Source organism: Chaetodon trifascialis, chromosome 1, assembly GCF_039877785.1.
Source record: "Chaetodon trifascialis isolate fChaTrf1 chromosome 1, fChaTrf1.hap1, whole genome shotgun sequence".
Taxonomy (NCBI): Eukaryota; Metazoa; Chordata; class Actinopteri; order Chaetodontiformes; family Chaetodontidae; genus Chaetodon; species Chaetodon trifascialis.
Window position 1 is genome coordinate 1,868,628 of NC_092056.1, and position 68,876 is coordinate 1,937,503.

General features: G+C 44.5%; 7 protein-coding genes across 26 annotated transcripts in view; 4 read left to right on the forward strand and 3 right to left on the reverse strand.

Annotated features, from left to right (window-relative positions):
• The first annotated feature begins 2,268 nt into the window (after positions 1–2,268).
• On the forward strand, positions 2,269–6,450 carry crybgx (crystallin beta gamma X). Its single transcript, XM_070970339.1, has 6 exons — positions 2,269–2,312; positions 2,677–2,725; positions 4,204–4,325; positions 5,013–5,148; positions 5,424–5,563; positions 6,318–6,450. Exons 1-6 carry the CDS (start codon positions 2,269–2,271, stop codon positions 6,448–6,450), a joined length of 624 nt encoding a protein of 207 aa, XP_070826440.1.
• Positions 6,451–6,796: 346 nt separating this feature from the next.
• Positions 6,797–9,689, reverse strand: LOC139330727 (G2/mitotic-specific cyclin-B2-like). 2 transcript variants are annotated; one of them, XM_070961820.1, is made up of 8 exons: positions 9,524–9,689; positions 9,200–9,310; positions 8,578–8,871; positions 8,345–8,503; positions 8,033–8,269; positions 7,723–7,863; positions 7,530–7,640; positions 6,797–7,448 (listed from the first exon to the last, which is right to left on the reverse strand). In XM_070961820.1, exons 1-8 carry the CDS (start codon positions 9,548–9,550, stop codon positions 7,338–7,340), a joined length of 1,191 nt encoding a protein of 396 aa, XP_070817921.1. In that variant the 5' UTR covers positions 9,551–9,689; the 3' UTR covers positions 6,797–7,337. The 2 variants fall into 2 exon arrangements, with proteins under 2 accessions (XP_070817921.1, XP_070817913.1); XM_070961812.1 differs by having other exon boundaries at positions 9,200–9,313.
• Positions 9,690–10,478: 789 nt separating this feature from the next.
• Positions 10,479–23,352, reverse strand: cars1 (cysteinyl-tRNA synthetase 1). 2 transcript variants are annotated; one of them, XM_070978132.1, is made up of 23 exons: positions 23,244–23,352; positions 20,536–20,763; positions 19,384–19,475; positions 18,962–19,050; positions 18,744–18,840; positions 17,941–18,039; positions 17,676–17,825; positions 17,289–17,429; positions 16,770–16,858; positions 16,551–16,672; positions 16,273–16,385; positions 16,053–16,181; positions 15,823–15,952; positions 15,365–15,468; positions 15,174–15,271; positions 14,907–15,096; positions 14,276–14,344; positions 14,036–14,117; positions 13,867–13,947; positions 13,115–13,182; positions 12,901–12,960; positions 12,723–12,806; positions 10,479–12,573 (listed from the first exon to the last, which is right to left on the reverse strand). In XM_070978132.1, the coding sequence occupies exons 1-23, from the start codon at positions 23,263–23,265 to the stop codon at positions 12,445–12,447; spliced, it is 2,466 nt and encodes an 821-aa protein (XP_070834233.1). In that variant the 5' UTR covers positions 23,266–23,352; the 3' UTR covers positions 10,479–12,444. The 2 variants fall into 2 exon arrangements, with proteins under 2 accessions (XP_070834233.1, XP_070834312.1); XM_070978211.1 differs by lacking the exon at positions 20,536–20,763.
• Positions 23,353–23,374: 22 nt separating this feature from the next.
• Positions 23,375–30,056, forward strand: pex16 (peroxisomal biogenesis factor 16). Its single transcript, XM_070978539.1, has 11 exons — positions 23,375–23,683; positions 23,827–23,862; positions 24,398–24,474; positions 24,816–24,949; positions 25,532–25,632; positions 25,769–25,846; positions 26,094–26,246; positions 26,950–27,022; positions 27,849–27,968; positions 28,205–28,269; positions 29,253–30,056. Exons 1-11 carry the CDS (start codon positions 23,551–23,553, stop codon positions 29,309–29,311), a joined length of 1,029 nt encoding a protein of 342 aa, XP_070834640.1. The 5' UTR covers positions 23,375–23,550; the 3' UTR covers positions 29,312–30,056.
• On the reverse strand, positions 29,976–41,182 carry arfgap2 (ADP-ribosylation factor GTPase activating protein 2). Of its 2 annotated transcripts, none has more exons than XM_070978338.1 (16): positions 41,061–41,182; positions 38,820–38,938; positions 38,174–38,246; positions 37,924–38,055; positions 37,248–37,328; positions 36,977–37,085; positions 36,602–36,658; positions 34,128–34,180; positions 33,600–33,736; positions 33,368–33,499; positions 33,106–33,231; positions 32,862–33,014; positions 32,628–32,754; positions 32,418–32,505; positions 31,536–31,660; positions 29,976–31,443 (listed from the first exon to the last, which is right to left on the reverse strand). In XM_070978338.1, the coding sequence occupies exons 1-16, from the start codon at positions 41,130–41,132 to the stop codon at positions 31,423–31,425; spliced, it is 1,605 nt and encodes a 534-aa protein (XP_070834439.1). In that variant the 5' UTR covers positions 41,133–41,182; the 3' UTR covers positions 29,976–31,422. The 2 variants fall into 2 exon arrangements, with proteins under 2 accessions (XP_070834439.1, XP_070834523.1); XM_070978422.1 differs by having other exon boundaries at positions 36,977–37,082; positions 41,061–41,174.
• A 3,243-nt stretch (positions 41,183–44,425) lies between these two features.
• Positions 44,426–53,039, forward strand: LOC139333282 (uncharacterized). Its single transcript, XM_070965553.1, has 12 exons — positions 44,426–44,628; positions 45,475–45,612; positions 46,070–46,187; positions 46,330–46,513; positions 47,246–47,387; positions 47,521–47,676; positions 48,317–48,372; positions 50,628–50,803; positions 50,970–51,370; positions 51,506–51,602; positions 52,317–52,551; positions 52,636–53,039. The coding sequence occupies exons 1-12, from the start codon at positions 44,540–44,542 to the stop codon at positions 52,863–52,865; spliced, it is 2,022 nt and encodes a 673-aa protein (XP_070821654.1). The 5' UTR covers positions 44,426–44,539; the 3' UTR covers positions 52,866–53,039.
• Positions 53,040–64,322: 11,283 nt separating this feature from the next.
• Positions 64,323–68,876, forward strand: part of ppfia1 (PTPRF interacting protein alpha 1) — a 35,090-nt gene continuing 30,536 nt past the window's right edge. For 16 of the 17 annotated variants that reach the window (XM_070979289.1, XM_070979377.1, XM_070979689.1 and 13 more), the window contains exons 1-2: positions 64,323–65,395; positions 67,406–67,675. In XM_070979289.1, coding sequence (XP_070835390.1) covers positions 67,406–67,675 — 270 coding nt within the window. In that variant the 5' untranslated portion in view covers positions 64,323–65,395. The remainder of the gene's footprint in view (positions 65,396–67,405; positions 67,676–68,876) is intronic. The other variant, XM_070980157.1, reaches the window with a different exon arrangement.

Sequence of the window (68,876 nt, forward strand, 5' to 3'; positions counted from 1 at the left end):
ACATGTCAGGCTGCTGTGTCTCTTCAGTGCTGCAAAGGATAGCTGAGAGTCCTCCTACCAAAGCCTGAGCTCATTCCCTCCCTGCCTCAGCCCCGGCCGCCTCACCCAGAACCACATATACATGTCTGACCTGCTGCATTTGTCTCCGCTGGAAACTGCTCCAAAATACAAGAAACGTCCCCGAGCTTCTGGAGCCGCGGACGCTCCCAGTGTCACCGGCAGGTTCAGCGCCAACGCTACAAAAACAAAACAGAGTGAAGCATCCAGGACATTTTCTGCTATTCATCAGCCGTCACGCAGCAGCAGCCGGTGCCCCCCTGCACACACGCGCTGAATGCCGGCCCATTGGAGCTCAGTGAAGTGTGAGCGTAAATTTGCTGGTGCAAACAGATCTTTTGGAAAAAAGAAGGCAGTTTGTCGCTGTAAGCAAAGTTAATGTTCGAGGGTCTGATCCATCTGCGGCCTCGCGCTCGGCCTTCTGCGGCTTTGGAACAGAAAACACTCACCGGAGGCGCACATGTGGAGAGGTCACACAGGAGAGGAGCCACGGACGCCGATCACTTCATGTGCTCTGCTCACATGCACCGGGTGGACACAATAATAGAAACATCTGCACAGCGTCACATAACCCTGCAAAGATAAAACACATTTGTCAAGTTTAAAAGCAGATTTTTATCTGATGATGCCAGAGTATATTCTCATGATGCACTGAAATCACATTATCATGGAAACTTTCTGCCTTTTTGGGCAAAATTACTACATTTATCCTAAAAATCAAATTCAATAAAAATAATATTTCCTCCACACTGAGTCAAAATCAGTTATTCAAACAGGAATTTGGGAGTCAGTTCCTGCACCTACATGTGATGTGTGTAACGACAGCAACACAAACCCAATAATACGATATGAAAGGAGTGTGTTCTCACATGCTTTAAAACACCATCAGTGTATTTCCACAGAGACTGATGTGGGACTAAAAACAGCCTCTGTGAACTCACAGTAATGTTTATTAATGTCCACCATCACTGTTAAATGAAGCAATAAACACACACAGACAAATGTTACAGACCCTCAGAGAATATTATCGTCTGGATCTGCATTCTTTTCCTGCACCTGTATCATCATCCAGGTGTGTCTGACTGCTCCCTGATACTTTGGATGCCAGGTTAAACCTAAATACTGCACTGACAGAAAAGTGAACGCCTTCAGCTGGAGCTGCAGCATCCGGTCGCTGTTTTCAGACTGTGTTTCACTTGATTTTAGGCATTCTGTGTAATCTATTTCACCATATTTTATTATCTTATTCTGCAGTTTTTATGCTTTATCTTTATTTTATTCACATCCTTATCATCATCAGCAAGTGGCTCATTTTTCATCTGATTTTAGGTCCAAAAACACTCACTGGGTGAGTGATTTCTCTCTCGTGAAGCACTTTGAGCTGTATGAAAGGTGCAATACAAATAAAGTTTGTTTTTATTATCATTATTATGTGACCAGTTAAGAGTGTATGCTTTAGAACTAAACATCATCAGTGGTGACTGACGTGCTGTCGGTCCTGTTCTTCTGAACTCAGTATATATATGTACTATATATATGTATAATATGACATGATAATAAATGAAGAGATTATAACAGAAGCGACTTCTTGGCAGATGAAGGCAAAGGAAACGCCATCATACATCACATAGAGAGAATTATTGGTGCTTTGCTTTTGCCTCTGTTACTTACTTGATGACACTTTTTTCTGAGGGGCTTTCAGTGCAGCAGCCCCCCCCCCCGTCCCTCAGGGTCACGACCTCTCGGGTGAATAGTGAGCTGGAGCTGGCCCTGCACAAAGCCTGAATACGACCATTATCATAAGGTGCATTGTTTACGCTGCATTGTTGTGAGAAATGCTGAATTGTTCAAAGCTGAAAGTGTTGGCACTGCACTCTCACGCTCACATGTGGGCGCGCGCCGTGTGTGTGTGCGTGCGCAGGCTCTGTTCTCTCTGCTCGTTGTGTTTGTACGTCTGCATGCGCACATCTATTTCAATCCCGTGTGTGTTTGTATGTTTTTTGTGTGTGTGTGTGTGTGCTCTGCATGCAGTTGCAGCTCATGCTGTGTGTGGACAGAGAAGACAACATGAGCGTGGATGTGTGTTTAGCATATCAATGGCGTCCAGGGCCCCGGCGACTGTTGCAGAAGCACTCTGAGCTTTCCAGTACCTGTCGGCTCACCTCACCTTGCTGTATTTAAGGGGCTTTCTTGTTGCCTCGCAGAGCTGACATGAACATCTTTACTAAGGTCCCAGGATTAGCCCAACAAACCAGGTATGTTGAGTGTTGCGCAGCCCCCGGTCAGAGGTGTCGAGGTGGGTGGGCCCCCGGCGGCTCCGCATCCCACCTCCTGCTGGTTCTCATGCTCTGCTCTCTGTGACGCCTCCAGCACCAGTTTCCCAGAATCACCTGAAGAGTGATAGGAGACACACACACTGAATATTTTAGGTGCACGTTGATGGTTTTAATTGGACAGGCTGAAGCAGGACAGCAGAATGAGTCAGAATCAATGAAAACGATCATGCTTGCTCACCGCAGGTTTCAGTTCTTCTTCCACACGGCATCATGTTGTCTGAAGTGTCTCTGCCGCTGTGTGTCCGGGTGTAATGATTCATTAAAAATGCTTCTGTATCTACAGCAAGCTGGGGTCTGTGCTCCAACGTGCCTTCTACGGGTCCAGTGGGAGGGTGAGTCAAACCATGATGTGGACTTACTTTGTTAAAGCCAGTTTGTCTAAACAGATTCAGACTGACACTGAACTGTGTTATATTTTAACATACTTGTTTTTACTGTGCTTCCTGTTGAATGTAGGATATTTCCAGTTCCTACGTTCTGGGTGGTTTTTGGTCATTTTGAGGAGGCTGTTTGTCCGCAAGTGTCCTCGAAACGAAGCTAATCCAGGCAGCTAATCTGAAATTAGCAAACAGAATGAGAAAATGTAGTTTCTATGAGACAGAGCTGCCTCAGCATTTAAAGCTATTAAAGCTCCAGTGAAGTTAAAGATGGGATTTAAAATGCTCACGATAGAAAATCTGTGAAATACAGCGAAGCAGGTTAAAAACATGTCACACACAGTCTGTGCAGCGAATGCTGAGCGGCTGGACTCGAACAACTAAACATCAGTGAAAACGCACTCATGGAAGACAACTAAACATCCAAACTTTGTCTGACACGAGAGCAAACATGAATGTGAATTCAGAGGTCAGAGGTCAGAGTTCGCCCTCCAGCTGGCGAGGACAGAAGCTTTGGACTCGTGGCGTTGGAGGTTTTTGTCTGAGTGTAGAAGGAAAGTCTTAAAAGGGTCAGTTCACCCAGATCTTAATAAATGTGCTTTCTTTGTGGATTCAAGCCCAGAAGATGCTTTTGATATTTTTTTTATTAGATGATACGAGAACAAAAAACACATGAAAAATCTCAGAGACAGTTTGTTGATCCACAGAGCTTCATCTACTCTGCTCTCTGAGACGTATAACAGACTGTGGACAGACTGTGGACATGCTCTGGATGGAGTGGAAAGACACTGGACAGATGCTGGACAGACTGGGGACAGACTTCGGACAGGCTCTGGACTCTAGTCAGACTAGACAGACTGTGGACAGACTGGATGTGATCTGGACTGTGGACAGACTGTGGACGTATTGGGAAAATAGACTTTCTTTCTGAGACAGATGATAAGAGCGACACTGCTCTTAGTCGTCTAGAGCCAGATACTGATTAGCTTAGCTTAGCTTAGCATTAAGCTAAAAACACAACTATCAACGCCTCTGAAGCTCACTAATGAACTCTTTGCATCTTGATGATTTAATTTCTACACAAACAGGGACATAAAAACGACCGACCCCAGTTTCCAGGGAGTCACCGCTCTCACAAAGAATATTTACTCTCCGTAAAATCAACTAACTGTGAAGAAAATGTTTAAGATATTTGAAGCTCTCGACTGATTTCAATCGACTGTACCTGTGCCATCAGTTACTGATGATCCAAACTGGACATTTCAGGCTGCAACAGACTGGACCTGCCAAAAAAATACACCTAACATCAAACTTACAATAGTACTGCAAATACAGGTAATATTCATAAGCTGCTCAGTGATTAGGAACACCTGAGCGTCGAGGTTTGTCTGATTCATCCATGAAGTCACTTCCTGTGGTTCCTCTGCCCTCAGGTGACCCTTTTCGAGCAGAGGAACTTCGCCGGCAGGCGGCTGGACCTGAGCTCTGACTGCGTCAGGCTCAGTGACAAGAACTTCCCAGAGAGATGTAACTCCGTGCAGGTGGAGAGCGGAGCGTAAGTCCACACCACCACCCAAAGCCGACGACAGGTCGCTGCAGCGAAGGCTGGGACAGACAAAAAGGGGACGGAGTCAACAGCAGAGTGTCTGCAGCCTCCACATGCTGTCAGCACGCTGACTTCAGCGTCCAATGCGGAGCGTTAGCTCGTCTGTCTTTGAGCAGAATCACATCTAAAGACGCCTCTGTGAGGTGTGGTGGACAGAGGAGCCTCAGGCAGAGACAACACAAACAATCAGAAATGAAGCCAAAGGCAGCACTCAGTGAGGCCACCTGAGGAGAAACCACGTCTGAGGTCAAAGTTCAGAGTTCTAGGTTGCTTTTATTGAAAGGGACAGTTGGACAGGCTTAGGGCCTCAGCATAAATTTGAGCTGGAAAACCTTTTTTAAACGTCTGGGACGTGTGTGCAGTAACTTCTGTGTCAGCTGCATTTCTGTGACTCTTTTCTGCCTCATCCAATCAGAAGCTTGGAGTCCCGTGTTTCAGACTTATAACTGTCCACTTGTCTTCTGTCCACCAAACTTCATGGAAATGAGTTGATTGTTAATTCTGCTCGACAGATAACCAAACAACTCAGCGGTCAGGACGTGAAGTCCAGCTCCGCAGAGTCTGAACCTGCATCCACCTTAACCGTGCTGTTTTCTGCTGCTGTCCGTCACTCTTTGACTCTCCTCTCCTTTAAAGATGGGTCGGTTACGAGCACGAGAACTTCCGGGGCCGTCAGTACCTGTGGGACATGTCCGAGCGCGGGGAGTACAACTGCTACGACAAGTGGTGCGCTCAGGTGGACCACGTGTCCTCCGTCCGTGCCGTCAAACAGGTGAAGCTGCAAACAGTGAGACAGACAGACAGACAGACAGACAGACAGACAGACAGACAGACAGACAGACAGACAGACAGACAGACAGACAGACGTCCCAGCCGCTGCATCAGGGACAGGAACATGTCATAAAACACTCAGAGGTCAAATCGTGGAACAAAAAGCCTTTAAATCCACAGACCGGCAGACAGCTGTTAAATCTGACATTTAGACCGGCTGGTGTGTAAAACGTGTCACTCAAACGTTTCTAAAGGACAGTTGTCTCTTCTTCCCAGGACAACAACCCCGCCAGGGCTCAGCTGTTTGAGCGCGCCGGCTTCTCCGGTAAGAAGATGGAGATCCAGGACGACATCCCCAACCTGATGAGCCGATACAGCCTCAACAGAGTCGCCTCCATCCGCGTGCTCGGAGGAGCGTAAGTGCAGCGTCCCGCCTGTCCCCAGTCAGCCGATCATGAGGACAATCAGCCCTCGAGCTTCGTTTAGTCGCTGTTGTGGAGTTTTCCATCACATCACACGAGCCTCCTCAGAAGATGAGGGCACCTCCTTCAGCTGATGAAGACTGAGAAATGACCGAAAGCTCCAGAACAGCTGCTAAATGAACCTCGTGGTCAGATCCTCTGCTGAGCATTAAAACACCTGAAGTATCAGACAGGTTTCCACCGCACAGTCCCACAGATCACACATCAGGTTTCTTTTTCATTGACCCAGGATTCACCAGATCAGAACTTATTGATTAATCTGCCAATTATTCTCTCAATCGTTTAGTCTCTGAAATGTTAAATACTCGTAAAACACCATTTTACATTTTAAATGTCTTCCATCCAAACAGCCCAGAAGAAATGTCACAAAAGGCAGCAAATTCTCACATTGAGATCTAAGAAATTGGCCACTTTTGTTTGAAAAGTACTTGAAACAGCTATGAAAATAGCTGGGGACCAATTTTCTTTTGATCGACCGATCAATCGACCAATCGCTGCAGTCCTGTCTGATTTTTGTGACTTCAGGATTCAAAGCAGGAAAACTTTTCTCTTTAGCACAGAAATGTGACTTTCTGTCACATTCTGAAGGTTTTAAAGTCATTTAAGTTTCCAGTAAGCAGAAAGCTGCCCTCAGCCTCCACCCGCTGTGTGTGTGTGTGTGTGTGTGTGTGTGTGTGTGTGTGTGTAGGTGGGCGGTGTACCAGGAGCCAAACTACAGGGGGCCTCATTACATCCTGGAGAAGCGCGATTACAACAACTTCTCTGACTGGGGCAGCCAGAACAGCACCGTGGGCTCCATGCGCAGAGTCCGCTTCAACTGAGCGCCGACGCCGCGTCTGACGCGTCCTGTCAGCAGGACGTCCACCGTCTCACACACAAACCTGTCAGCTTTACACACACACACACTTATTTTAGTAATAAACTGTAAAAAGACAAATGTTTGCATTTTCCTCTGATTGCCTTTTGCTTTATGGAGAGTTTGGATTTAATATTGTGGGTTTTACTGGATCCTTACCAGTTCAAACCAGTCTGCTTCCCTCAGTGAAGAATCAAACACACACTCTGACCTATTGATTAGTGATTGCCAAATACAAAATCCAGATCCCAAACTGATGTTGGCAGAAAGCTTGAATGAAAGGAAGCAAATAATCTGCAGAACTACAAGCTAAGATATCTAAAACATTTTATTTAGCTTTAAGAACAAAGTGGATACACATCAAGTCCAAACTCTGAATGCAGTGTGTACTACAACTGCAATCATGCACGACATCTGCACTGATTAAAAAGCACAGACTACAGCACAGACAGCGCCTGCTGCCACCTGTCTGAGGAGAAAAACAACAAAAACACACAAATAAGGCACTTGCTTCAGCTGTGAGGTAGACGAAAGCTCAGTTCATGAACCTACAAAAGACTAAAAGAAGTAAAATCCACTTTGAGAAAAGTCTTTCGTGGACGTTGGTTGCAAACAACCTCTGACTGGAAGCTGTGCAACGTCTCAGCTCAGGCTCGATTGACGGGTTCAAGGTGCATCGGAGGAAAGTCTGATAAAAGCAGAAAATAATGACAGAAATCCTGAACAAACTATGAAGCTCGGATCAAAAAAATCTATAAAAAACTGTTTTTAAAACTAGTGAAGTTTCTCCACAGCGATCAATCTAAAATAAAGTGCAGTGAGGCTTCGTCTGATGAAATGTAGAAGGTCTCCTCAGGGATTGTTGAGCAGAGCAGCCGCCATGTGTTTGATGGTGGACGACTTCAGCTGAGGAAGGAGGCTGATCTTCATCAGTTTGCTGCTCGAGTACTTGTTCCTCACAGCCTGCAGAGGAACAAAGGATCTCAGTTTCATTGGCGCTCAGCGTCACAGTCAGAGGTTCTCGCGCTTTGTCGGTCGGCTCACCTGGAACTTCGTTTTCCCCTCATTCACCATCACAACGTTTTTGGCGACGTGCTGCATGATGGGCTTCAGGTGGGCCTCGTCGTAAGTCGAGTAGTGCTGCTGCGTAGGAGACTGAGACGAGACGGGTTAGACGACGTTACCAAAGAGGCAAATTACAGCCGTTAAACTCGTCGCTCGAATCCATCAAACTCACCCACGGCAGCCCGTCGAGCAGCAGCTGCGAGAGACACAGCGAAGCGGCGGCGATCTCAGAGGGCCGATAGTGCACCATGTCGTAGTCGAGGAGGGTCAGCTCCATCAGGTATTTGGCCAGCGTGTGTCTCTCTACATCAGACTGAGACAAACCGGTTCAGACCTCCGTTCATGACACATGTCGCTGCTTAAACCCCCAAAACTAAAATGAGCCGTTAGCACGAGCACGTGGTCAGAGGTGTCTGATGAACAGATGTTCTCGCTCTGGATTAGTTAAATTGTTGCTGCAGCACATTCAGGCAGAAACTCACCCCGGCCACCTTAGAAGCCCGTCTGAGGAAGTGTAACGGAAGAGGACGTCCAAGCTGAAAGTTGAGGCTCTTCAAAAGCACCTGCTCCATCTCCAGAATCTGAGCCTTGGTGTAGGCGTTGTCTGTGATGTAGGCGAAGTCTCCGACCTCCGGGGCGTACATCTCCTCGTATTTACAGGCCACCAGCATGGCGGTCACACCGACGAGCTGCAGCTTCCTGCGAGAGACCGGCTGGACCTGCGGCACAGGGAGGAAGGTTTTCTCACCGCTGCAAAACCCGACGAGGAGGAAAACCAACGAGACCGTTCCTACCTGGAGGAAACGATCCAGGACGCCGACCGTGAGGTAGAGAGTCTCCTGCAGCAGCTGGAACCTGGAGTGAACCTGGACCAGCCAGTCGACCAGAAGAGCTCGCATGCGCTCCGTGATTTCATAACCCTGCATGTAGTTGGCTCGTACAGCCTGCTGCACCTGTGGAAACACGGCCATGAGGACCAAAGTCGACCTGCGCAGGGTGAGAGTTTAACGGCGGAGGAATGAATCACCTCCAGCTCGTGCAGATAGTTGTAGATATCTTTGACGTATTGTGAGCAGAGCTGCGGCAGGTCTGCGTCCTGCTCGTCCACGTCCTCCACGGCGAGCAGCGCCTCAGAGAAAGCCTGGCACAGCTGCTCCTCCACCTCCTCCGTCATGGACACGTCAGCCGACTCCTCTGAAACCGGAGGGACGGGGACTGCGGGTGCTTGGACCTGGTCTCCCGGATGCACCGCCTGGACCGCGGCGGGTTTATCTTTCTGGGCGCAGGACGGTTTGGCCGGTGCTTTGGCTCGAGCGGTTCTCTGAGGAAACAAGGCTCTCATTCAGAAACAGGTGTTTTGAGTTTGGGGCTGTGAGGCTTGTTAGATGTAAAGTGTTCAGGAAGAGTCCAGAGGTACGTTCACACTCTGACATCACACATGTGGTCTTTCCAAAAACATGGCCACTGATCTGCACTGATCAGCCTCCACTCTGCTGGGGAGGATTCTGGCTTTATGGACGAGGGAGCTCATATATTGTAGCTTGTGTTCACGTGTGTCTTGGATTATTAGTGATTCACAGCGTTAATTACAAGTGAAACGCGACACAAACTGTATTGTTCCTCCATAACGTGGAGGTTACCTTCGTTACCTTCGTGTTGACTGCCGCTCCAGGAAAGTTGGTGATCTCTCCAAGAGCGGCTCTCCTCTGACCGGCTGCGGTGCTTTTGACCATTTTCACTGGGTTCTCTGCGGCTGGATGCTGCTAAAAGAAAACGACACGAAAGTCAAGAACCTCCGAGAAGCTTCACAAATGCTGCCAGGCGTCAGGTTTAATCATAAAAACACAGGAGAGCAACAAACAAACAGCACGCAGGCGGTGATGTTAGCTAACGATGCTAGCTAGCGAAGCTAAGCGCAGCCGCTCGGCTAACAGCTAAACGCAGTGAAAGAGCAAAGATGTCCGTTTACTCACCACAGCAACAACTTCCACAGACGACATGTTGAACGTCCACAGCGACGAAAACAAGCAGCGACTTCAACAAACACAGTTTTATTTCAGGACCAACCAACAAGATTCACCGACAAGGTCCCAGAACAGCGATTTCTGCAGGTAAACAACGCAACGGCGAGCAGCTTTCAAATAGCGCTCCGTCAAATCTGATTGGATAGAGGCTTGGTGGGACGCTCCTGATTGGCTGACAGCGTGGGGTTAAAGGTACGTTTTATGGACTTCAGGAAGAGAAGAAGAAGAATTGTTATTATTATTATTATTATTATTATTATTATTATTATTATTATTATTATTATTATTATTATGTGTCCTTAAATCTAAGATTTAGATCCATGAAGTCACATTTGACCTCCCAAACGTCACAAAATCACCACAAAATGCACTGCAGTCCAAATTTAAGCAGAACAACATTCATGTACATCTTCTATGTACCTCCACTAAAAACTGAAGTGCACTGAAAGCGTCATCATCAAATGAATGAAAATTGTTTTTGTAGGAAGTCTGATCAAAATTAGACATAGGCCAAATATTCTATGAAGCCATGAAACCCTGATGCAACCATGTGGTCATTCTGACTGATTCTTTGAGCTCTCAGCTGAGTTTGTGCTTTACTTCATAAAAAACTAAATCAAGTCTTTCAAGGACACTCATTCAGTCCGTCTGTTTTAACATCTGTTTCCTCGTCTGTTTCTGTTATCACATTAAGAGCCAACATCTGTAACAGGCACTGATTTAAAATGGACAGCGAGCTGCCGACATTCAGAACAAGCTGCGATATGATTTGAAGAAATGTCATGTACATGCAGATGTAGCTGGCTTTAAGACCCAGAGCTCACTGTGTCCTATCAGCTTATTCTACTGAAAATACAGAATTCATGGAATCATCTGAGGTAACATGAAAAACACATCCATCTTTCCTGTTGAAGCATTTATTGAGATTGCGCAGTAAAATCTTTGAACGGTGGCATCAGTAGAAATCTTCACCTTCCTTTTGGACAACAGATCTACAGAATTTCAAAATAAGACAGCTTGTCACCAAATTAGACGTCTCATTCTGTCGCAGCCTCAATTTCTGTCATTTGGGCAAATGAACATTCATCCATCCTTTAATCTGTGGTGGTGACCCTTTTTAAAATGAACAGTGTATTTCAGCCACTGCAGTGACGACGTCTGACTGCCAACGAGGGGTTCAGGATCAGATCCCTGAGGTCTGAGGAGTTCACAGGGATGATCGAGTTTATTTCTTGCCTCTTTATTTGAGCATCTTGCTAAATGAAAACAGCACTTCAGCTACGCCTTCACTTAACCAAGTAACTGCAATGCATGAACTGTATATTATATATAATAATACATGAGCCTAATGGACGGTTGAGTAATAAAAAGCTCCTCTCCATTAACAGAGGGTTTACGCTGTTAGACTTTCCAAGCATAAGAAAACAGCTGCAGATTTAAATGATAAGTCTGCTGATATTCTGTATATATATATGTCTTAAAGTCCCACAAAAAGACCAAACCAGCTGCGAAGTGATCCTTCAAACAAGAAGTGTCTGACAGATCTTATTCCTGTGACAGAGCTCCTCTGCTCTCCCACCACAGCACCACATGTGTGTTAAACAGTCCCAAACAAACGCTGGCTGGTTAACGCTGATGAAAACTACAGCGAGCAGCTGTAGTTCATCTCTGTGAAAGTGAATCTATGAATCCGGGAGCTGCTGGTTTTGATCTTTTCATGGGATTTGATAACAACGAAAATGTAGAATATCAGCAGCCTTTAAGATTGTGCAAGTCCAGTGAAGATATATGTGACATGAAAGAGGAATGACTCAAAAACAGTTCATGTAAATGTGTGAAAAAAGTCCTGAATCGGCTAAAATATTCTCGGTACATGTACTTCATACAGTAGCTGGTAGATATCATCGGAATGAAATGAATTTTTTGGCAGCTTTTTCAGTTTTTGTCATAACCGTCAAGTTCAGCCACTGAAACGCCACAAAGTTACAACCATTTACAAACTGGGTCTTTTGGTAATGGTGCACACAGGTGATGCGCTCAGTTCCTGTACTGCAGCAAATATCTACATCCTAATACGTTATTTTTCTACTCACATCAGCCGATATGATTTGCCTTTTGTCTTTGTAAAAATGAAGCGGTTAACCTAACTGAGGGTGGATTTTATAAAAAGTTCACGTTTTATTCAGTAGCTAATTTAACGGTTTTATAAAACGACATATTCCTGAAAGAAAACTCACACAAATGCAGAGTCCTCAAAGGGCGAAGCTACATACAGCAGTAAAAACTGTTTTTATCCAGTAATCTTTTTTTTTGTGTCGTCTCGAGCTGCAACGATCAGTCAATCACTTGATCGACATAAAATATCTGCTCCTACTCCGACTATCAATTAATCGTTTTACTCATTTGCTGGTTCCAGCTTCTCTTATGATATCAAACTGAATATGTTTGGTTTTTAGACTGTGGGTCGAATAAAATGAGCAATCTGAAAACATCTCTTTGGGCTGTTCTTATAATCCAATTCAAATTACATCTTTCGCTCTCCTCTTAACCTTTCTAGGCAAACGATACCCGGCAGGTTAATCGATGATAAAAAACAATGGTTATTTGTGGCCTTCAGCCAATTCTGAGATCTAAATTTGGAGAAGAAACCTGAAGAAATGGGAAGAGAAACAGAAGAAATGCAGATGTTTCCATACATGTGGGACATCGACCGCAGGCGCTCACTTTTAACCATCCTTCTGAAATTCACGCAGAGTTTTTCTGTTGTTTTCTGATAATCAGGAGACAAACCACGAGCCAGCAGCTCTGGCCTGAACGTTTATTCTGGAGCGCTGTGAGGAGTGGATGGTCCGGACAGTCTGTCAACACAATCAGTTGCCATTTTGGTTCATCTGAAGATACTCGTTGTGTAACTTCTCCTGAGCCTCGTAGAGCTTGCGGAGCTTCTTGGCTTGTCCTTTGCTGAGCTCCTTCCCTTCAGCGTCATGAGTGGGGAAGCCCTGATGACAGCGACAAAAACAAATGTCCGGTGAACGCTGATTGGTCAAATTGGTGAAAGAAAACTCAAACGAATGCACGTTTTGCTTGGAAAGAGCAACGCAATGAGAGCATTTCTTTTGACATTCAGAGAGAAAAGCATGTGATTTACTGTTTCGTCGAATCTGGAATACTTGTCGGTTTCTGAGCGAAACATTTCACATGGAGGGACCTTCATCTTCGCGAGTTTAGCCATCTGAAACAGGAGAAGAAGCGTAAGCGAAGGTGTTCATCGTCAGCGTGACGAAAGAGGAGAACTAAACGTGTCTGTGTGAAAGCATCTGAGCGACCTCTTGTTCTTGTTTCTTCTTGGCAGCTTCTTCCTTCTTCTTTAACTTCTCTTCTTCCATCTGAGAAAGAAGAGAACAAGAGTTCAAAGACTCTCATCTAAAACACAAACCCCTTCTTTGGGACTTCTGACGCGTCCCCTCTGCTGTCTCTACTGGTTGCCAGTTTCTGTAATTTTAATAAAGACACACGACAGCGCTTCCACTCCTCCCTCACCTTCTTCTTCTCCTCTCGCTCCTTCAGCAATGTGTCCTTGTCCACCAGCTTCACCACTGTAGGGAGGCCTGTAACACAGTCACGTTGCTTCATCAAAGGTCACTCACTCGGTGAGAGTCTTTACTTCTTTATAACTGCCCTATTTCCTCAAATAGTGGCCGGGGCTTTTATTTACCTCAAGTTCAGAAGGGAACAGGTCTTAATTTGATGCAGGCTTGTCTTAAAGACAGACATTTATCTCTAACTCACTCTGTTTGATAAGTTGAATTAGTAATATTTCCGTATAAAACCTTGTTTCGATTCACACATCTTTGTCCCGTTAAAGCTGCTGCACTGTGACGTTAACACGAACTCAACACTTCTAATATCTGTTTCAAATTAAAAGGACTCGAGTTTCAGTGTACAGAAACTCCTCATTTCTTAACAAGGCTTTTATTGTGAAACATTTGCAGGTTGTGGTGATCTCACTGACTTGCGAGCTTCTCATGTGGCACTTGAAATGTAGCTGCTGCCACCTTGTGGTGCTGGCACATTACTACAAAATACTGTGATTATATTGAATTACTCAATCAAAGCAATGGAAATATACATATATTATGCTTTGCTGGCAGCAGTGAGGAGTTCATCAAGCCTTCTTTTACCCCAGCCTCTATTAGAGACCACGCTTTTATTTGACTACCAGTTTTTAACAGACTAAGCTCTCAGCTTGTTTTTGTCTTAGAGGACAGGATGTTGAGGTTTTGAGCTGTTACCTTCATGATCTTCCAGTCGGACTCCCAGCTCTGGTAAAGTGTCATCGCGGACAACATCACACAGCTGCAGCAACTCCGTCACTGGATAACATCAAAAACAGGACTTTAACTAGACCCTGAAGAATCATCAGCATTTTTTAGACCAGCTAATTAAAACACAGGTCCTTACCTTTCTTTTCTCTGGCAATTTTTCGGACACCCTCTCTGAACTCGGACAGCGCCGTGAGGTACGGCATCACGGTGCTCTCCAGCTGGCAAACGCAGCAGCGACAGTATTTTACTACATGTGATTTAAACACTCGTAGATCAAAAATGTAAATCTGAGCATGAACTATCTGGTGTCTGTTCCATTATCCCAGATGTAAACAACAGAGCAGAGGGAAAGTGAACTGACCAACAGAAAACTTACATCATTGTTCTCACTCTGTCCTCCCACCGGGAAACCGATGCACACCGATTCTTCAATGGCACCAAATATCTAAATGACCGGAGATGGTGTCAGTGGGTTTAATGCATTTTATGGTGCTTGCATAATACAGTACAAGAAAGCAGATCTGCACTCTAGTAAACAGGCTGAAATAAGTAATGAATTTATGGCTGAGGTCACCCAGAAAAACTGAAGGCCAACGAGCTTCACAGCTCAATCAGTTAGACGTGTTTCAACTCATCACAGCATTCTTTTATTATGTTCCTCATTCTCAGAGTAAGGAGTATTATATTAAAGATAAACCTCCGTTCTGCTGTAAACCTCTGACCAGTGATCGACCAAGATTACCCAGAAACCTCAGAATTACTGTTTGTTTACAAGAAAAGCCTGAAGGGCATCTTTAAGCAGTCAACTGATCAGTGGAAGTGTGTTTAAATACGGCTAAATGTTGACGTAGAAGAGGTTCTGTGCTCGTCTGTTTGGCTGCAATGACAGCGGCATCGGTTGCATGCAGACACACTGCTGTGTGAAGCAGCAACATGGCATCATTACCAGAAACAGAACCTGCCCGTAACGATCGCCTGCATGACGAAGGCAGTTAGAACGTGCTCACCTTCAGCATGTTGGTGAGATACGCGGCGATGCTCTCCACCAGCATGCGGTTGGGCTTCAGCTTGGCGTTCTTCCTGCTGGCGATGTAGCTGTTGCTCTGGCTGACCAGCACTCGCATCTCCTCCATGGCGGTGCGAGTGTCCACGTTGTCACACAGCGCCTTATGGATGGCGGACTTCCTGTCGTAGAAACTGGAGAACACAAGGCCTTTAGATGTCCTGAGCGGGCGTTTTTCAAAGGCACAGGTTTAGCTTCTTTGCTCTCTTACCTGTTGTTGAGCTCCATCTCTTCAGCCTCCCACCTCTCGAACCGGCCGGTGATGTCGGTGGGAGCGCGCAGTATGTCTTTCACATTCAGGAAGAATTCCTGTCACATGCAAACAGAGTTTAATAAGAGAGACGAACATCGAGATTTCAGCAAACTGAAACCAAAAGGCCCATCTGCCATCTCGTCACTTACGTTCATGAACTTCTCGTACTGGACGGCCGACTCCATTGTGTTGGAGGAGTAGTCCAGGGTGTCTTTCCAGGAATGCATCAAGAAAGCCAGACGGAGCTGTCGGGCTGCAGGAGGCCGAGAAGACGACAGTTAAAACAAACTCGTCTGCACTGATGAAACGATAATGGTTGATGTGTGAGACAAGAGCTGCTGGTGAACTTCGACAACAAATAAATAATACAATCTGACGTTTGATGCATGAACAAAGGATGGAAATCAATACAGCCCGTAATCTGAAAACTCATCCACAAAAAAACAAGTCTGTTCATGATTCATGTAGTTTTAATATTACATGCTAGGCAGTGCTCAGGTGAGGTGTGAACAGATCAACACCACTGGGACGTGTGCATAATGTGCAGTTTGGTTTGGTTTGGCTGGACGACGCTGATGGACGGACAGACGGATGACGGATGAGTCACCTGTGTTCTTCGCCAAGGCGTCTTTAATAGTGATGAAGTTCTTCAGAGACTTGGACATCTTGCAGCCTGCGATGGTCAGGTGTCCGGTGTGCAGGAAGTATCTGACCCAGTGATCATTCTCAAAGAAAGCCTGTGAGCAAAACAACCAACAGCGACTGAAACCTTTCTGCTCTTTAAATACACTGCAGGTAACCACCTCTGACCAGTGTGTCATGACTCTGCTGTGGTACCTCAGACTGAGCCAACTCGTTGTCATGGTGAGGGAACCGAAGATCAAACCCCCCGCCGTGGATGTCCATGGACTCTCCCAGGATGGAGCCAGCCATGGCCGAACATTCAATATGCCAGCCGGGCCTTCCCTGTCACAGCATTCAAAGCAACAGAAACCATCAATAGTTGATCAATCTCCTCAAAATGTTCCTGCTTTCTGGAGTAAAACTGAAGGCTCACCTTCCCCCATGGAGAGTCCCACGAAGGCTCTCCGGGCTTGGAGGCTTTCCACAGGGCGAAGTCATTGGGGGACTTTTTCTCACTTAATCTGTCAGCAGAAACGCTCAGGTCACCTACAGGGACAGACGAGACACAGAGAAGGTCCATAAATGTCCCTGTGTGCAAGATTTCAACACTTCTGACCCTGGCGACCCCTGGTGGGGATGTGACACGGTGCAGCTGCTGTAATCACATGAAACCTCGACACACGGGGAGTGAAGAGGGCGGCTGAAATCTACCTTCTCCCTCCTGTAAAGCTTTCTGGTCGCCGACCGCCTCCGGCACCAGTTTGGCGTACGAGTGCTGCGGACTGGCATCAAACTTCGAGGTGTCAAAGTACACAGAACCGTTTGATTCATACCTGCGAACATCAGAAAACCAAATAATTAAAACTGCACCGCTACGACTGACGGGGCGGGTGCGATACGAGCCGCAGACACAGCCAGGTTCTTCCTCACCCGTAACCGTTCGACACCACCTTCTTCACAAAGTCCACAATCTCGGGCACATATTCACTGACTCGAGTGAGGACGTCTGGAGGAAGAACCTGAAGGACATAAAGACAATTTAAGCACCAAAACAGTGAGACACAACACGGCCAAAAGCATCTCAAACTGAAGCGGGGGGCTCAGATTTAAAAACAGGGTGTCCACATACTTCTGGCCATATTTGGCTTGTAAAAAGAAGATGCTTGTTTTAAAGCCTGGAACACTTTTTGGCACATTTTTAGGGCCTGCATCATTTTGCATATAAATTAATGTAAGCACAATTAAGTAAGTGTAATACTAATTTTAATAGAAGTATAACTGCAATATCTTGTCAGATTGTAAGTGTAAACAAAGACGAAGCACAGAATGAAAGCAGGCTGTGCTCACAGGAAACATGTTTTTAAAGTACGAGGTCAGTCGACCCAAAGACGACACCACGATCGCCTCGGCACGTCGCTCAGCTCCTCCTCCTCCTCACGCTGTACTTACGTTCAGGGCGTCCATGTCTTTGTGGTACTCGCCCTCCCAGTACTTGGGCAGAATGGAGAAGATTGAATTCTCCGTCACCTGACTCCCAAACTGCTTGTCCAGCCAATCAGCCAGCAGGTCTTTGGAATTCTCCAACAGCGCCTTCAGAGAAAGACGGGAAAGCTCAGAAACTTGTCATTTTTAAAATAACCAAGCAATTTTCCACCAGAATTCACTGTAATTCACTGAATTATGACAAGTCTTAAAGTTCTGCGTTATTATGGCCGTGGTCACTGCTGTGACGGAGACGGCCGGAGTCACTGTCACCGAGCTTCACGCTGACTCTTCAGAAACCCGTGAGTGACGTCACAGAGACGACGTCCACGTTAAAGCAGCCCGCGCTCTCACCTGGGCCAGAGGCTGAACGACCTCGTCGGCTGCTTTGCCCTCCATCGCCGCCTGCAGGGGCTGCAGAGCAGCTGTAACCGTCGCGTCGAGCCTCTCCAGCATCTGCTTCTTATCTGGGTCTGTCGTCGAAGCTAAGTTGGCCTGAAAGGGCTGAAAACGACAGGACGTGAGGATAAAGTGAAAACAGAAACCTGCAGGTGATCAGTCTGCCGTCACACAAGCCTCCACTGTTCTGCTGTCAAAGGCTGACGGAGTGAGGTCTCACCCCTCTGGCACTCAGGACGTCCTGCAGGATCTGAGCAGCTTGCGGCTGCTTCTCCTTGTACTGATCCAGGAGGTAGTTCTGCCGAGCTCGTTTAATGATCTGAAAGACACAAATACCAACATGAAGCCCATTCTGCTGACACTTCCACACACTGTTTATCATGAGTCACATTTCCCAAAACAAAGCACGTCACGTGCCATCATCAGGGCGGTGCTATAGGAACAACAGGCTGCGTATGTGCTGCCCTCTCCCAACAGTATCCACTTAGTGGGAGTTACACTTTTAATTCAGTGTGATTTTTGAGTTTTGACCCTTTGAGGTTGCTGTAGCAGGTAGCAGACAGAGTTAGTGCTGTGAAGGAGGAAGGACATGCCTCCAAGTATGAGCACACATTGTTTAATGTTAAGCATGTAAAGTGTAATGGATTGTTAGGGCGGTCGCAGTGCTAATTACTGTTAGCGCATTAATGGTAATTTCCATTATGTGTTAGCATCGAGCTAACAGATTAAGCACTATGTTTGTTAAATATGTATAAAATCCATTCAGGAATCAAAAAATCAATTAAGGAATCAGGAATAAAAATCTGATACTTCAGTGAATCATATATTTCCCTACCCCTATTGATATATTGTATTACATTCATTGATATACGGTACTACATTCAGCATGTACCCACAAACAGGAACACTTGGTGACTTGAAGTGTTTGTCCAGATCTACAAAAATGAGGTCAAATTTATTGATTCATCTACTGAAAAAAAGTAAAACCAGCGAAGACGAAGCCTTTCTTCTAATCACACGTACTTTGTCATCTATGTCTGTGATGTTCATGCAGTAGAGGACGTCATACTTGAAGTAGTCCTGCAGTACTCTTCGTAGAATGTCGAAGGATATGTAGGACCTGCGAAGAGACACGTCAGACGTTAACATCCTATTAATGCAGACCAAGGAGAGACGAGAGAAGAGGAACTGTGAGCAGTCATTACCGAGGCTGACACAGCGAGTACTTTTACTGCGTTTACCTGGCGTGTCCCATGTGTGAGGCGTCATACACTGTGGGTCCACAGCAGTACCACGTCACCTTGTTCCCGTCCTGAGGAACGAACGGCTCCTGAAACGTTAACGAGCCGATCAGACGAGTGCACTTCAATCATCTCTGATGGATAAAAACTCTGCGTTGCTTTCTACTCTAATGTGTGTTCATGCTCACAGGATGCGGTTATGAGAGCTGCACGAGTGCAGAATGTGTCGCAGGAACGATCGCGCTGAAGGGCATTTCCAGACGCCTCCTGCCCGTAACCTTAACATCACCTCGTAAGGAGTGTGATCTTTAACAGGAAACTGAATGATAGTTTCAGGCTGCAGATCTGTCTATTCTCTGTCAGACGGTTTATGAAGAAGGTTTCCACGCAGACCCTGATGAGGACCCGATGTTCAAACCCACCTTTGCTCTCGTCAGGCTGTTGTAGAGTCGCAGCTGGGGAACATCCGTCCCCGCTGGTGGAGACCAGGGCGGCTGAACCCGCTTCCCCTTCGCTGCAGTTAAAAACAGTAAAAACCATCAGAGACGGCTGATCAAACAAACTCTTCTCACACATCAGCTGTAAATGTTTCGTGCCATCAGTCAGACTTTAATGAGGAATTTAAAGCCACTATGTTCAGGATTTTTAAATCTAAAAACTGTTAGTGGGACTGAAAACTTTACAATAACAGTGAACTTTAATGATTTTCACTTAAAAAAATCTCCACAGCAGCTTTAAATTCTTACAGATGAAATCAATAAACATTAGTTTGCCTTGTGCAGCCGTAATTTAGTCAGCGGTCAACACAGAAGGAGAGCTGATGCATCTAAACTGCTCATTTTGTCCGAGTCTAAAACCCAAAGATCAAATTCACGATCACAGAAGACAAAGAAAAGCTCCAAACATTCAGACTCAAGAAGCAGAAATGTTTTTTTCACCCACAACTTTTCTGTTTCCCTCAACTGAATCCTGATGGGAGTCAGAGAGAGGACGCTTAGAGTAAATATCTGCTTCCTGCCTTTAAATCTCAAAGAAGGTCATGAGCTGAAGCTTTAAAGACTTCCTCTCCTGGTTCACTGTGAAGTGATGGAGGTTTTTATTGATCACAAAATCATTCAAATCTATTCTTCTGCATGAACACATGAGGAAAATCAGCTTCTGCAGGTCTGTTAGTTTTCCTCATTAAATTTTCTGAGCTTTAAGCCTCACACACCTCTCACACACCCAGCGGACAGCACGCCATGCATTCAACACATGCAGCGGACACTGACGCTAACTTCCCTCAGTTACTCTTCTGTGTGTCACGATGACAATCCGGCATCACATTTTCTTTAGGTGTCTCTTCAGAGCAACATGTCTGACGGGATCGTGATTTGTCAAAGCTGCTGTCGTGATAAACTGACTTCCTCAGCGCTGCTGCGACTGAAGAGACAATGAAACTCATTCAAAGGTTCATGCATGTGAGTGTCTGCAGGGCTGCTTTCGGTTTGACTGGCGAGGACGCTTCCCGTCTCCGGGACGTCACGCGGCCTCCACGCCGTCTGGCCTGTTCATGCCTTCATCTGTCTACTCACTGCTGCTCTCAGGGCTGAGGTCCTGCTGCAGAGCTGCTATGTGTCTGTACCAGCGCAGAGCGTGAACGTGTCGCGGGTCTGGGGGCCTGTGGAGGAGCTTAAAGGCTTTCTGGTCGGCCTGGGAGGGGCTGAACCCAGCCAGGTAGCTGCGCGAGGTGAGGTAGTCATTCAGGGCCGCTGCCAGCGCGGCCTCCTCATTTATGTGCAGCAAGAAGCCAAACTCAAAGGCTGCAGAAACAAGAGGGCAAACATTCGCAGAGCATTACCGACCGGGCTGCAACAGCCGGAGGAAAACACCAACAACTGCACAAGCCGACCCTGCCTGGACGGCGAACGGCGGGATGACCGGAGCGCTCAGGCTCACCGCCGAGGCCTGAAGGGTCAGCCGAGCGTCAGCACGACTGTGAACAGCGTTCATCAAGTTAAAGCTAAACTGAAGTCCTGCAGGTGAAATGACATGAGCCCATCATCACAGACACCTTTGATACGATGGAGTACACGAAATGCAGTCGTTCACACTTTTCTCCTCTCAGCAACCTGTTAGGAGTTCAGAGAAGAAGCTTTCAAAGGATGTTTGAGGGCAGACGTGACGTTTCAGAGATGTGTGTAACCTGACGTGGTCCGACGGAGTGAACGCCGTGGACAGCATTCGATAAAAAGGCTCGATGTCGGGTTAGAAAATGACTCTAAATGTGATTTTAATGACAAACACAGACAAACAGATGAAAAGAACACAATGATAAGCAACTAAACTAATGTATAAAGCCCAAAATGCCAATCAATCAGCTCCGCCCTCTCCAACGATTCTCCATCCACAGAAAAACAACATGTGGTTTATTGTTCAGCACAGGAACGACCACTCAGAGTGAAAGTGAAGAAGAAACAAAGAGGTCAAACAGAAACTTAAATGTTCTTCTTACTCAGACTGAAACTGAAACACGGTCAAAACAAAACTGCCTCAGGAAACCACAGGATGTGGTTTAATGAGGTCTGAGCACAAAGTGGAGGAAGAGATGGAAAAAAGAGAGATTTTACACAACGTCGCCTGGAAGATCCTGAAAGAAAACGCTCCAAACAAACAAAAACATGAAGTCCACCTGAACGTGGAGGACGGACGCAGCGTCCACGCAGCTTTCAAAGCAAACTCTCATCAACGTGTGTGAACAAGCAGAACCAGACGGAGGTCCGCAGTCAGACTCGAGCCGGCGACGCAGGGGTTTGGTCGGTGAAAAAGTGATCGAAAGCACAAAAACTGACTGAATTTTACACGATTACAGCTGATTTTATCAGGATCAAACAGTCCTGATGTGCACATACACTTAACTTTGTCCGTGGTGACAGCAAAGGCACGTGTTTCATGGAACTGATTAATCAAACTGAAGTGAGGTTTGCAGATTATGCTGCAGTCAGACGTGACTAAAGTTATGTGACTATAGACAACACGGTACGTCTCCAATATCCATATGTGTTTAATGTGTGTGACGACACTGTTAGGCCTATAAATGTACTGAGCGTGCTTTATGGACGGGTTATATATGAAACAAAAAGAGAAAGAGCTTTTAGCAATTAATTTAGCAATAAAAGAGGAAACAGAATAAAATCAAGCAATATCTACTGAGTCTGATATGGATAAAAAAATACAGCGTTTTGTACTATTACACAAGGTAAAAAAAATATACTGCATTATTTTATTTGCTAAATTAGAAGTTAGAAGAAGATGATCACTTTTTGGCACGACAGGTGAAACAGTTCTAGTTTTAAAAGCAGCGGAGATTAAAAACCTGAGACTGTAATAATAATAATAATAATAATAATAATAATTACAAGCGATTCAAAGAGGGTCTCAGGACATTTGGCATTTGAACCTTAAATAAAACTCATGTAGATGTGAGTGAAAGTGAAAGTGAGATCAAACTGGATGATGCAACTGAGCAAAAAAATAAAATATATATATATGTACATTTAAATAAAAATAATTATTAATAATTAATAAAATATATATATATATATATATGTTCATTTAATGTCATCTGGACGACAACAGCTGGCCAGATGTGAAGAGAGCCGTTATAACCTGTTAAAGGTGAGCTGCAGCAGCTCAGGTGGAGGGAAGTCAACGATATGAAATATGAAGGTGTTGCCTTAATTTCACTGTTTTCGCCATCGATGACTGCCCTGAGGTCATATCAGCATGTTATGTCCTGGTGCATTTTATCATATTATAAAACGAAAGACACAAACTTGGACTACTGTTAAATAATTAGCTACAACTAATTTCCAATAGTCCAGAGATTTTTAGCGTACAGCACGGCAGACCGAACACCGTTCAAAACTCATAAGCAATTTTAATACTTGAAATTGTCCTTTTCTAAATGAAATACTGCTGTATGGAGTCTCTGTCGAGTTGAACAGAGTCTCCTTTGAATTCAGTAAAGCTGTTGACTCGCATTTGTTGCCCTGCGTGTCTCTGCTGATTCACTCAGCTCCATTATCTCTGAGTGTAAATAGAGACATTTTTAAAGGTGGTTCGGCTTGTTACACGCTGACCGGTTTCCTACAGCTACGCGGCTCGTCTGCAAGCTTGACAGCAGCTTTAGGTAGCTCACGAAGCTAACGCTAGCTTGTTGGCTGTGACAGTTCGTTAAAACACATTAAATGGTGCTGTCATAGTTTTTGTCTATACGGTGAATAACACAAATGTACTGCACCTGGCTCTCCTGAGGTCGACATAGTCACAGTGCCGGATGGTTTGATGCTGATGCAACAATAACGTGTCCGGAAGAAGAACCCGCGCGCTAAATAGCAGCAGTAGGAACAGGAACCAAAGTGTTGAACCTGTGAGCGGGGGACATAAATGACGGACGGTTCGCCAACGCGGAAGTTTGGTTTCAAGAGTGGCTACAAGAGGTCTGATTTATTGAAAACTACCAAACTTCTTCGTGTAGCTGGTATATTGTGACCACAGCGGGTTAAAAGAGGGGCGTACGTTTCCGTGTGCTTTAAGTTAACGCAGAAATGTCGCACATTAAGGAGAACATCGACAAACTGAGTCGCTTTTACGAGCGGTACATTGAGTATGTGAGGAGAAACCCAGCTGCCACAGCACAGCTGGAGAGCACCGTGCGGACACTCTCCTACCTGATCGCAGGTCAGTGACAGCAGGCAGAATTAAATGTGGCTCAGCTTCAGGTCTGACTGCAGAGCAGATACGAGTTTCATTTTCACCCATACAAACATGTCCCCGGCCTCACTGTCCGCAGCGTAATGACTGTCATCACTGTTGGTTTGCAGGGCGGTTTGCGGATTCTCATGAAATATCAGAGCTTGGTGAGTAAAAGTCCAGAGTCAACACAGCTGCTTTTACTCAGGACTCTTCAGCCCGACATACACATGATCTTATCATAGTCCGTATCTTCTTATAAAATGTCAAACAGATGCTAACAAGTCTCACTGATTTGAATTAAATTCAATATTGGTATCAAACACCAGCTCGGCTGTAGAAGATAGTAGATTCATTAACTGGTCAATTAAGAGAAAATGAATCAATAACTATTTAATAATCTAAAGTTATCAAACAAAAATGTTCTCAAAGTGAAGACTGGTCATTGATTATTGAATATATTTGGCTTTTGGGATGATTATTGTCACCTTGAGCTCTGAGAATTTTGACATTTTAAAGGTGAAATGATTCATTTAAACTAACAGATGAATCGCTAACGATGACCAGTCTGTCTCTAAACGCATCATTTGTAGTTCTGTGAATGTACAGTTCACGTCGTGATTCTCAGGTGATTGACAGCCAGCGACGCGTCATCCCTTCGTTTCTGAAGATCTTCCTCCTCGTGGCTCTTTGTCTTTTCAGTGTACTCGGCCTCCAACCTGCTGGTGCTGTTCAACGACAGTATTCTGCGCAAAGGGCTCAGATGCAGCTTCCCTGTGGTGAGCGACCGCTGCATCACTCAGATTTCACTCACAGGGAAATAAACATTTTGTCTGAGGCGGGTTTGGATTATTCACTGCTGGACACGACGCAAAGTATGTCAGTAAAAATCCCTCAGGTCTGCTGGTTGGCAGCAATCTGGGAGGGGGTGTAGGAGGTTTTTCTGGTTTATGCAAAGGATGGAGGGAAGCGCTCTCACTTTATATTTATATTATATATAAATATATTTGTACCGACTACTGCAAAGTGTGCAGGTGTGTTTAACCCTGAGCTGCACACTGACAGGTGTGTCGTGTCGTGTCGTGTCGTGTCGTGTCGTGTCGTGTCGTGTCGTGTCCAGTCTCTCTCTCAGCAGCGGCTCCTCACCTGGCTGTCTGTGCTGGAGTACGTGGAGGTGTTTCTGGAGATGGGAGCCTGCAAGCTGTGGGGTGACATCGGCCGCTGGCTGGCCATCGGACTCATTCAGATTTTTAAGTACGGATTCCTTCTCTTCTGGCTTTCAATTAGATTTATTTTCATCATTTGAAATGGAAATTAACGAGAAGAAAGATTGGAAAATTAAAGAAAATGCTAGAATTTTTAGTTGAACAAACTCAACTTTTTGTGTCTCTTAATATGACTTTATTAAAAATCATATCATAAAGCATACAAAATATGGCCAAAAGTATGTGGACAGCCCTGTTTGTTGCATGTTGCTGGTTGGCGACTCACTCCTGTTTCGACCTGTCGGTGCCTCTGAGCTCAAAGCAGCACATGACATGAGAGGAGAGGAGGCTGCTCTGGAGTCACATTAATGCAGATGATTGTGAAACGAAGCACGTGTGGGTGGAACGTTTCCGTGTCCACATATTTTTGGCCATGTAGTGGATGAACATGAGTGCCTCCGCTCAGTGTGGGCTTGGTTTGATGTAATTTGTCAGCTCATGTTTAGAGAAACTTCATGTCGTCATTTCTAGAATTCTGTGTGATAAACTCTTTTTGAACACTTTTTAAATCGCATGTAGCGTGATTACACTGTGTGTCTCTGACCCGTCTTCCTCTCACGTTGACCTCCAGGGCAGTTTTTCGCATCATACTTCTTCTGTGGTACAAATCCGGCATCCAGACTTCACCTCCCATAATCCCTCTGGACAGAGGAGCAGAGCTCGTCGGTGAAGGTCTGTTTCTCATCACTTCCTGTCGACATGTTTGTCCTGCAGAGAGAGTTTGATGAATGAATGAATGATGATCGGTGAATAAGTGATGTGTCTACGAGGAGTGACTCCTCCTGCGTTCGCCTCCTCTCCTCCACAGATGACGACGCGGAGCAGCAGGACGACCCCTGCTTCGTGGGTCAGAGGTCAGGACGGGTCATCCGGCCACTGGGCAGCGGTGAGACTACGTCAGCTCTCTCTTTAATCGCTGTAGTGGATTCAAATTGAGGTTTAACTTTTCACAAAAAAGACTTGAAGAAGTGTCAAACATGCAGTGTGGGATTTCTGCCACTAGGGGTCTCTCAATCTAGTCTTGGGACCATCTTTAACGGGGCAGTTGGGGACACAGACCCCCCTCAAAATGACTATGACTGGAGGATTTACTGACTTTTCTTCTTCACCTCCTCTCGTCTCTGGTGCTCCAGCTCGCCTCCTGCAGCCTCGGCTGGGAGCTGCACCGGCTCAGAGGAAGAGGAGGAGAGGCTTAAACGGGCAGAGGCTCAACAGCAAACCAACACAGCTGAGCATCCAGGAGACCATCGCTGAGTCTGTGTTCATCGGACGGCCGCTCGTCCACTGTATCCTTCACTGTTTGTCACTTCGGCCCGCACGGAGACTGAATTACAGGTTCATCCAACAGAGAACGCACTCAAAAATGTTTCAGATTTCTAATCTGAGTCTGAATCTCATCTGTATTTTCATGTCATCCAGCTTCAGTGGGAGGACAAATCTGTGATCATCTTTCAGGACAGAGCAGCCAAACTGAAGCAGTTTATCATAATTGACCTGAATATGAACCCAAAAACTGTGGTTTCTGTCCGATGAGCCTGAACAGACTGAAGGTTTATGGGGAATCTTCATCTTTTCAACATTTAAATTCTAGTTGATTTTACTTTGCAGGTGTTGTCTTTGTTTTATTGAACAGTTCTATAGAAATGAAGTTTGTTGTTTTTAATAAATTGACCTCCTCGGTCTCTGAACTGACGCTGTCCTGCATTACCCACTTTGACCTCTAGATGGCGAGAGCTGTGTGTTCCTCTGCAGGGTGTCCTTCAATAGAAAGCTGTGTGTGAGGGGTGGGAGTGAAATGGACATGGACCAACGCTTCAAGACGCTTTTGTCCACATTTACACAAATCACCCAAAACAAGTTAAAATCAGGCCAAAACACTTTTCTTTTAAAAGCAGAGCGAGGAGCAAAAGAGCCACAGTTAGAACCAGACTCCTGCTGTAGTTTGTAGTCTTAGGAGTTTTTCCTTACAGCAGACCCTCCTGACTGCAGTGCTCTGCCTCGGCCTCTGTGGAAAACAGTCCTGGAAGCCGTGGCTCATCTCCGGAGTCCTCGAACTTTCCAGGTGAACAAGCTCCTCCTTTTTAATTTGTTCACCTGTAATCAGAAACACTTTGAACGGCACGTCTGATCTTTATCTTCACAACACAAACCGTGTTTGTTTGAAGCAAACTTAACATCTAAACATGTTATTTGTGCATCGTTGTCATTATTTTTGCCGTTGCAGAAGTTAACTCACGACACACAAAGCTGTCATTAAGATGTTCATGGAGTTTTCAGCTGTGAGGATTTAGTCCAAAAGTTTTCTCCTTTGGTTTTTACTCATCATGCAGCAGGCCGACGTTATGTTCTCCTCTGTGTTTTGGAGGAAACAAATATTTCTGTTAATGGATAAAATATGAAATAAAGTCAGGAATCAAGAAATCATCCAGTGTAAATGTTGAAGGAGCTGAATCATTTCATGTGCATCAGGTTTGAGGTCACAAGTTGCTCGCTGTGCCGTCAGACGTTCACCTGAAACTTCAGCTTGTTTTAAACATGCAGTGTGACATTTCTGCCACCAGGGGTCTCTCAGTCACAAGAGTAACAGACAGCGTAGTTTGACGAGGCGGCAACCAGGTGAAACGTACTGTTACCTTGAATAAAATGACAGATTTCTCAGGGTTTTTAACTTTTAAGACGATGTAAACGTTGACTCATCAAAGCGTACCAGAGAGGTCAAGTCATTTTTAGGCATTTCAATCCAGAAATGTTCCACATTCTGCCTTTAGGATGTCTGTCACACCTGACAGGTGTGCGCTGATTAATGAAAACGGCAAACTGAGAGTCGCCTAGGGGGCAATTCTCAAGAGAATGAGAGAATTCCTTCAGTCATTTGTCTTTGTTTCCAGCTTCGCTGTGCTCAGCGAGGCAAAGTTTCAGAATGGATGGGAGAGGGCCGAGATGAGGAGGAGAACCTTTCTTTTCCTCTACTACCTTCTGCGTTCACCCTTCTATGACAAGTACTCAGAGTGAGTATCTCAGTGTGCACGGTGACGCCTTCATCCAGTTCCATCAGGTTCACATCCAGAAACACAAAGATGTTCAGTTCACGAGGACAGAAAGCAGAAGAGCAGCAGTTTTAGAAGCTGGAACCACAAATTTCTGCTTAGAAATGACTGAAACGATGAATTGATAATCATTATTTATTATTAAAAAAAGCACAATTGTTGTGTTTTAACGGCCGTGACTGTGTCCTCGTCTGCAGGGAGAAGATCCTCTTCCTGCTCAAACTCCTGGCTGATCACGTCCCAGGAATCGGGCTCGTGGCGCGTAAGTACGGCGGACGGTCCGCTGAGCTCTGCGTACGAGCTTTTCAACGTCACTTTAAATGTATAGTTCTTATTTCTGAGGAGTTTGACCTTCACAAGGTCAGGACTGTGTGGGTGTGGTTTCACCTCAGATTGACTGACAGTGTTACTGATGTACACCCCCCCCCCCCCCCCCCCCCAACAGCTGCCACCATTCAAGTCCTGATTGGAGCTTTTCCTGCTCAGCACAGGTGAAAACACTGTGGTCTGAAATGGGTTTCAGGGCCTTTAAAGGAAAGAAAGTGGCTTTATTTTGACTTTATTCCCGTTAAAAATCATTTTATATTCCATTATTTAATAGATATGAAATCTTTTAATGTTTCCTGGAAAGTAGAAATATCATAAACTTTGTTCCCGTTGTTGAACTGTAGATATAAAACTTCATTTCGTCCGTGTTCAGTCGGCCTTCTGTGACTCACTGAACGTGTCGGCTCGGCTGCAGTAAACAGGAATTACCTGAAAGTCTAAAAGTTAAAGTCTCCTTTTTTAATGATTCCTACCAAACGATGGAGTTGTTGCAGAGGAAGCTGCTGGCGCCTCACAGCTACAGCATCAGATATTCTGCTGTTCCTGACGTCAGCGAGTGCGTCTGTGGACTGTGTGGCTCCACGTTTAGCCTTCAGCGGACGTGCGAGGTGAAGACTCGTCCTCCAGCTGTCTGAGTCACAGGCCGACACAGTCATGTGTTCATCAGGTGGAAACCTGAGCAGCGAGTCAGGGCTCATTTTCCCGTCAGCATCGTTTGCTTTATCTATCTGTACCCACATTGTCGCCACTCGTAGCCCAAATGACTTGTGTTTAATACGATGGTGGCTCAGATGTGACTGACTGGCAGCCACTTATTCAGACAGTTGAGTTTTATGGGCGGCATATCGAGTCAAGCATGTGTGAACAGAAAAAATGCTGCAGCCTCAGCTCTCAGCTCTCCCTCTGATCTCTGTTCAGGCCCTCTGATGGATTACCTCCCCACCTGGCAGAAGATCTACTTCTACAATTGGGGATAAAACCTGCTGGACGCGCTCTGATCTTTGACCTCTGTGAGGCAACGAGGGCGACGGCGAGGAAGGACCGCGAGGGACAGACGATAATTCCCCCAAAAATCTGCTGAAATGATGCCAAACGATCTCCTCTGACTGACAGCGAGGAAGCTGATTTTAGACTGCTGATGGATTGTTGTGAGATTACTTCCAGTAATCAGCAAACAGGTTTTATTACCTCGAGCGTGACACGACGCGGCGCTGCTTTGATTAATGCTGAAGAGAAATTTGCCGCTCTCTGAACACTTATGTATTTGGTGGATGGAAGGTTGTTTTGGGGGCAGTGTTGTTTTATAACTTCCTCCTCGTCCACAGCTCTCGCAGTGACGCCTGATCCAGGGTCAGCGGTTCACTGCAGGGCAGAAACCCTCCCAGAGAGGACGTAACACTAAGCAGTCATGACTGAGAATCACATTTATAAAGCCGAGTGAAACGTGAACCCCTGCGGCGCTCAATTCCCCGTCCTTTGATTCAGCTGGCCAGTTTTTATGTGAGGACGAGGACACGCACAAACCGAGCGACTGTAAAATACCAACACGAGCAGCTTCGACATCGGCTAAACTTGTGCGACAGCACAAACAGGTTTCAGGCTGTGTGTGTGTGTGTGAGAGTCAATGAGCAGGAAGCGGCAGATGTTTTCAATCTTTATTAACATACTGAATAATTTTCTTTTTGTAGCCTACAAATAAATAGTTGAATGTTTCATCGTTTCAGTCCACGTTTGTTGCTTGTTGGAGAGTTTATCATGGGTGGGACACACACGGCATGGCCACGCTGGGAAAGGATGACGCTCTTATCCATCAGAGGAAATTACAAACCGGTCCGCAGACCTCAGCGATTTATTGGATGTCGAATCTGCCAGGAACGAGACGTGATGAGTGTGGATATTAGATAAGATCAGTATCTGATGAGGTGTTTACTGTGACTCATGCCAGCTGTTCATATTATACGGAGTTCATTCTGGGCTGATGCCATTTGATGTCTACCGCCTCTGAGTTTAATCATTTGGCCTCATCATCATCATCATCATCATCATCATCATCATCATCAGTGACAGGCACCACCGCTGGGATGCGGCTCACACCTCCAGTGTTAAGTGTTTTTTGTTAGCCGGCGGGTCTGAAAACGAGCAGATAAAACTGTAAACTGAAGACTGAAGTCAGCCTTCCAAAATAAAAGTTCACACTGCAGAGAAAAGAAAAGGCAGCGCGACATCAGGGCGTCTCTGCGTCGTTAAACGGAGACGCGCTGTTGAAACAGTGGTCGTTTATGAGCTGGGGCTAGGCGCGTTCTGACGTCTGGCTCGTTCTCTCCATACTTTAACGACGCCTCACATGAGCGTGAGGCGCCTGTTCGGGTCTGACCTCCACTTTAAAATCCTCTGCTGAGTCTGTCTGTCGAACACGTGAGCGAGTCGCACACTCCTGGATCAACAGCAGCGAGGACGTTAAATACGTGACGCTCCGACGCTTCAGTCTGTTCAGACAGAAACGCTTAGTCCAAAGCTCACAAACGCTCAGAGCTGGATGTGAATGAGAAACTCAGCTGTGAACAAACTGGACTGAGTGAACACTGAATGCACACATCGTGGATTCTTCTGCAAATTAACGCTGGAAATATATACGGCACCCTTTTTAATATCACAATAAAATGAACAAAAAAAAGACTTAAGCATGAAGGAATAATATGAATCAAAAACAACACTTTGATTTATGTAGAAGGAATAATATAGAGCAGAACTAACTCTGACGTCATTTTGAAAACTAAGACCAAAAAATTCTCCACAGTAAATTGCGACGTTGCTCCTGGTTTGGAGAAGATGGCGCCCTGCGATGTTTCCTTTAAGAAAATAAAACTCAAGAGTCTGAAAATGAGAATGAGAGAAGAAAACACTGTCTCACTCCTGTGAAATCGTCTCTAAAAGAAGGTGGGCGACAAGTTCTTTCCCATGCAATCCTTTCCGCTTCCCTCTCGGCCCATCTACGCCGCCCAAATGCTCGTGTCGTGAGGAGGCTGCTCGGCTCTACGCAGGCGTTAGTAAGTCTTCCCGCGGGTCGGTGCTCGCTCGCCGGGGTCGCTCAGTAGGAGCCGTAACGATCCTGAGAAGACATTAAAAAAGCAGACAAATGAGCCAACAGGAGAGATCACCATGCCGGATCGTTCCCAGAGCTCCTGCAACCAGAAGTCTCACCTGGATTGTATTCATCACTCCGTTGGCGAGGACAGCCATCTTGCCCGCGACGGTCTTCACTCCTTGTTTGAACTGTGCGATGTCGGGGCCGGAAGGGAGCACGCTGTCAAAGCCCGACGCCCTCCCTGAGAGGAAGACAGGAAGCAGCACAGGCGTCACCTTCAGCGTTCACTCAGTTTTACGTGAGGTTTGGTTTTCGGGACGGGGGGCGGGGAGGACAGGGGGGACGGGTGGATGGGGGACAGTTAGATACCAAACCAAGCAGCAACCTCCGGGCTGAAGAATGAAGCCAAAACATGAGCTGCCGTTCCTCAAATGGCCATTCAAGGCTCCAAAAGCGAGTCAGTCCCCATAGACCTCCACATTAAAACGAGTGTACAGCAGAAATAAACAGCCTGATGCAGAACCGTCTGGCCTCTGCAGCTGGTTTCCTCATTCACTACATAACTGCACAGCGCTCATCCTGATATGACTCACTCATTAACATGATATTAGTTTGAAGTTATGCATGATTCTGGGCGTGGACGCTCTTTCAGCTACCAGGCTCCACTCAGCTCCACCCGAGCTCCATCTTATTCTCTCTGAGCTCTCAGAGCTTCACAGCAGGTCTGAACGCATCAGTGAGTGAACGGCTGACAAACACACACACTGTAGTTTACTCTGACTCAGGTCACACACACACCGTCCTGCTGCCTCAAACACTCACTGCAGCACCAAACGTGGATTCATCCTCCGCTGAAAATAGTCCCCAGCAAACGCTCTCTCTCTCTCCTGTTTGCTAAAAGCTGCAGTGAGCAGTTGGTTTCTTTTACAGGAACTAAAATCAGCTCACTGATGTGGAGATTCACAGCATGGACACTAAGAAAAACAAACAGCTTTTACCTTTATGGTCGCTGCCGTCCCCAAACAGGTCAGCTGAGCTGATGGAGGTGCTCCCAGACATGGTCTCCAGTCTTGTCTTTGCATCATACTGAGACGAGAAGACACTGACGTCAACACCTCAGAAATAACAGTCCAGTTTTACAGAGAAACCGTTTCTCTCTCCGTGAGCTGGACGTGCTGCTGCTGGAGGACGAAGATGAGCTGCCTCACCTCTGCGCTGCTCTCCCGACCGAAGAACATGTCCGAAGAGATCGCCTTCGCGTTGGCAAACTTCTGTCTGGCCTCGCTCGACTCGGACACTGGAGCCGACGCCTCGGCTTTTCTTCTGCTGGGAAGTCTGGAATGAACGGAGAGGCCGAATCAGAGCTGCAGCCAGCGAACGCCGCTGCTTACACAGACTGTGCGTGCGTGTGTGTGCGTGTGCGTGCGTGTGTGTGTAGATACCTCTCTCCTATTGGCTGAATACTAGAGATGGTGACCTCCTCTTTGGGGTCCTCCTTCTCCAGAGCCCAGGAGGTGGTAAAGGAGGCGGTCCCTCCCTCAGTGTCCCACCGGGATCCAAAGCTGTCTCCCACTGTAAATGGGTTGTCCTTATACCTGAAACATCAAGCAGAAGATGAAGGACAGCGTCCCTGCAGGCCTGGAGACCGTAAACCAGCAGGCGTCCTCCGACAGGTGTCGTACGTACTTGGGGGGTCCGGAGGTGAAACCCGGCTCGTCAAACATGTCCAGTTTGGAGCGAGAGGATTTGGCCCCCACAGGAGTTTCCTGCTCGATCACCTGCATCTCCGACATCACCGAGTGAGACACGGCACTGAAACAGGAAACACACACTTAGAGATGGAACGACGGCGCCGTGATGACGACACATCGCTGAGGCCTCGCCTGCATGGCCCACGTGGGAGCTGATCCCAGGAGCCTCGCGCTGACCCCCCACGCTCCGATCTTACCTCCTGTTGCCGAAGCCCATGCCCAGCCTCTCCGCCTGCTCTCTCTTCTTGCCTTCCATGTTCTGGAGCTTCTTCTCCTCCACCTTCCTGTCGATCTCCAGCTCTTTGTAGGCCAAACGCATCGAGGCCACGCTGCAAAAGCCACAACGAGTGACGTCGGGTGAAGCTGATCTCGGTTCAGTTTTAACTGAATTGTCCAATAAGAGATAAAACAACACATCTGTGATCTTACATGGACTCCTCGGCCTGTTTCTTGGCCTCAGCAGCCTGCTCCTCCCTCATCTTCTCGGCCACCTGCGCCTGCTTCTCCACCTCAGAGAAACTCTTACTGCTCACCTTCTGGGCCCCGAGACCTTTCTTTGCACCGAGCTGCATCGGAGGGAGAGGTCAAAGGTTAAAGTTCATCCTGGGCTCTGTGCTGAGAGCAGCTCATATCCGTTAAAGGCTCCACTTTAACAGTTAGCATGTGTGGGCTGTGACTCCGCTGGACAAAAGGTCTAAACAGATGCAGCACAGACAGAGATATCATCTTATTTATGCGCTAAGCTACTAGCAGCTAACGTAGCCTCGAGCCTGGTCAGCTCACGTCTTTCTGACTCCACACCTGCACATCTTTTTAAAACCGGACATACGGAGTTTCTCTGATTTTGTGTCTCACTGGAGACGCTGAGGACTTCCTCCACCCACTGTTAGAGGTGAACATCTTTTCAATCCAGCTCCTCAAACACAAGGTTCGTGCTTTGCTGAAAATGTGACTCACCCCTTTTTTGGCAGCCATGGGCTTCTTTTTTCCAATGATGGACGGCTTCACATCTGTAACACAAGAGGCAATCTGCTGAAAAACTGCGAGGTATTTCTATTCTGAAGCCTCCGTTTGGCCGAGCAGGAAGCCTGAGAATGACTTTCACACTGAAATTAAAGCAAGACAAACGCAGCGGCTCAGAAAAACCAAGCTCAAACTGCAGAGCAGCACTGAGAGCAAACCAGTTGGTTTAATTGTTAGGTCGTTTTCACACCTGACCCAGCGGACTCGGTTCGATTGGGGAGCTGAAAGTCGCAGCATTGTTTCATTTATCACTTGTTTCGGTTCTGCTTTCACGCTGTGATTTCTAAAGCGGACTGAACTTTCTGAGCAGCATCACGTGGTTGAAAGGGGCGCTCGTCCATTGGACAAAGTAGGAGGAGAAATCCCTCCCTCCCGGCCCGGAGAAACAACAGTGAACACAACTGTTCCTATAACGCTATCGTAGCTCGTCAGGGACTGATTCTGTTATTTTCCTAAATTTGATGATCTAACATGTGACAACAGATGAGCTCAGAGTTTAAGGACTGTGACTGTTGGTAGCTGTGATTTGATTTTGTTTAAATATGCCAAATTGTGAATTTATGGGTTATTGTTCAGACCATTGAGCTAAGCTAGCTAGCAACTGCTAATGTCAGCCGTCACTTGTTGCCATAGCAACTGTAAACATTCACGTAAGGACTAACGAGCTGCAAATAGAGATGCAGAATCAAGCTGAATTATTAATACAGATGAGACATGTTGTATGTTAGCATGCGTATGCTCTGCGTACAGCGTCACTGCGTACATTTGGTCCTGTGTTTGGTCCGGTGAGCTTTCACACTGCAGACAAACCGAACCAGGGACCCACGTTTTCAGGCGGACCAGAGTTCGCTTGTTTGGTCCGCAGCAGAGTTCGGACGAGCTTTCACACCTGCCCAAACGAAGCGGACTATCCGAGGAAACGAACTCTGGTCCGTTTGAAGTGGACCAAACAGCTCTGGTGTGAAAGTGGCCTTAATCTCAAACCGCCTCTGCTCAGTTAAAGGCCGGTAAACCAGGACACCACAGCATGACTTGGATTTTTAGTTAGCAGCCAGATGAAAACCTTCAAGCTCTCACAACACTGCTGTTAGTTTGCTTTTGTCATGAGAAAATGAACAGACAGATGCTTTGGAGAGAGACAGCCCGCCCTGACGAACACTGTTATTAGAATTCTTTGATCTCATTCATCATTGTGATGTTAGCTTTTGTGGGAAATGCCAGCAGCAAGTATTCACCCTCGCAGTAATCCCCTGCAGGTACATCAGACAGCTCCATGACGGCTGCTCTACATTTACACAAATCAATGCGCAGATTTTTTCTGTCTGATTCTGACAAGCTCGTCAAGGAGTAAACTACCACGAGCACTCTTTCCATTACACAAAGAGCAGAGAGGGGAAGGCGGACGATTGGACGCCGCGTCAGTCAAGCGCCACAGCCATGCGTCACAGCGTTAGCAGCTATGCCCACTCCAGTCACCTGTAGGTGTCCGTCCCTCCTGTGACGACAAACGCATGGAGTCCTCTACAGGCCAGGACAACGCGGTCATAAGCGAGACACAGAAGAAGCTGATTTAACAGAAGAGTAATGTTTACGGGCGAGGTCTGAGCCCAGGTTAGGCTACTGAATCCACCGCCAGCACCAACACGGCTGATGACGCGTTTAAGACTATGAATTATTAGTCAGTTAACCAACATAAGAAACTAATCAGCAGCTACCCTGAGAAACTGTTCTGAGTCATTTTTAAGAAAACCGTCATTCCACAGGTTTAACTTCAGCGTGATCGTTGCTGCTGTTATCATCAAAACGTGACTAACTGACTGCCAAACTGTAACTTCTGCATTTATTCCCCCTTTGTGTCTTTAATGTTCACATTTCTTACACGTTTTCTGAACAGGGTGAGGTTCAGTACATGTTCCCAGGTGTGAAGAGATGTGTGCTGCTTGCTTCTTCATATGTATCTCATGTAAGTGATCGTGCTTTGATTTGTTCTCACTGTCTACGTACAACAGAACTCTAAATGAGCAAGGTGTGTGCAGGTATGTCTTCAGTCACTACAGATAATTATTACTTTGCAAACATAACTGAAGGGTGAGTGTGTGGTTCTTGGAGATCACCCGGAGGAGGAAAAAACGAGGCCTTCAATCACTGACACAATCTACCTGGGACGGGACTGGGAAATCACCATTCCTGGCGCTGATTTCTCTTGAGTGCTGCGTGTTTTTAAATCATTATCATCATAACCATGTGATCATATAACATCCAGAGACCGAGGCGAGTACATTATGTATCCTCTGAATGAGCACGGATGTCAAACGGGGGTGGGAAATGGTCAATGATGGCACTGAAGTCAGAGCGAGGCGATGCCTGCGCCTTCGCTCACAGACGCTGATTCGAGCTAACAGACTCACCGATGGATGCTCTGGGTGACGTGCTCAGACCGTCGATGCTCGGTCCGTCCTCTGGCTCTAGAAAGGAGCAGAGGAGAAACATTTCAAGCGAATGTTGCTGACTTTCATTCATCACATGCAGCTGAATCCCCCTAAATCAAAGCCTGGACTGATTCAGCTGTTTTAAAGCAGCGCTGCAACATCAGACGCCGCCTGCTGATCGTCCATCCATCTCCACCTCAACACCTGCAGTTTTTGACGCAGTCCATCTGTTACCTGGCCAAGATAACCCCAATGACATCACTATAACCCCGTCAGGGTTGTTTTCTCAGACCTCCAGGGCCACACGTTACGCAGGTAACTGAGTAAAACAGGAAGGTAACTGATTTTACTAACGGTTGTCGTCCTGGCCTTTCGTGGTCGTGTCCACCAGCTGTGGGGTGATGGCGGCTCCATTCTGCTCTGGCTCAGAGGGCGGCGCCATACTCCAGTCATTGGCAGGCTGCTGAAAAGGAAAAAAACACATCCAGGTGGTTCATCATTCATCTTTTAAATATGTTTCTAAACAGAAATGAACCATTCCCGGGCACGTGGCGACCATCTTTAAACTCACATATAACATGCTTCCTGAAGACGGCAGCGGGTCGTGATTTTGCAAAAAACAAACCTGTGTATGTTCCGCAAAGAAGTCTGCCTCCTTCTTCTCAGGAGCAGCTGGAGATCCTCCCGCAGAGGAGTCAATCCACAGCTGCAAGAGCACAGGACGAGCGTGAACACACACACACACACACACACACACACACACACACACACACACACACACACACACACACACACACACACACACACACACACACACACACACACACACACACACACACAGAGCAGGTTTACAGCTCGTTATGTGATCATCACGTCCTGTGATTGGTAGACTCGCTGCAGACTCTGGACCTGGCCTGCTTCCACGGCTCACACACTGATAACTACTGATGACCATCCAATGAGAAGCACTACGTCAGCGATCCACAGGACAAACACTTCTGATGATTACTGTGTGTGTTTGCAGCGTGGTTCATGTTTCCCGAGGAAGAGAGCAGACGTGTGTGTGTACGATACGATGATTCAAGCCTCAAACTCGGCTAAGTGTGGGTTTGCTGTCTCTCACTAAACTACCTGCGTTCAGGTGAATAAAGTCAGGCTTGTCCTGTCAGACGGGATGTGTCTTCCTGTCAGTTACAACATCTTCTGAGGAATGAGAGGTCTGACAGACCGAGGGCTGAAAGCGCAGCTTCATGCTGTTGGTGCATATATTCCCCAAACCGTTCCCACTGGCTCATACTCACATCCGTGCCGTACTTGGACAACGCAGCGTTGGCTTGCTGCCGAATCTTCTCTCTGTACATCTGGGCTGCACGGCTGTTGTACTTGGCGTTGGTGTCGTTTGTGGAGCAGCCATGCTGGCGGAAGAACGCCGTCTTCAGACAGGAAGAGACGGCGAGTTATTGAATCACATCGCAGAAGTCCTCCCAAACAACACCAGCTGATTACAGATGATGTTTTCAGTTCATTTCATGAGTGGTCAGTCTGACTTACCGCGTTGGCGTTGCCTCCAACCTGCATACATCTAAGCTGAAACCAGTTCCAGTTGGAGTCTAGCTCAGTGGATCTGTGGGGAAAAGGGAAGAACATGGAAAGTCAGCAGTATGCCAGGCACACCTGAGCATGGCTCTACAGGTGACCAAGTATCCCAGAAGAGTCTCATTCAATCACAATCTGTGGTCGAAAGACAAAATCACTCCCTACACAGCACATCCTCCTCATTCTTCTGAGCATTCGATCAGGCCTTTGATGAATAACCAGTGATTGGCTAATGCTGAAAGTCCCGCGTGAAAACAATCAATTTAGGAAAACTGCTTTCAGTTATGTGGCGCACACATTAAAACTTAATGAAACTGTACCAACAGGTTAGTTTAAAACCAGCCCACATGCACATTAACTGTTCTTTCTCCTTATTTTCATGTGGATTCGTTCTGTTTGAACTGTTTGAACTCTCGACATCACTGGAAATCAAGCCACGGGAGCTCTTGACGTACGAATAACGTCTGACTAAATGAATTGTACCTGGCTATTAAAGTGCCGCCGCCACTCCCTGACAGTTCAAGACCTCACTTAAACTGTCAAAAAAGACTCAAGGTGACGACTGGTGACGGCTACCCTGCCACGTTATCCTCGAGCCTACCTGATGAAGCTGAGATGAACTCCCAGGGAGCGGTGGATGCCTGAGCAGTCGATGCACAGGAACACACCATACGGGATGCTGGCCCAGCTGGGGTTTTTGGCAGCACAGTCGAAACAAACCTGAGCACAAACAGCACGCACACACAGCGTCAGAATGGTAATTACATTGTTCTGCAGCAACACGGTCACCATGAAACTGATGCTTTCAGGAAGTGATGAAAAACGTTGTTTTGTCTTTTGGACCAACAGTCTGAAAGAGGCCGGAACAAGTGCATTTCTGGATTTTGTGCTTGAAAAATGACTTTTACAGATTCTTTCATTATCAAAATTGTTGCAGATTAATGTTCTTATCATCACCCAGCTGTTTCAGCTGTGTATAACATGTTTCCGTAGACCGGCCACCCACAGAAAAACTTGGAGAAACAGAGGAAAAATGCCTGATTTTGGATGGAAGGATCTGTGGTAGTTGCACAAAGTAAAGCAGTGATTCCAAAACTTTTCTGTCGCCTTTAAAGGCTGAAAACGGTTTTTACACACAGAATGGCTCTCCTGCTACGGACAGTGAGCACGATCGGCCTCTTCATAACCTGGATTTAACTCATGTTTGCTTAACGAGCATCACGTCCGTTTCCTTTTACTGACCAGCAGATCTGCTCGTTATGCGGTGTAAACGTTGCTGGCCTGACTCTGAATAACTGTGTGAGCACAACAGCAATGTATTTCTTAAGTGTGCACACACAAACCATCCTCCACACCTTTTCATAGCATAGACTGTGACTCGTCCAAGTGGGAAACGCACAGGTGAAACTCATTACTTTAATGATGTCTGTGTTTCAGTTATGCAATGCAGCACCCGAAGAGGAAAGTTTCAAAACCTCATCGTGGTTCATTTAACATTTCGCCTGGTTGTTTGCCAGCTGCGTCTGGATCTGCACCGGTTTGGCTGCAAATCTTAGAAATATCATAAATGGACGTACTGAAGCTAAAGAAAACAGGAAAATTATGGTGGACATAACAAACAGACGGTGTCAAAGCAGAATGCCACAGAGACACTTTAATTAATAAAGGATAATTATCATGTGATTATAACTTACTCTAAGCTGGCCGAACAAACCACAAACATCAAAATAATGAGAACAGAGGAAAGGCCAAACTAACAAGAAGAACCTGGGCGAACAGAATCAGTATTCATGTTTTTAGGAGGCTTAACGACCGTAATGTCACAGCAACAAACAGAGGATTCAATCTGTTATCCATAATTTTGAGACCTGACTGCTCGTATCAGTTATTGATTGAGCAAAAATACCAAACATTCTCTTATTGCACCTTCTCAAATGTGAGGATTTGCTGCTTTTCTCTTCTGGATATACCCGTAAACTGGACATGTTTGTGTTGGACTGTTGGTCAGACGAAACAACACGCTGCCATGCTGTCACTTTGGACTCTGATCAGTTCCCAATGTTTGGACATTTCATTGGCTGAACAACCATCGACTGAACTATAATCTAATCTAGATATCTATGGATGATAACAAATAATTTGAACTTGCAGCCCTTGTTGCTGCTTAAAAGAGGACAGGTGACGGACTCCTTACATCCAAAGTCTAAATTTACGTCCAAATGAATGCTTCGCTGAGAAAAGATGGCAGTGTGGTTCACATTGTGTCAGAGTAACGTTATAAAGCCAGGCCTAGCGTGGCTACAGTCCTGGAGCGGAAAACATTTAACATATGCTTTCACTAAAACCATCCTGGTTTTACGGTGTAAAACCAAACGCAAGACACTGTAAACGAAAACTGAACTGAACATATGGCTCTGCCGGAGGCGATGCGGCTACTGTTAGCGACATACGCTAATACTGTCAAACATTACGAGTCAAATGAATAACGTTAATATCTTAACGGAACAGCGTATCTTATTTTGAATATATCTAGAGTTTAGTCTGACTAGTTAACACTCCCCCTCTCATTTTCCCACACGGAGCGTAGCCTCAGCGTTAGCTCCATCAGCACACAAAACGTATACGTGGCCTTTATGTTTGACTGCTTTACCGGTATGCTAGCAGCGGCTAGCTGCTCTGCTAGCTACACTGAACGGGTAGCGGGCCGAGCTACATGCTAGCAAACAGTTAGCCAACCAGCTAACGGCTTCTGACCGAGCAGGCGAAGCTAACCGACGAACGTCTGACACCAGACACCGGAACAACACGACACACGTTCAGCGGCGGCGTCTTATTTGGTTACCTTGTTTGTAGGAATAGACCTTAATCTTTTGAAAATGGTAAGGATTTCAGTCTTATTTGGTTCCGTAGCCATCTTGCCACTGTGATAATTTCCATCAGCTGACGTCACTACGGGTCCTCGTGTGCCTCAAAATATAAAAAGCGAAAGCTGTTTTTGACCTTCGATGCTCGCGGAAGCGAACGTAAAACCTCTAGATGACGAAACTGACTTTAAGTCAAATGATTGGCGCTTCGTCGTTCTATTGAAACTATTAATCTATTGTCAAGTTGCACTTTAAACTATAATATCCGATTGAACTTGATTAATATCTAATTTAAATGTTATTGACAACACTTCGACTGACCCTGTTCTACTGCTCAACCAATCAGCATCAAGCCCTTAATGGGATCAAAGAGTCTGATCAGTCAGGTCTGTGTCTCAGGTGTCCAAAAGGCTGGGCTTTGGGACATATACTTTGTCCTTATGTACAATAATATCAACAAAACCTATGTATATAAATCTATCTATCATACATAGTAATAACCAGTAAATAAGGAGATTATAGAAATATAAATGTCCCTTTTTCCCAAAACAACATTATACTGGTGGATTACTTATTTAATGAGGATTTATTTATTTCTGAGGAGTTTCTTCTATCATCACGTGTAACTCCTGGGAGTCATGCAGAGGTTTTTAATTTAGCTCTTTTACCTCAGCGTTCACTCCATTTATTTATTTATCTGCATTCCTGTTAAATCTATTAAAAATGGAACGACATCATCACATTTAATGTCACCTGGCTTTGTGGACTGGCTCTTACCTCATCATTATGTACTAACACAGTTAGTTTTAAACTATTCCCACATTTTACTCAGCTAAAATATAAAATGTGGACAGGTGTTGACGTAAATTGTGCTCTCTATATTTTATCTCCTTCACTTGTGGTTTAGTTACAGTTTTTTAGACTTTTTTTTGTAATTGATTTAGTGCTTTTATCAGCAGTCATATTGCAGAACATCTGTGTTACTTTGGTCCTGCAGTTTGTGCTATTTGGCCACAACGAACTTGTTCTTTGTTTATTTCAACAAAGGAGAAAAAGAAAGTTTCCAAAAGCCTAAATTGTGGTCTATGTTTGGTAAAGGAAGAAGATTAACACTTCTGAAAACGACTAAGATAAGATAAGATAAGATAAGATAAGATAAGATAAGATAAGATAAGATAAGATAAGATAAGATAAGACTTTACTGATCCCACACCAGGGAATTTTAATCCTTACAGGCAGCAAGTAACATTTGTACAGATAATACAAAAATAGCAAATGCCATAAAAATCCTGCTGCCATAAAAAAGTACTATTGCTAATATTCTTATGAGAAAACTACTGATGACATGTTGTATTGCACCTGACAAATACCACGACTATGCAGTATATGCACAATATATACAGTTTTACTTTCAAAAGTACTATTGCCAATATGGACGATAAATAGTGTAGAAGCATTAGTAAAAAACAATCTGACGAGGTTAAAACTCCAGCGACACTCATCTTACAAGTCCAGTTTTAAGCAGTATTTCTCAGGTGAAGCTGTTTGGAGCGCCTGACTCTAAATATGCATCAGTCAGGCTGCAGGTGAGAGAATCTGCGTCATCACGACTATGTGGGTGCGGTATGTTCTGATGGGGCTGACAGTGATATTTCCCCCCGGGCGTGAGCGCATAGCCTGTCATCACATTTTATAACATATTACTGAACTCTCATTGGCTCAGGTAAATGTGTTACGTCATCGTATTCAGAACGAGCCCTGCCCGCTTCAGACAATAAAACCAGAATAGACCAAAACACAAACATAGAAAGCGTCATGTCAACATAAACAAAATGGCTTTTTGCAGAGACCAGTGTGTTCGTGCACCTTGAAGGGAAAAAAGCTGAGGGAGAAAACAGGTTTTCAGGCCCTTTAAGATAGATCAATACAGCTTAATAACAAGAATAATTCTCCACCAGTTCATGAAATAGTTATATAATAACAAATCTATAAAATATGATGCGTGGTGATAGAGTAGACTTCACATTAAATAAAATAGATCAGCCACACTGTTATAATCAGTCATAATATGTTAGATATATAATATTTGAAATTATTATGATGACACAGGTTTCTTTGCTGGCTCAATAATTACTTATTTGTCCAATATTTTAAGTGCATTTTGCAGATTGCTCTGATGGGTTTCAAACCTTTTTTCCTTCCATGTCCGTTAAGGTAAAGACTGGAACAAGTCAAACAAACGCTCCACATTTTCCCTTTATCATCATCTTTTTCATCTCATCCGTTCGGTTCTGACTGGCCTGAGACTTTCTCTGGTTCTCTTTGTCCATCTTAAATCAGAGAGTCCTCATGAGAAATCATTTAATCAACCAGGAAAACTGTCACCAGTGAATAATTCAGGCTGCTCAGAAAGAGCACAGCTGATAAGAGTCGCCTGCTGTTTGAGCCCTGAACTGAAAGCTGATCGAACTCCAGACTGTGACTCTAAAGCTCGTCCTAATTGAGGGATTAGTGACAATCATGGCTTCACAGCGTCCATCCATTAAACGAGGGAGGGAAGAACCCTCGACAACAAAAGCGTGGACAGTGTTAAGAGTGATTTTTTGGGCCTGCTGGATGCAGTGTCTCGGCTTGATTAGTGCAGCCCAAACCAGTGGATGGAAGTCTGTAGAAAACAAGTGACAAAACATCCGACGACAACGTATAATCAGTTTTAATCATACCTCAAGCTGTCGACAGTGGGTGCCACTTTCTCAAAAACATAATGTTACCGCTCAGCACAGAGCTGGTTTGTCCTGTTGTGTGAATTCCAGGGAACCGCCTTTGACATCTCTGAGACTGAAACTGACTGAACAAACGTTTGTGCAGACAGATTCAGTCAGACATCATGGAGGCAGGTGCAGCTCTCCTGCTGTTGTCTGCACTATGGGGTATTGCCTCAACTCACGGCTTTTACGGAGACAGCATCAGCGTCGACCACCCGCTCATGGAGGAGGATGGGACACTTAAGGTACTCTATTTCTCATTACCTTCTTTAATTTTCATGTATTTTGTTAAAGAGATCAGCAAAATGCATCATGACACTGGGAGGTAAAATGGAGTCCAGCGTCACTGATTGAAGGAACCAGTCAGCCTGTGAAACACCTGCGTCAGGTCTGCGACTGTAACCCACAGAGGATTTATGACCCTCCTTTGTAAAACTCTGTGGAATTTCATGACCTGCAAAGACAAAAATTCTAGACAAATAAACATGGATGTTCCACCTTATTTCCTGTTATAGGAGGCACTTTCAAACAATGTCTGTGTGGTATAAACGCTGTTTTCTTCTCAAACCCTGCAGGTGACCTTTCATCACAGACAGAATGGCAGAAGTGACTGTGAAAATCAGTCGCTCTACACGTGGGAGGACGGGACGCCATACACAACCCTCAACAGGACAGCTGGCCTCCAAACGGACATGGATGACACGGGCCAAGGAAGGTGGTGTCAGACTGAAGGACAAACCACAGTGACCGTGCTCACGAATGACACCAGCATCAGTCTGAGGTGAGGTCTGCACAGGAAACCACCTCGCTGTCTTACTGGTCTCTGAAGAGGCTTCAGGCCTGCTGACATTCATGCTAGTTTCAGTGTTTGAAAACCAAATTACATCAGAAAGTTCTGCAGGTTTGGCAGAAAATGAGAAGCGATGTGAAACACAGTGTTATTAAACCAACCTTCAGTTACTAAGACATGAAACATGGAGGCTCGATTTGCTCTGAGGACACTTGTTTCCTTAAACAGGACTTAAATACATAACGTGATGCACCTATGAAAACGTAGAGCACCTAAAACACTGCTGTCACAGCTGATAACAACTACAATAATAACACCAATAATAATAATAATAATAATAACAACAAAAACAACAATAATAATACCAATAATACTACAAATATAATAATAATAATAATAATAATAATAACCTTTATCTGTAACCACTTTTCAAAATAAAGTTACAAAGTGTTTCACACAAAACAAAAATATCAGAAATAATTTAGACAATAGAAAGAAAAGAAGTTTGATTCATGAAGACGAGCCAAAATAACTTCAAACAAAACAAAAAATGAAGTCTGAACATTTTCTACAGTCAGATCAGAGGTAGCAGTGAGGACATTCAGTAATATTTGGGGGATTTCGGGGTTTTAGTGACATGAAGAGAAGTTTAAGAGGACGATTCCTATGATTTTAGAACGTGTCTTGAAATTTGTATAGTTTGAAGCAAAAAACAAAATAAATACACAATATGAAAAATTATAGTCCGAAAAGTAACTAGTAACTACTAATAGTAAGTTCTCAGACAGATGTGGTGGAGTTTCTGAGTGACAACACATCACACCTTCTTCCTCTCAGAGAGTCGGGGTGCTGCTGGGTGTCAAATGTTAATGGAAAAACGAACTGGACGACCTATGCGGAGCTGAACGTGGGAACTCGATCTGACACTCATGTCCTCAACAACTGTCCCGTAACCACCACGGTGTCGTCTTTACGGTACGAACCTTTTCCTTTTCCCACAAGCTGGATTTGAAATCTTAAAATGACACGACAGAGCTCTGCAGGCGAAGCAGACTCCAGCAATAACGAACATCACTGACCTGAATTCAGCACATCTGATAACATGCAAACTAACCTGGGAACAACCTGAAGTACACCTGACTTCTCAGTCATTTCAGTCTCACTGTTCACTGTTGTTTTCATCTCTCACAATTCTTTGTATTCAGTCCTGTTTGTTGACAATTGATGCTTTAAAAATATGTTAAACTGGGAGAGAACTTGACTTTTCATTTGCTAAATCTCCTTTTTTATTTTCTACATTTTTGTTTTCCTTTTTTCACGATACTGAGCAGTCCAGATTTTTTAAAAACTGCCATTTTTTTAGGCAAAATATGCATGAACTCATGTGTTCAGTCTACGTCTAATCCAAATATCAAACTGTGTTTTCATGCAGGGTGCCTCAGAATTGTTTTTCAGAGTACCACCTTCTGGCACACGATCCCGACGGAGATCACGTCAGATGCTACGTCGTGTCACAGGCCAACGTTTCGTCAAACGTGACCCTGAACGAGGTAACAGAAGCTGTCACGATCAAACGTTCAAGCCACACAAAGCAGTGACTAATAATGATGTTAAGAAACAGTTGTCACCCATTATTTTCTCTGAAGATCAACATCCAAAAGCATTTCAACCCTCTCTTGCAACTCTTCATAGACTACGTGCACACTGATGAGTACGGGTGAAGTCGACGTTGGCCTCCATGTGTTTGAGATTGAAGTGGAGGACTTTCCCGCCGAAAGCATCAATCTGACCTACAAGGACGGAGCGTCTGAGGTTTGGGAGCCCTCCGACATGTCACCACCTCTCTGCAAGCTATCGCTGCAGTTTACATTGGAGGGTAAGTGATTCAAGCACACAAAGTGTGCATTTGATAGAATAACACAAGTCGACCAACTGTCTGAGCCTTTGAACAGAAGTCAGAGGTGAATGCCCGAAACGTTACCTGGCTCCTTGTTGGGCATCATGGAGTTACGATGATGATGAATTTTACATTTTGGTCACCTGAAACACATTTCAGTGACACTGCAGAGCTACAACCTTCATGTTCATCACATCTTTAATTTCCCCCTCAAACTTTCACCTTTTATATTATAAAATAGTTGCTTTATGCTTGGGCAATTTTTTTGCATTTGCAACTATATCCTCACACTAGAATGACATCTTTCTCAAAACACGGTGACATTATTGTCAGTATCTCTTTATTTCTTCGCTTTGTCATAATTATTTTAATTTTAGGCCATTACCAGGAACTTGTTTCTCAGGCTTGTTCAAGTCACAGTTTGTCCTCCATACTCTTCTGAAGGGAGAGGAACAAGCCTAATTTAAGCCTGCTAAGCTAGACTAACTGGATGGATATTAAGACAAATGCCTTTTGTCTTTTCATTCTAAATTGGCATGAGGGTTTTGAAAGTAGGTGGAGATGTAATTTTTCTAGAGATGAGCGACAGTGACAGACCACTGAGCAAAGAAGCCACATAAACGGCCACATGAAGCACCAGAATGAAAGCCTAAGGCAAAAGAAAATGAGCTGTCTTCCTGTGCTGACAGTCTGCTTGTGTTTGTGTTTCAGTCCTTGCTGAAATACCAGATTGTGAGGCTGGTCATGTGCTGCCCAAGTTCCTGTCCTCGACTCCTTCGCATGGCAGCGTCTTGTCGGCCACCGTGGGTCAGACGTTCCATCTGATGGCTGAAGCACAGGCTCACCACGCGAGGTATTCACTTCTTAAAGACGTCAGCCATGCTACTCAGAAATACTCATTTCTGGTCCCCAAAAAGAAGATAATAACACCTTGTGTGCCAGTAAGGATCATTATTTCATGTTCCCTTTTGTCTGTTTCCCTGAAGCATTAATGACTTCCAGATCAGCGGCCCCCTGAACATGAGCAAAGAGTTCACTGATGAAGCCCACGGAAAAGCCAAAATCGCTCTGAGCTGGACTCCGGAGGACAGCGACGTGCACAGAGTCGTCCCTGTTTGCTTCACTGCAGAGACAAACGAAAGGTGTGTCTGCTTACTGCTTTATGACCAGCAAGCACTGACAAACGCGTAAGCCTGGATCTAATGAACAGGCTGTTTGCAGCTACGTGATGCTAAATTCAGACTGAGGGCGGGAAGTGAAAACTGCAATGGACGAGATAAAGGAGGGCCAGTTTAGATGAAATTACAAGAGAAAGATATAAACAGAAAATCTGAACATTATGAAGAGCAGCTGAAAGTTTTGCTTTATTGAGGCAGCAGATGAAACAACCAGCTGCTCGTTCAGGCGTCATTCTGCTCTGCAAAACAAATGAAAGCAGACAAAAGTCTGGAGGCAAACAGCTTTTCTGTTAGCGCTCCTCGTGGTTTCTTGGTTTGATCGACCTGGGCAACCGTAAACGATGCTAAACATCAGCATTTTGAGTGCGTTATAGTGTTTCCTATGCAGAAAATCACTTCCTGCCCTTCATCTCTAAAAGAGTGACATGACGTCACGTGCAAACAATCTATTAGGACGTGGTATTTTCCAGATTTTTGCAGCCTAACTATGAGTCTTTACTTTCTTACCTGATCAGACATTTTGATGATTATCACTGTTGTGGTTGTTGCCCTTCTTCTTTTTGCAATATGCACTAACACCCATTTTCTTTGTTTTGTCGTTCAGCCAATCAGACATGAGGTGTGTTGTTGTCACGGTGTCCGAAGCATCTGTCCTCCAAGGTTTGTTCATCATCAGTTATCTCTTTAAAAAGCAGCTGAGACTGTTGTAGTAACGAGTCTATCTGAGACATTCAGGTTGTGAACTGTTCAAAAGGTTTATTAAAATCTCTGGACTACTGAAAGAAACAGTCAACAAGACGTTTCAGTGTTCATCCGAATGCCATCAGTAGATCTAAAAATAAACAAGAAGAAACTCTGCCAACAAATACAAAGAGGTCACATGATCAGCACATGATCTGAGATGTAAAGTCAGAGCACAGGTGAGCAGACGCCTCACCTGTGCTCTGACAGGACTGGGCAGTATCCAGACATTTACAACAAGAGTAGTTTAAATGATTGTGAGGAATGTGTCCTGGATGGAGAAGACAGGTGGTTTGACAGGGGGACGGGTTTGAGACACCACCCCTCTTTAACTGAAATCAGTTCATTTCCATCTCAGCAGTGCTGAGCCGACATGGAGGACGCTAGCACAGCTCGTTAGCTGCATTGCACCATCCACTTTTATTAAATGTCTTCTGTCAGAGTTTGAATTCCCCCTCAACAAAGACGTTTTATGCACACTCAGTACACAGTCAACAGTACAAACATGTTTTTTGAACAAACTGTGTAAAACACATTGTGTTTTTAGCGACCAAGCTAACTCTGATAACTGACAACTTTGCTCACGGGCAGTTAGCGAGCTAGCTGGCTTGGAGTTTTACCTTTAATAACGCTGTTTTCAGATAAAATCCCAGAGAACAAAACAGACAAAACTTAATTATGTTCCAAACAAAATAAAATACTTAGTGGATTCATTCTCTGACTGCACTCATAAATCATCAGCAGTAAAAAAACATGTACCTTACACTTCCCCCTTGGCTCATGGTCGGCCATGCTTGCTGAAAAAGAAGGTGTGACTTTACTGCTCTAAACTTTCGAGGTTGTGGAATGCTGTGATTGGCTAATAGACATCGAATCACATAACTTCACGCATTTGGGTGGAGTCACATGACAGAAATGTCAGATGTAGAAATGATGGAAAAGTTGTGACCACTGAGATCTGAACCGGATAGAATGCTAATATATAGCCACCTAGCTAATGGTCTTCAGTACATGTGAAAATAATTTTCATACTGATCTGAATAAACTGAATAATTGCAGTCGCTGAAATAATCAGTAGCTTTTAGCAGTCGTGTTCCTCACTGTTGACGGACACGGTTGACGTCAACAGGGCTGTGACTCACAGAACATTGCTTCCTCTTTTAAAAGTCCTTCAAATACCTCAACAAACAGTCATAATCTGACAACTCAGTTGTAAATAACAGGCTGGGGAGCCTTATGTGAAGTGCTTTTATAGGCTAGTTTTGTACTGGACCGTGTGTGACAGCTCAGACCTTCATTAGACTCAATGTTCTACTCAACTGAATCAATGCTGAACATGTGAACAGTGATGCGTTCACTTACTGACAGTGCATTTGAACTCAGCTTAAGAAAATAGTGAACAAACTCCATTAGATAGCTAGTGACCTCAGATCTGACGTGAACAAAGTGATTCATATCAGCATTCATTGAGGTAGTGCTTTCCTGGACTCGCTTCAGGTTCTTGAAGATGTTTCAGCTCTCGTCCAAAAGGCTTCTTCACTTCTAACTGACTGATGGGGAGTCACAGGTATTTCTCCTCCTGCAGGGTCACTCACACTGTGGGAGGCGTTGACCCACTTGTAGACCACCTCCCCTGTTCAGTGACGCCATCCCAGTTTGACGTGGAATACTTCTTTCACTCCTCTTTCAAATCATTGGTCTGCTTGTGTCTCGGGGTGTTTTGTCCTCGGGGTGGACAAGCTTCAACCTCAGAGTGTGACTGGGCTTAAGGTGCACAGGGAGGTGGTGTTTGTTGTTTTTCAGAAACGTCTGCAGTGTAAAACCTGTGACTCTCCACCCGTCAGCTTGACGCCTCTTTGGCGAAACGTCTTCTAGAACCTCAAGGGAGTCCGGTTGCCTTTGGAAAGCCCTTTGAAAAAAAGTCCCACTGTGCATGGACTACATTTACTGGTATGAACATGTGATCTGCGTGTGGATGCTTTATGGAGGGTAATGAGAAACATGCTATGCAGGTGTAAATACACGCAGAACATCTCAGTCTGATTTCAGCCAAAGCTGCTTCACTCTCGGCACAGTGGGACATTTATGTTCAGCAGAATGTGTGAGTGAATTACAGCCTGAAGCTACGTTGTCCTCATTGTCGAAGAAGTTAAATTAATCTGTGTGATTTACAGGCAAGGTCTCGGTTCATTGCTTATCCAAGAAGATGGTGGTGGCCATTGAGAAAGCCTCCATTCCTGACATCGACGAGAACTTTCTCAGGCTGAAGGACGATTCGTGCACTCTCACCTCCAACAGCACTCACATCATAGGCAAGACGCCATTCAGCGGCTGCGGCACACATCTGGAGGTACATCAGTGTATCAGATTACATTGCTTATAGTGGAAATTAGGGTGTTTACATGGCGACGGAAGGCTGTAGAACACACTGGAGTGAAATATTTAGAATTATGTAAAGCCCTGTCCTTTTTCTCCTCACCTCTAATGTGTTTTCCTTTTCGTTGTCTTAAATACAGGATAAAGGAGGCTTCATCACTTTCAAGAATGTGATCAGATCCATTGTGCTGCCCACTGAGATCATAAGTCGTAGGAGGACAGTTAAGATTGACTTTTCTTGCCAGTTTCCCAAAGCCATGAGCATCTCCAGCTCTTTCAAGTTGGAAGACTCTGACTACGTTTTCACCGAGTCCAGCTTCGGTAGCTTCGGCTACTCTTTTAACATATACAGCAATAACAGCTTCACAAATAAGGTGGATCCAAGCGCCTATCCAGTGGAGGTCAAGATGTTAGACATGGTTTATATGGGCATTAAAGCTGAATCAGAGCTACCAAATGTCAAACTGTTCGTCGAGTCATGCAAAGCCACTCCTGATGACGACCCCGACAACAGCATCTTCTACGACCTCATCAAGAACGGGTGAGAGCTGACGATTTCTGGCATCACAAACAAAAACATAGTTTGAGTTAAACTCTGAGGAGATTAATAAGTCACCTTTCACACACGGTTCCTTGATTATATGTGTGTGATGTGTTATAATTTGTTTTCCTCCAGGTGTCTGCAGGATGAGACAGTTACCGTCTACTCTTCTGATGAGACTACGTTCAACTTTGAGGTCCAAGCCTTCAAATTCAGCGGAGACTATAACCAGGTAATAATAATGACTAGTAAAACATACACCAAAATATAATCACGCAGCTGGCCCTCAGCTGTCTTTGTGTAAAAGATGGAGGAAACACACTCTGCAGACGTCACACAATCACTCCAGAATCTGGTTTTCTGCCCAACAGGATGAGGAGAAGCTTATTCTTCCATGACATTTTCCCATTGTCACTTTAATTATGTTCTGTAGTGACTGTTGTAATATGAGCTGATAGAATGTGAAGCGGCTGGTGTGGCATGACACACACACACACACACACACACACACACACACACACACACACACACACACACACACACACACACACACACACACACACACACACACAGAGGGAATCAATAACAGATAGATGACTGGAAGAAATCTGATGCCTCACTGTTTGCCAAATCCACGTCAATCAAACTCATCATCTCATTTTTCAGATGTGTGCTACTGTGTGCTCATACAACATCATCATCACCACCACCCAGTAGTGCAGAAACATTTCCCCGTTTAGATTTTAATGGGCTGACTTCACTTTTTACATCCACTTAGCTTTAACTTGTGTTAAACGTCTTTAAAGAAGCAGAACTTGCTTCCATCCCTGCTTGTTGGGAATTATCTTTTATATAAAACACATCTGAAATGAAATTTGGATGGTTTTTGAAAAGATCACTTGATGTCCTCTGAACTAAAGCCTCTCACCTGTCACCTGCCTTACAGGTGTACATCACCTGCTCCGTCATCCTGTGCGAGCCCGAGAGTCCCTTTTCCAGATGTGCTCAGGGTTGTCAGGTAGATGCGGCCCGCAGACGGAGGCGGTCGTTTAGCAGGGAGACGGAGAGCCACCAGATCATCCAGGGTCCTTTGCAGTTTGCCTGGCAGGATGGTCACTCTGCAGCTGTGGAAAATAACAACTTTAATGCTGCAGTGGAAAACCACGACACGCCTGCTGAAGGTTAATATGTCATCTATCAATTAATCAATCAATCAGTCCGTCTGTCTGTCCTCTCAGGTAAACGTTGTACTGTTGTCTGTCCAGTGGTTCCTCCACCAGTTTCTTCAGACACCAGATCAAGCAGAGAAGACTGGAAAGACAAGGAGGACTTCAGCACCAACGTCAGCAGCGGCGGCACCAACATCAGCACCATCTTCTTTGCCTGCTCCTTCTTGGCATCACTGGTGTCGTTGGCGGCGGTTGTTGGTCACTTCACCAGGAAGAGAAAAGCTGAAGACTGTAAGGCTCTCATAGGTTCAGACCAGAAGAACTAAACTTAGCTAATCTAACACAGCATGGTATTTGTTTATTTCCTGAAAGGATAGGTTCCCATCTTCTAAAAGTCTGTCTTAATGTTCGTCCTACTGTGCATGCATTGAAGTCATTTTTGCTTCTCTTTGCAAAAATGTATTCCTCAGTTTATCTGAAGTTAATCTGAGGTTTCAGCAGCCTGAGTTTGAAAAATCAGGTGGATCTTCCAGAGTCACCGTCTGTGCTTCTTTGCTGCAACAGCAACACAAAGACAGACTAAGAGGTTGAAAGATTCTGACTTTGCTGAAGTCAGACTGCTGAAGCCTCCCATCAGCTTCAGATCAACAGGAGCATGCAAACCCCGTTTCAATATTCACACCAACATGTGACTACTGTGCTAAGATAGACGGGAAAGTTATGAACTCTTTCTCTTGTGGGGCTGATAAAAATGATGGGACGTCCTGGTGGTCTAAGATGTGTTGACGTGCCCGGATTGATTTTGGCGAGGGTCGCGTGTCATCTGCACCCTTCCAGACTCTTGTTTCCTGTCTGTCTGTACTGTCAGCTGTAAAATAAAAGATAAATCTACTCTGAAAAAAACAGCCTCAAGCTGAAGTACCAGACTGACATTGGTTTTGTTCTCTGTTTGTGGCTCTTTGCCCCGTGGAAAAGAACCAATGACAACTCAGCCTGCAGCTCAAAGATCACTGAACCCGTTTTAGACTAGTTACTCAATAGCACGCTTACATTTCCTCTGCATGAAAACAGCATACCACTCGGTCTGGTTTCACTGGATGTTTGTGCTGCTGCTGTCCTCATTGTGTCAGCCCTTTGCAAGCAGGTTCCCAGCAATTATCTATAGGTGCTCAACGCTTGTCGGGTAAAGTAACACGTACAGTGATGCTTGAATGTGCTGGAGTGCAAAATTCGACTTTTGGATTCTTGTATTCGGCTCATTACAGTCGCAGTGATCAGTATCATGTTACCAGAGAAGGTTCAGTTGTTGTCTACAGTCTTTATTGAACGGCGTGTCGAACGTGTCTGAGCGTGACAGCAGCACACCAGACACCCTTTTGTCTACATTTGGATCTAAAATGTACCGTTAAAATTAAAACATGTTATATTTGTAGTTTAAAAGCATGTTGCAGTAAGGCAGGCAGTTCTGGTGAGTAATATCTGTACTGGTGAAACTATATTTATATCCTTTAAAGGTGGTTTTTTTGTTTACAACGACAGGGAAAATGTATATTAAATCTACTTTCTATTTTAGTCACATAATAAAATAAAAACATGTATGTGTGTGTGTGTGTGCGTGGTTTATTTTGTGCAGTCAGTTAATTGTTAATTTGGGGCTGATGATTAGGAATATTGGGATATGCAATGAGGAGAATCCAGCTCGGTTTGGGACTGATGAGTCATGTAAGGATCAGTGTTACGCCACACATTTAGGCGACCGTGTGGTGTGAACAACAGTCCACCACAACCCAAAAAACCAACACATCCATGGGGTTCGTGAAGGCACAGCCAGGACTCAAAGACTGAGAGGCAGCCGGACCAGCAGTCTCGACGCCCGCCTGAAGCCTCCCTCTGCCGATGCTGAGGATAAGGAAGGAGCCTTTGAGCACTCACAGCAAGAGAGTACAGGAGAGGAGAAGGGACAAACAGCACAGGGAACACATAAAAATCAGGTTCAGGTCAGGAGAAGAAACTGCCAACAGCCAACAGCTGAGAAGATTTTTTTCCTGATTTTCTTGATCCAACATGAAGAGTATCCATCCTTGAAGACCACATACTTTTCTCATACCATTTTTAAAATCTGTCACATGCTTTTTACAGAAAAGCAGAAAACAGCCATTCGTTTGCTTTTAATGTTCAGTTAAGGTTTGATTGTTTTTGTAGGTTTGGTTTAGTTGGCATACACTCAATGTGCAGATGTGCATTTAATGGCATTGTACCTGAAGGTGGCACTACAGCAGCATGATCCTAATGTACTCCATCCATCCATCCATCCATCCATCCATCCACACTGGCCTCTCTGTATGGTTCCTTCAGAATATGGATTTCACAAGCAGAAGTATTTCTTCTCCTTACCTACAAAGCCTTAAATGGTCAGACACATCATATCTTAAAGAGCTCATAGTTCTCTATCGATGCAGGCTTACTCATGGTTCCTACAGTCTCCAGTCTTGGTCCAGACAGGAGGCTTATCATATATATCATGTATTTTGCTGCAGATGTAAGATGTAAATTGCAAATTACTGAACATTTGATATTGTTAAAGCTCCACTAGTCAGTATTCATAACTAGTGAATGAATGAATCAAATAACTGCATGAAATGTTGTGGTCAAAGTGACGGTTGGCAGAGACCAAACCAGAGCAAAAAGGTGTGAGAATACTGGACATACAGTGCATTCAGTCTTGTAAAATGGTGTATAAAAACTGAAAAATATTCAAAATACTTCTACTTTAATGGACGTCTGGAGCTACATGAAACCAGTGCTTTTTTAAAAAAAAAATCTTAAACGTCACAAACCAGAATCTTCTGTTTACTGTGAAAACACAATGTGCTGCTCAATACACGTTAGCACACGTCAAGTGGCAGTCCAAACAAAAAGAAATCCAACATTAACAAAGAAAAGCACACGAGGAGGAACCGTGGAGGAGCGCTATCACTCACACTGGAGACACCTGAGGAAGCCACGAAGAGATCAGGACAATCTGGAAACAAAGAGCCTCCCTTTTATACTCCGCCCTGGTCAGGCTGATGGTGAGGGGAACAGATGGATAACAGTAGACAAGAGGAAACAGGTAACTGGATCATGACAGTATAAGCTTAGAATGCAACCATACTAACATTTAGCATTAAACACAAAGTACAATCTAGCAGCACAAATACGTCCATTGATTCTTTGGTGTAACCCTGATTATGAGGAAAAATACTGAATGATCAATATCAGGTAGATCTGTACAATCCTCGTTGGCCGGTCCATCTATTAATAAGGTCTCATTTGATATTCAGAATAATATGGTCAGATGTTGTGAAGAAGTTTCAGATCCAGAAAGAGATAAAACTACTGAGGTGGCCACCATATCACCCAAATTTTAAACCAGCATCCCAAGATCTAAGGTACAACAATGGATTAGGCTTGGCATCACATCGTTTTCTTCCTTACTCCAGGATGGGGAATTAATTGATTAATTCCAGTCCATGTCTGAGAAGTATGGTTTAGAGAGACAAGACTTCTATAGATACTTGCAAATGTGTCACTGTTATGTAAAAGAGGTGAAGGGACTGAGCAAGGAAGAACCCTGGTGTTACACAGATTTTTATAAAAGCATACAACTCAGAACCCACCAGCCGGATCACTGGGGCTTTATACTATTAATGAAGAACAGCTCAACAGACCACATGAAGCTAAAGCGGGACAGAGAAGTGGACGTCCAAATCTCTCTGGAGGAACGGTCTCTCATCACTCAGACGACTCCTACAAATTCACAAGGTTGGAGAGACTTTTGTTGGAAGAACTGTGTGAGATTTTTCATTACCCCGAAAATAAAATCAAAACAAACTGGACTTCAGAATCAGTGCTGGAGACAATGATCATACCCACGTCTTCTGGTCCCGTCCCACCCTGCAGTCCCTCTGTGCTGATGTTCAAGCTGTCATTATGCGTATATTTGGATTTGATATTGACTTCATTTGTCTCTCTTTGTTCCTGGGAAACACAGTCAAGGCTGTGGATGCTGGAGACAAATATTCATTAAAAATTCTCATGGTAGCCAGCAAGAAGGCAAAAACAGAACGCTGGCTTCTTGAAGAACGTCCCACCCTGAACCAGTGGATAGGAACTGTAAACAATACATACAATATGGAACTCCTGACGTTCAGTTTAAGATTACAGAAAGAAAGCAGAGAAGAGTACTGCACTAAAGGGGTTACATACCTGAATGACAAAGAGTCTGACAACTGAAATTATAGCAAACACAAGTGTGAAACAGAAGCGAATGCTAATGTAAATACATCACACTGTGACCAACAACTCCTACATCGTCCACTGAATGAATGAGCTCATGTTTACTGTGTTACAAAACAAACACAAAGTACAGCTGATGCTGATGGGAAGGAAAGCAGTTTTGCAGCCAAACATTTGGCCAAATAAAACTTTATGATTAGAATTCATCCACAGGGGAACATCTGGCCCATATTTCATGGAAACCCATTCAATAGCTTTAAAAAATAATTAAAAAAAAGTCACCACAGTTCATTCAGTGGGATCGTGAATGTCACCAAACTTCATGGAAATCCATCCAGTAGTTGCTGTGATATCTACGGAGAATCGGAATTCCTTTATTGATCCCTGAGGGGAAACTCTTTCGAATGCAGTAATGCTAATAAAACAATGTCATTTCTTAGGTCTCAGCTAACACCTGCTGGCTTTTCCTTTGTCTTTGTACAGTAACAAAACTTTTCTGAAGGCTCTTCAGCTTCATCTGCAGTACACGAAAGGTGATCTTTTTTCACGCCAACAATTTGCTTTTTAAGAGACAACAATGTGTCGTTGTCTGACAGGGATGCGAGCATCCTGCTCTTCTGCATGCTTTCCATTTGCTGCGAAATGAACTGGGGTTGACATACTGCAGCAGAAACTACAATTAACCAGAGAGCACGAATCCTGGTGACCTCTGCTCTTACAGCAGACGACATAATGTACACAATTCATAAAATAAAATCTTTATTTTGTCTTACCTAATATGCAAAATGTCAGTCAATCACAGTATTTCACTGAGAATTTCACATTTGCTGTTGTGATTTAACATCATGGGGGGGCATCCATTAGCAGCATACTTCAGACTCATCAGTCAAACGTCAAGAGTGTTACAAGCAGGAATGTCCTATAGGGTACTGATCATCACCGAGCTACGGAAAGACGAATGTGGAAGCCAGTTTGTGTTACTGGGAAAACAAGCTCGTCAAAGTGGCTGCTGTCAGTGCGGCCCAGAGACATCGCAGCTCTTTTTAATGACCTGCTTCTCGGCTTGACAGTGAAGGCGCTGCATCCATCAGTGTCAGGGTGGTGTCAGCGTGGTGTCAGCGGTGCATCGGGTGTGTCACTTAGCAGGGGAAAACAAAAGCTTGGTTCAGGTGTGGACTCATGGAACATGCTTTTGTATCTATGAAAAGCCTCTCGAGCCAGATCAGACGGTCTCACCCTGTTTTATGGTTTTAATCAAAAGCGTGCTGTTTTTATCGCTCCTGGGAATTTGGTCCATGCCCCCTTCAGGCTGAATTGTAATTATAATCCCTTCATTTTTCATCGTCATCATCAATTACATTTTTTCAGGAGCAAACACCTGCAGAACTAATGAAACTCCCATCAGCCCCAGCTGCACTCTGCAAATGTGAGCATGTCCCTCCAGCCTGCTCCTCCTCAGCACCTGTCCTGCATCGGCCTCGTTAGCCGGCTCTGGTCCCCGTGTTTTCCCCAACCAATCAGCTCGCCTCACCAAAGAAGACATAAAAAAAGATTCACGATCATGTTTTTATTTTATTCACGAATAAACCGTGACATCACATATTAGTATATATAAGATGATTAACTGTTGCTGATTGGTGCCCATTCAAAGCCTGACTGACAGACTGTGAGCGCGAGAACAAACGAACGAGATGAATGAACCCTCTGAAAGCTTCATGACTGAGACAAAAACATACAAAGCAACAAAGGGATCGTAGCGGCGGATGTCTAAATAAGATAAAAATAAATAAACAGGTAATGTAGCATCTGATTTGAGTTAATAGTGTGAGACCTGTTCTACTCATCAGTGGACAGGTGGAGAAGCACAGGGTCATTTATATTAAATGTATTTATATTGTTATGAAGTGGGAGCAAGTGTTCAGTGTTTTCCATTTGAAATGTTTCTTTTTAACAAATTTCTAAGATACAGAAGCTCATGATTCTCCTGGATAATATAACGACCGGATTAGTTCATGTTATGAGCACCATTTTCAAAGACTTTCATTTCTGAGCGTCATATTCTGTCAGTCTGTCATGGTGGACGGTTCTAAAGACTACAATACCCATGAGCCTCTGAATCAGTGTGAATCAGCTGGAGCTATCAGTGTAAAGTAAGTCACTTAAATTTGGGACAAACATGCAGAATTAGAGCAGAACTGTCGGAGAATCAGTGTTATCTTTAGCAGAAAGATCAAATCACAGAACAGAATTTCAGGCTCAGTTGTTTGATGTTTCTTGCTGAAATGCATCTTGGGAGTTGTAGTTTAGCTCTCCTCTGACCTGTGCACGTACACAGATTCGCGCCTTCTGATCAAAGAAGCAGATGTTTTCTGTCACAGTTAGCTGATTGTGCTGATGGCTGAAGACTTTCGTACTGATTGAAGCTGAAGAGCTCCAGCTGTGGGTCATGTGATGATGTCTATGGAAACAATTAATGGGACTTTAATTTATGAAGCCGCCTCCACGAACAACTCCTCCACCTGAGGATCTTGGTTGTGAGAAATCAAATCAGGTGAAACAGGACAAGATTCGAAGACGCACTTCTGATGCAACCAAGCTTTTGTTTGTTGGGAACTGATGTCATGAGAGAGAAGTCTGAGCGTTCGATGAAGGCCGATGCAGTGTTGGTTTCTCTTTTCATTCTGCTTTGTGCCAGTGTTGATTCAAGCTCCCCCACAAAGAGATGTTACAACAGAAAGCTCGTGATTAGATCTAACAAAGGCTTCCATAAACATTTGGAGAGCAGATCACCTGCAGGTAACCGATGCTGCTTCAGCATCATTTGATCTTAATGAGTTTGGACTGCTCAGGCTCATTGTCCACATACTTGCTGCCTTATGATCACCTGGGAGTCCACGTTCAATTGAACTGTTTATTTTGGCAGGTGACAGCTGAGAGTGACAGTAAAGGTGACCTGTTTACCGTAAACCAGCAGGTACGCAGAGGAAAGTCCACAGAGTGCGTTTCTCCACTTGAAACAACACAATCTTCAGACTGAGGTGCTGAAAAACAGGCTGCTTTCAGCTTTGTGACGATGCATTTTCAGCTGATCCAAGAGGCTTTTTGAAGAGTTTATTGAGCTGAAGAAGACATGAAGGAACTCTTCATCCTTCAGTTCAGCACAAACATTCAGCACATCTGGAGATATGAGCTTTTCACTGGACATCCACGAAATAACTGGTATCTAAAGAGATAAATGTAGTGGGGTAAAAAGTATAATATTTGCCTCTGATATAGTAGAAGTATACAGCTGCAATTAATGGAAATACTCAAGTAAAGTACAAGTACATCGAAAAGACCCCCCGCTTCTGTTTATAATACAGCTGTGATTTTACCTGCCCTCCTCTCTTTGAACTGTCAGCACATCAGTAAAGATATGAAAGCATTGATGATAACGTGACAATGAACTCTTGGTTTCCTCTTCAGGATGTGATAGAAGACATTCAGGTGAACTGGACCGTGTGACCCGACCTCGCCCGACTCCTTTCATGCAAAAGGCCACCTCATCACAGCTGGACTCAGTGGTGCATTTACTTCCTTGTAGATTTAGTTTGCGAAGCCTTTGACTGAATGAATATTTCTCTCAGGTGTGTCACCTGAAACCTTCTACTTTAAATACAAAGAACAGCCAGTGGACTGCAGATCCCATAAGTACTGACAGAAACTGGCTCAGAGACGAGAGGGGAGCAGATCAGCAGCACATCAGACACCGGGCCAGCTTTTATAACTTGAAGGTACAGGTGAGCCCAATCAGCTGGTATGTAGACAGATACACAATGTACTATCACTCTGCTTACATGGCAAAAAATTCCTTTTCATCAGCAGTATGAGGACTGAATTTGTAACCAGGAAGATGACGAATGCCTGATTTTTAAGAATGAAATCACCGCAGACGACAGTGATGGAAAGGTGATGCCCAGGAAACACTGGCACAGATTCACACCCTGCAGAGTTTAACGTGAGGGAAAACATGTGCGGCTGCACGGTGGCGCAGCAGGTAGCAGGTAGTGCGTGTGCCTCACAGCAAGAAGGTCGCCGGTTCGATTCCCGGGTCGGGCCTTTCTGTGTGAAGTTTGCATGTTCTTCCCGTGCATGCGTGGGTTCTCTCCGGGCACTCCGGCTTCCTCCCACAGACCAAAAACATGCTCATTTGGTTCATTGGTGACTATAAATTGCCCCTTGTGCCCTGCGATTGGCTGGCGACCGGTCCAGGGTGTACCCCGCCTCCCGCCCATTGACAGTCGAGATAGGCTCCGGCCCCCCCCGCGACCCCGAAAGGGATAAGCGGCATAGAAAATGGATGGATGGAAAACATGTGCATGCAGACAGAAGTCAGCTCCTCCATCACACTACAGGCCAAATCACTGAAGATGGGCAGGCATGAGTACGCCCTCTAGTGGCAACAGAGGCCATAACAGTATTTCTAAGGATTATTTGAGACTAAAGGGTTGAGTGTTTGCTGGGATCTCCTCTTACCTTAGAGGCTCACCTGGAGGCTCACCAATATAACTGTGTCTGGTTGTAAAAGTTAGGTTTTCGCTCTGACTCCCCCACCCACAAGCGACAATTCAGGCCTTCAAATTCATCAGCAGGTGACCAGGTGAAACACAGTATGTGGTTAGTCTGGAGCAAAGCCTGTAAATGTGTGAGCATTGTGAACCATGAACAGGTCAAACTCCTAATTTCCTTTTTTGAGTGGCAGGTTTCACAAAGTGCTACCTGAAGCAGATCCGGTGGGACGGACAGGTGCGCAAGAAAACACGGTCATGTGATAAAGGTTGAATACCTGAGACAGTCAGAGCTTACTTTATTAAAGGCTCAACGTTGAAGAAGGACCTTCATCAGGCCTCAAACTCACAATGTGAAAAAGCACATCTGTAGACGAAAACCACAGATCGTAACAACCAATCAAAACAGAGAGTTTTTATTCTGGGCTATGAAAGATTAGTTGGGAAAATCAGCAGCTTGTCTCAGTCAGGGGAATTGTTGGTTCTCTGTAGATAAAGAGCTTGGTCTGTACCAGCTCTATATGGAAAGTGTCCTGAGACAACTTCTGTTGTGATTTGGCGCTATACAAATAAATTGAATTGAATTAAATTGAATAGACATAACCAGGCAAGTTCAACACAGCATGGAAGGTTTTACATGTTTCTGTGATTCTGTGGCTGGCATGCAGACGCAAAGTGGATCAGAGGTTTCATGTTTGTGGGATCTGACTGTCTCTGTCCACTAGAGGAGACAACAGCATGTCTGCCGATACAATGACAGTGTCCTCTGCTGTGTTCAGGTGTACATCAGCTGTTCAGTCACCATGTGTGAGGCAGGGAATCCAAACACCAGGCGCCAAACACTTGTCTTTTCTCCAGCGATGAATGTGAGGCTGAACTGGTTTTCATCGCTGGATGTCGTCTTACCACTGATCAGTGCAGTGGTCATGCACAAAGCCAAAATGTCCACGGTCAAATACTCTAAACTCTTACTCAAATTTAAGACAGCAGCATGTGCAGAATACCAATTCTGTGTCAACTACATTTGAATACATACTGGCCTTTTTGACTCCATTTGTTTATCTTTATTTTATTTTTTTAAATTGGTTAACGTATCTAACTATGCACACATTTAAATGAACACATTTTATATTTGTATTTGAGAGGAAACACTTGAGGAAAAATCAGTGTCAGGAAACCCGACAGGAAGTTTTCTATTAAACGACAGGAAAACATGATCAAGCAGTGCTGCAGCTGCTGTGTGACCGACGGTGGTGTTTACTGCTTCTACATAGAATTACATTAATTTCCTGGAGACAAACAGCCATAGTCAGCCGAGTCCCCCCCCCACCTCTGTCATTCCTACACCAGTATAAGTTTCCTATTATCGTGTGTATACTAAGTAAAAAAGCCATTATTTTAAATACTTTACTGTTACTGAAGCTCATTGCATTTCATAACCAACAGACTGAAATAATTCACATTTGATTGGTTGTTTGAAACTGTAAACGTGTGCAACAAACCTGTCACCTTTGTGAGTTTGTGAACTTAAGACTCAAACCATCAAAGCTGTACTTTAACTAACTAACTAACTAACTAACTAACATAAACACAGTTTATAAGTCCGAGAACCACAAGTGTGCCCCCCACAAAAAGTGTTTAAAATGTCTCAAGTTGTTGGATTTTTTTTTTTTTTTACATTATTATTGATTCCATCGTGTTAACTGTTCACTTATACTCTGTAATTTTCACTAAATCATATTTTCCAGTTTAAGCGTTTTAGGGTTAGAGTTAGGGTTAGCCCTAACCCTACATGTCTCAAAGTCATCTTCACATTGTCCTGATATAAAATTTAGTGTAAAGATGCTGAACTCTTTGTTTATGTTTTATTTGTCTATTTATTTTTGGCTGAAAGGTGATAGTTAAATATCCAATAAGCAAATAAAAAAGTGTAAGTTTTAGTTGTGTGATTCTCCAAAAATACAAAGGACACCTTATCTCAATATTTTTCATGATCCATAAATCTAAAAAATCATATCAAATAAAATCAAGCTTTATTGTGAAATATGCAGTCAGTTTTAGGTGTCTGTGCCCAGTGTGTAAAGCCACTGGTTCAGGGAAGAAACCAGCTCTGTTCTGGCCTTCGAGTGGCGCTAACGTCTCCTTGACGGCACCAGAGAGGAGAGTCTGTATATGGAGTGATTTAGACCTTTCATAATAATTATAAACTTTTTGATTAACACTTTTCATACAAGAATGCAGTGCAAACTGTTTTACAACAAAGAAATTACATGTACCGAGTGCCTTACACAAAGAAAGACAGAATGAACATGAAAACAATAATGCAAAATAAGATGGGGAATGAAACCCTCCTCCTTTTCTTCGAAGTTCTGGAAAAAAAACTAATAATAAAGTGTCATTTCAGGTATAAAAAAAATGTCATTTTATTTAATTTTTAGACACATTATTTCACATTCAGCATCAGGCTATAAATACAGCGTGTGATGCGTTTAATGACCACAAGATGGCGCGACTGTTCTGGTTGTTGTGAGTGGGACTTCAGAACGTTTTGTTTTATCAGCAGTTTCAACTGCAACAGCTGAATGTAGGTCAGATGTTTTAGTGCTAATAAACTCAACATATTACTTGTAATAAGGATCCATTAAACCCTCCTCCCGCATACTTTGCTTCATGCCATTTATAGATTTGTCGAAGTGAATTCAGAAGGTTTTTTAAGTTATTTGGAATTATTATTGATATATAATAGATTACATTATAAAACAAAATAACGGATTGGCCGTATTGAGACAGTGGATGTGAAATAAATACATAATCAATAAAACTTGTGGATTGTGTGTGGATTTACCTGCGTGAAGCCTCAGATTCCTACCGGACCTGAAAGCGCTGCTGATGTTCCCTTTCCTCCTGTTGCCAGCCCGTGGAGCGCTCTCTTCCCGTCGACTACCAGGCTAATGAGAAGTGCTAGCGGCTCAGAGCTCATCATTGGCTGTCCCGACTGCCGAGGCTGGCAGGCAGAGGCGACAGGGAAGGACCGGAGCGACGGACCTTTTGTTGGAAATACCGAGAGAACACCATAAACTCGGACGGAAACGAAGGGAATATAAGTTTGTGTTTGTGGTTTGGATTTTCCAAACGGACCAAAACCTCGCTAACGTTCAATGTTAGCTGGAAGTTTTCGAGTGGAGCAGTGATGTGGTGACGCGACTCCACCGAATCGACGGGAAGCTAACGTTAGCTGATGCGCTAACGTTACTTGATAGATTAATCAGTTTAGCAGAGCTTTGAGACCTATTTCAGGATTTTTAAAACTTTTTAAAAGTATTTTCGATAATTCAAGGCAAACAGTTATGAAATGTTTTATCACATTGTCTACTTTTATACGAAATAGAGCTTATCCTTAGATAACTGCCTGGCGTTATCTTAGCTAAGTATATGAAACTAGCAAGTGTTAGCTACCTAGCTGGCTAGTAGCTAACGTTGGCTAGCGGTCGACTTTAAACTGATTTCAAGCCAAAGAACTCTGCTTCAAATTAGCTAATGCTAGCCAGGCTACAACTGTTTCCACGTCACCTAACTGTACCATCACATATGTACCCGTTATTTAATGTTATATTCGAGATGTTGAACTTTATTTTCGAGGATGGTCATTTGTTTTGATAAGCGAAGATAGACACTTTACTTCCAAATCCAGATATGCAATCATCGAATCACCAGCTTACTTAATGCTAGCTTGCTAACGTTGAGTTAGCCGGCCAAACTTGGAATACTGCCCCCTGCTCACTTTATGTGGGTTTCGCTTTGAGGCCTTTAGGATATTATCCCTTTTTTCACCGAGGAGACTTTTCACAGCCTTAATGCATCCCAGCCTCTGAATGGAATTTATATCCTCTGAATGACTGTGGATATTTGTGAAGCTTGACACGGTTATAGCAGAAATTGGAGTAACTCACCTGGCCTTTGTTGACGTTTACTTGGCATCAGAAACTAACGTGGATTTACAACGGTATTTGGAATAACGTTGTTCTTCAAAGGTGAGATACAGACACACGTGAACACAACACGAGGCATAAGTTATAGTTTTGTGTTAGAAGTGATAAACCATATTTTCCAGATGTGTTATGTGTGACACTGATTGAACTGTACTTGAGTTTTTGGCTTAGGCTCAAGTACATGTACTTTGTTCTACACTACAGTTATATAATGTCACAAGGTCAAGCATATCTAAAGTTAAAATCTGAGTAGCTTGATACATATAAATGCGATTATAACTGCACAAAACAAGTGACATTTTAACTGAGTCACTAGTGCAGGTGCCCCCAGTCTTCTGGCATGCCAGATTTTTGCTTCTCTTATTTCCCCGGATCGTTGCTGTTTCATGTTGCTCCTGTGTAATAAGTGGTTGAAGAGGTTTAGGTGTAATCCTGTTTAAGACTGCCCCGTGTCCTGCCTCCAGATTGTGGTGTGTCATCTTTACTTTTTGACGTATGGGATGTCTGTGCTAAGTTTCTCTGGAGCCACCATCTGTCACTCCCTCTCATGGATGCTGAGTGACCCTCCCCCTCATGAACATTGTTGAGCCTGAGTGGCTTGACCTCAATATGAAGCGTTGGTTTTGTATTTTGCTTCTGGTAAATTAGGTTAAGTTTGGCTCCTTCGGCCAGAAACGGTGTTTATCATGTGAAACAGTTTGTAATAGGAGTTAATTAAGGATTTTCTTTCGTCTGGCTAATTCGCATATAGCAGGTATGATCCAGCTCTTTAACTCAGTTGCTGGAAGGATACAGTTGAATGTGGGTGCACTGACCCGAGCGCAGTGGTTTCTGAAAGCAAATGGCTTTTGGCATCTCAGGCGATGCAAAGAATAAGATGAAGGGGCGACTCTGACTGCCACTATTTTCCTACTGGACTCGTTCCAATTTGTAAATTGTTGTTCCTTGTAGGTATGTTAAATCCAGCTCACATGATTCTTGGATTTTTGTCTCGCAGCCTGTCCACAGGACCTAAGCTCCTTGGTGTGGAGAGTGGTTCTAATTCCCCAGACCTTCCTGCCCAGCTGCTGTTAGATGCAGCGTTTACTCAAACAGCTCCAGACAACACTGCTTTTTTTGTTGCCTGTGATTGATTTAAGAGTCTCTGTTCTTCTCTGAACTACATCAGTGTCGGTTTCCTCGACTGTTTACAGTGGGCGAGCATATTTCACCACTGGTTAACCATTGGGAACAATCAGTAAGCAGGTTTAACTGATTTTCCCTTATGCTCAGTCAGTGAGCTGCTGTAATGGCCAGTGCTTTGATGTCTGCAAAGTACACTGATTAAATCACCTTGGAGGTGTACTTTTAAACCAGCACACTGTCTTATGTTTCATTTCAAGCCTGTTGAAAGGTGGTCTGCTTCATAACATTAAATACATGATGAAATTCAAGACAGATTTAAAACCACTTCAATTGACATTGAACCACCTCTTTTTAGTACTTACATTACTGAATGAGTAATGTTCTCATGCAGGTTTGTCCACAGAATTATTTGGTTATAGTAATTACTTTTTCACCATTGCACATTCTGGTGTACATTGGCATAGCTTTTGGGGAGGAGGATGAATAAAAACAAATGTCCAATTTCTGGCTGTTGCAGACATTAGTGGAATCCCATGTTACACAAAGTGAACTCTCACTGCATAAAAATGCAGGTGTTTCAGTGATCTTAATAACAACTGCATTCCACTTAGCTTAGCCAGTTCTAGGGCAATGCTATTGTGCATGCTAGTTCGCTTGAGTAACTCACTGGGACACTTATGGAACTGAGCCATCGTTAATGTCATTAATTCCACCCCTGCTTTTCCTGCTATAGTAAGTCAAAATGTCTGCATTGAAAAGGTCTATACAGTTCAGATGTCTAATTAGTGAAATGTCTCGGTTCACCATGTCTGCGACAACTTCTCCCAGTCTTGTCTTGCCCTCGTAATTCTTCTTCCCCTCTAACTCCAAACTGTCTCTTCTCCTGCTGTCTGCTTCGGCCCTGCTCTGTTCAAACCGTGGTTGCAGATGATGTGCGAGGTGATGCCCACCATCAGCGAGGCCGAAGGGCCCGGCGGGGGAGGCGGCAATGGCCGTCGAGGCTCTGGCTCTCCGCTGCAGTCGGACTCAGAGGGTCACTTTGAGTCGCTGATGGTGTCCATGCTGGAGGAAAGGGATCGTCTTCTCGACACCCTGAGGGAGACTCAGGAGAATCTGGGCTTGACCCAGGGCAAACTGCATGAAGTTAGCCATGAAAGGGACTCACTGCAGAGACAACTTAACACTGCTTTGCCACAGGTAAGTGAGAGAGACCGTGTCAGTTTTCAAAGAAACCCCTGTCGTAGAGTTGGATGATAATATGATGATGTGCGCCGTGAGACGATAACCATCCTGGACCGTGCTGTTCTGTAAAGCTAACATCTGTCAAGTCTCAGCTTGTAAAGGTCAAGACTTGCATTTAAGTGACGTGAACATCTGTAATGTAAAAAAGTGTGCATTGTAATGTTATTTGAATAGAAAAATGGCAGCTCCCTGCAGACAGCCCTCCCTGCGTGACTCCTTGCTGCTGTCAGCCAAAGTGTAAATCTCACTTTTAGATAACAGCTCTTACAGATCTTTGGCTCCCACAGGAGAGAAAGTGATACCAGAGTCTGGTCTGCTTCGGGGACTTGTATGGTGACTGATTGCAAGGTGCAGTGGGGTGTGCACAAAGGCAAATTAGACGCACCCTGGAATGCTATAAGCCATTTTACTGTGTTCATTTTTCATGAGTGGTCTCGTCTAATAACATAATGACTGATCACAATCATTTTCAGAGGAGACAGATTTGCGTCTCGTGGATTTTTGCCTCAAACAGTGATGCTGTGCTACATGATTACAGTATTTTATGTGTTTTTCAAAACACAAAAACTTTGCACTGTTGCTTTCTCAAATATTGTTCATGTGTACTGTGCATGTACTTAATAATCCATCATACTGTTATAGTAGTTAGAGTTTTATAGCTGTGCTTCTGTTTCTACTACTTGCGTAACGTAACGTGGGGTGAATAGTGATCCTGTCTTTGTCCATCTGCTTGCAGGTCTTTGTTAGATTAATGACTCATGTTTCTACCTTCCAAGGTCTTATATTTAAAACAAAGGGATCAGGTTTCCTGTTTTTAATGATGCATAAGAGGCTGGTAATCAGTTAAGCGTTGTTGTAGTTTTGGATGAATATGCATCCAGTGTGTGACTTCACGGCGCTGTGTGTTTTCAGGATTCGTTTCACATTGAAAGATAGATAGATCACAATACTGAAAGTAGACAGGTCCGTGGATTATGAGGAAGCACTGCATGTAGAAAGCAGAGCAGATTACACAGTGCTCGAACTGAGAGTATCCCAACTTTCCTGGAACATTAGATGGTCAGAGCTGATGTTAAACACACTTGTGGGATGTCAAGGTTTTATTTGCAGCTCTGTGTTGAACAGCCAGGAAAACTACATCCACAGTCAAAACACT

Excerpts from the sequence above, each read along its gene's own strand:
- arfgap2 (XM_070978338.1), bottom strand. The coding sequence starts at position 41,132 with ATGGCTACGGAACCAAATAAGACTGAAATCCTTACCATTTTCAAAAGA. Across the intron at positions 34,181-36,601 it reads GTCACCCAGAGCATCCATCG|ATGTGAAGCCGTCCATCATT; the intron begins GTGAGTCTGTTA and ends CTTGTGTTACAG. Across the intron at positions 31,444-31,535 it reads GAGTGATGAATACAATCCAG|GATCGTTACGGCTCCTACTG; the intron begins GTGAGACTTCTG and ends ATGTCTTCTCAG.
- cars1 (XM_070978132.1), bottom strand. The coding sequence starts at position 23,265 with ATGTCGACCTCAGGAGAGCCAG. Across the intron at positions 15,097-15,173 it reads GAGATGGAGCTCAACAACAG|TTTCTACGACAGGAAGTCCG; the intron begins GTAAGAGAGCAA and ends TGTGTTCTCCAG. Across the intron at positions 12,807-12,900 it reads AGAAGAAACAAGAACAAGAG|ATGGCTAAACTCGCGAAGAT; the intron begins GTCGCTCAGATG and ends CTCCTGTTTCAG.
- LOC139333282 (XM_070965553.1), top strand. The coding sequence starts at position 44,540 with ATGGATGACACGGGCCAAGGAAGGTGGTGTCAGACTGAAGGACAAACC. Across the intron at positions 45,613-46,069 it reads ACCACGGTGTCGTCTTTACG|GGTGCCTCAGAATTGTTTTT; the intron begins GTACGAACCTTT and ends GTTTTCATGCAG. Across the intron at positions 52,552-52,635 it reads CCACGACACGCCTGCTGAAG|TGGTTCCTCCACCAGTTTCT; the intron begins GTTAATATGTCA and ends TTGTCTGTCCAG.
- pex16 (XM_070978539.1), top strand. The coding sequence starts at position 23,551 with ATGTCGCACATTAAGGAGAACATCGACAAACTGAGTCGCTTTTACGAG. Across the intron at positions 24,475-24,815 it reads TCAGATGCAGCTTCCCTGTG|TCTCTCTCTCAGCAGCGGCT; the intron begins GTGAGCGACCGC and ends TGTCGTGTCCAG. Across the intron at positions 25,633-25,768 it reads AGCAGAGCTCGTCGGTGAAG|ATGACGACGCGGAGCAGCAG; the intron begins GTCTGTTTCTCA and ends TCTCCTCCACAG.
- crybgx (XM_070970339.1), top strand. The coding sequence starts at position 2,269 with ATGAACATCTTTACTAAGGTCCCAGGATTAGCCCAACAAACCAG. Across the intron at positions 5,149-5,423 it reads CCGTCCGTGCCGTCAAACAG|GACAACAACCCCGCCAGGGC; the intron begins GTGAAGCTGCAA and ends TCTTCTTCCCAG. Across the intron at positions 5,564-6,317 it reads ATCCGCGTGCTCGGAGGAGC|GTGGGCGGTGTACCAGGAGC; the intron begins GTAAGTGCAGCG and ends GTGTGTGTGTAG.
- LOC139330727 (XM_070961812.1), bottom strand. The coding sequence starts at position 9,550 with ATGTCGTCTGTGGAAGTTGTTGCTGTG. Across the intron at positions 8,504-8,577 it reads ACTATCTGCACGAGCTGGAG|GTGCAGCAGGCTGTACGAGC; the intron begins GTGATTCATTCC and ends GTGTTTCCACAG. Across the intron at positions 7,641-7,722 it reads TGCTCGACGGGCTGCCGTGG|TCTCCTACGCAGCAGCACTA; the intron begins GTGAGTTTGATG and ends GTCTCGTCTCAG.